Raw genomic sequence first — 72,089 nt, 5'->3', positions numbered from 1 at the left:
ATCTCTCTCTCCCTTGTGCCACCTGTCTATCAATATGCCCCCTTTATCTCTCTCTCAGCCTCCTCTGTCCCCCCTTCTGTTGTTCTGCCCCATGTCTAACCTCCTTCCTCCTGCCAGGTCTTTCACTCCTCCTGTACCTGTAAACATATGTGAGTGGAGCCCCTCCCACTGAGAGGAATGAGGCTGATGGTGAGGTACTGATTTAAATGATGAGCTCACAGAGTTCTCTCAGGGGCACTTCCAGAAAACCCTCTCCCTTATTGGGTACTCTATAATGAGGCTGAAAACCCACCCAACCTAGTCTCCTGGAGGCAGGGAGAGAGAGCAGGGCCATTAGGAAAAGGAAATGGGATAATGCAGAAATAAATGTATTTGTATCCCTTTTCTTTAAAAGATTTATTATAAGAGCAATAAAAGTACTAGCAAAAAAAATGTTACATGTAATTTTTATAACAATATGTACAATTCTCTTTTTTTATTCTAGAACCAGTTCTATGCTATAGTAATTATGTCAGATAAGAAACATTTTTATTTATATTTGAACTTTCACTAGCAAAAATTATCATAAAATCATTAGAAAATGATAACCAACTCACTATAACAAATATACATTTTAATAGAAAATAAATTTTAAAAAATCTTCATACAATAATATTCACATACAGGTGAATTTTAAAAGCCCTACACACGCTGAAGCCAGGAGATGCACGTACAAGTTGGGCTGGTTCACACCACGTGGTTTTTAAAAGGTGGCTATGTAGGCGCATTTGTCCCAGTACACGCACAAATGAAAACGTCCAAAAAAGGAGCAGGGCTAGGGCATGGTCTATGTGGGTCATGGGCATTCCTGGATTTATTAATGAAACCAATGCATAAAAACTTACGTGCACAAGCATGTGCCGGAGTCCCTTACTGTGCACTTCTGCTATGGATGGCGTGTAAGTCCTAAAACAAAAAATATAGCATGCCAACGGGGTTTTAAGGGACAGGGTTAAGAGGGGAAAAGGAAGGATATTTAAATAGGGGGATAAGGAAATCCTATCCCTTACCTAGGCAAACTGGGAATGAAGTGGTTTAACTGGTAATTGCATCAGTGCACGTCTATTAAAGTCCTCTTACATAGTAGAGGTGGAATTTGCACGCATATGCACACATCCATATAAAATTGTGTGTTCAGCCTATTTTATACCATGGGCACATATACGCGCGTATGTTACAAAATGGCTGTGCCTCTGAATGTGAGCCAGCATATGTGTGTACATGTACCCCCACGGCTGTTTAAAAGTTACCATCAAAATATATCAAAAAATTCAAATTCAAGACCAAAAAGACAAAAACAAAACAACACAAAAAGGCAAAAAATAAAACAGGGCCCACAGATACTCATAAACAACACTCAAACCACATCACAAAAAGAAAAATACCATTCACTTTGAAAACTCAATTAAGTACCATGGGGTAGATTTTAAGAAATTGCGCATGGGCTTCCATGTGCGTGCGCTACCTGGCGCGCACACATGAACTCCCGATTTTATAACATGTGCGAACATGTTATAAAATTGGGGGTCGGTGCGCGCAAGGGGGTGCACATTTGTGCACCCTGTGTGTGCCAACATCCATGGCCTTCACCTGTTCCCTCCCAGGCCGCTCTGATTTCGGAGCGGCCTGGGAGGGAACTTCCTAACCCCCTAACCTAACCTCCCTTCCCTTTCCACTCCCGCCCCCTAGCCCTATCCTAAACCCTCTGATCTTTATTTTACCTCTTGCACCTGCACGCGATCCTCCGACACAGTGGCATATAGCGCTATGCAGGAGGCCTCTGGCCCCGCCTCTTGGACCACCCCTCCCCGCCCCTTTTCAAAGCCCCGGGACAGACGTAGGGCTTTTAAAATCAGGCCCTATGAGTACATCCAAATTTATATCCACCTGATAAACCTTAATCTTGTCCACATATTATTCCTTGGTAGAGAACATTAAAGTGGCCATTCAGCGGCTCACTTGAGCATTTTCTAAATGACAATTCCATAAGAGTTGTTTTTTTTTACAAACTTAAAGGGCTTTTAGTCATACTAATTGGCTTTGGCAACACCTATATGCAATGCATTCATCTTAGGAATCTTAAGGGGAAATTAGAAAAACAGCACAATCCAGCAATGTGTTAAAAATATGAAATAGAAAAAATGAAGCACAATGTGACTCTTGGTTCAAATAACCTAGACAGAAGCCCTTAACACTCCATGCTTATTGGCAGCAATTCAATACAATTTAGCCGCTGTAGAAAGCAAGATCAATGAAGCCCTGGTTTAAAATGAGCCCTGCCAAGAAGTCACTGCTATGGCTTTCCACTGAAATAAGATGAATAAATCATTTAGCTGATCTGCTCCCCTGCTATGCTGGGTTTGTTAAAACATACTATATGACAGTATAATGTAAGCAGGAACTGTGCAAGCTACCATCAAGACTAGGCTAATGAAAAAGTACTTAGTAATTTTGGGCCTCTTGTTTATGTTAACATCAGTAATTGGCAGTAGTTAGCCTGAGTGGGCACATCATATATCAGGAAAGAAAGGTAAAAAGCATTCCTTCTGCTAGGATTAGCAGACATAAAATGGAATGCACAATTGGAGAAAACCTTTAGGAAATCTGCCCCTTGCTACTTAATCACCGAGAGAGGGCAACATTCAAAGCCATTTCCACTGGTAAAACGTTTGCCCAGCTCACGCCACTCAGGATAATTCTCATTGCCCCAAAATGTGAAATCTCAAACACATTTCCTATTTTGTTTCACTTGGTTTTGAAAAGAAAATGAAAGAAAAATGAATGAAATTTAGTTTGTTTTTCATTCTGTTTCATTTTTAATGTACAAAGCAGTCATAACAACCACAGCCCCGACCCTGTTTCCCTTCCCTCTAAAAATCCCGAACCACCAATTTTTTTTAAAAAACTGATTACTTGGCCCCTCCCCTGCTCCCCCCCCCCCCCCCACACACTGAGACCCATCCTTAGAGTGGTACTTTGAATCAGGGCGGTGTTGCATGCCCTGGCCGTGCCTGGGCTGCGACCGCCCTGATCACCTTTCAGACCCAGCCTCCACTGCTCCCCCGGTCTCTCCTGCGGTCGTAGCTAGCCGTCTGCACCCTCGGGCTCCTAGCTCCTCGGCCTCCTCAACTCCGGACCCAGTTCCCTCCTGCTCCGGTGCTTCGCGTCCCTTGCGGCGCGGAGAGGCCCGCGCCACTCCTTCCTGCAGTCGGCCCCATCGCAGCGCCCAGCGATGACGTCAGCTGAGCGAGCCCTGCATAAAAGGCAGTGCTCAGCCCTCCATTCCTTGCCTTGGCAAACGGGTTGTCACATTGTGTGAGCTTGTTGCCATCCTCGTTCCTGAGTTCCTGTGCTTTTTCCAGTGTTCCTGTGTTCCTGTGCTTGTTCCACTGGTTCTGAGTTCCTGTGCTTGTTCCAGTGTTCCCGCATCTGTTCCTGTGTTCCTGTTCTCGTTCCAGCGTTCCTGCATTGTTCCTGTGTTCCAGCGCCTGTTCCTGTGTTCCTTTGTTCCTGAGTTTGTTCCATATTCTGCAACCCAGGTTGTACCTTCTCGGACTGATCCTTGGTAGTGACCTTGGCTTGCCTCTGACAACGCTTGGACCGATACCTGGTACTGACCTCTGCTTGCCTCTGACCATGCTTGGACCGATACCTGGTAATGACCTCTGCCTGCCTCTGACCACACTTGGACTGATACCTGGAACTGACCTCTGCTTGCCTCTGACCACGCTTGGACTGATACCTGGTAATGACCTCTGCTTGCCTCTGACCACACTTGGACTGATACCTGGAACTGACCTCTGCTTGCCTATGACCACGCTCGGACTTATACCTGGAACTGACCTCTGCTTGCCCCTGACCACGCTCAGACTGTTACCTGGAACTGACCCTTGCTTTGGCTGACCATACTCGGACAGATACCCTGGCTTTGACCCTTGTGCTCCATTCAGACACTCTCTTTGCTTCTCCTGAGACCACCAGGCCCACCTGCCTTGACGCTCCATGCGGCCTTCCTCGAGTTAGATCCCTAGGCGCTGCCTAACCTGCCTGGAGGACCTTCAGTTCCTGCCTTGTACACATGGTCTCCGGTACTCCCTGTTCCGGTCTAGTTCGTCTGTTCCGGTCTAGCTCGTCTGTTCACCGTCAGCCGCGCACCTCTACTCCTTATGGGCACACCTCTCCACCATCTCTCTCTAGGAGACCCCCAGAGGCCCACCTAAGCCCAGGCAGCCCGGGAATCCAAGGGATCAACCCGCGGAGCCCCCGGGCCGTTATTGGTGAAACTCCATCTTGCCTCTGTCTCCTTGTGTGCTCTGCCTCCCTGCGGCAGGCACCCTCTGGGATCCCTCAGAGGGCTATATCAATCCTGCGCCAGGCCAAGGGTCCATCTCCAGTGCAACAGGTGGGTGTTATTGCAACACATTCAGAGGTATCCATAGTTAAATTTACATCAGTAAAGAATTATAGCCCTTATAAGTGATGAAAAGTCTAGCAAGAGGAGTTGATTCGTACACTGCAGTGCTAGCTACATTGTACAAATCTACTTCTTTTCATCACTTATAAAGGCTAAAGTAATTTACTGATGTCAATATTGCTATGAATACCTCTGAATATGTCTGTAACAACAACCCCCCCCCCCCCCAACCCTCCTCTCAAAAACCCACCTCGATTCAAAATGTCCCTCTAGAGTGGAACAGAGAAAGTGTCAGACTGACTCTATATAGAGGTTTTCTCTCTCTCTTATTCTTATGCCTACTGAGGAGCTAGAGAAAAATGGTGCATGTAACATACACACTCTGCTTGAGGAAAATTAGGGGTTACGTGTGTCAGTGCTAGAACACCCTTTTCCGCCTACTTTTTCTGGGCTCGTACCCTTCCTGGCTATATAAAATTTGCGTAGCTTCCACATGGTCCACTTACACATGAAAGTGGCCGTTTATGCACGCACTAGGCTTTTAAAATCTACCTCATATTCTGTATTTCATAAAAGTTACAAATACAAATGTAGTTTTGCTTTTGTGTGCAAATATACACTCGTAAATAACGAGTGGTCTAGAGATATATCGAGGCAGGGCTAACACACACATATGTATGTCCAGGCTACTTTACAACATATGCGTGTATATGCACATATGTTATAAAATGGGCATGTCTCTGGGCACAGGTCGACGAATGTGCACATACATGCACCTGTACACCTATTTAAAAGTTACCGTCAAAAGTTATTAATGTTAAGAGACACTAAGTCACTCCAATGTTATATGTAAACCGAAGTGATTAGCAACATTGTTGCTAGAACTTCGGTATATAAAAAATGTTAAATAAATAAATAAAATACATTTGCCAACTTGCTGGCATATTTTTACACCTGCTATTTATCTGGCACAAGTGATATTAGACATGTTTATTGTGTAGTATTGACAGAATTGGAGGTCTGGGTAGACTGAAGAGAGTTCAGGCTGAATAACCAGGAAGGTCACAATGAACTGGAGAAGGACTGGGTGAACTGGTGGACTAATTAGTAATCTCCTTGATATGTAAAATTTTAAAATTGGCCAGATTACACATGTAAATTTGGACTTGTGCAAGTAAGCCTGAGTTTACTTTCATGTGTAAAATAAACGCATATATATTTTAAAAATAATAAGAAAAGTATGCACTCAATTTATTGATATTCATGGTTACAATGCATATCATGTCTTCATATGTATACAACAATATAAACATATTTCTTACTTGTAATACTGAATATGGACTATAGAAAAGTTTTTTTTTATGTTCCAGCAACCTATAAGGTCATCAGGAAATATACACTGGACCCTGTGCTTTATGATGGTTGCTGGAACTTAAAAAAACTTTTTTATAGTCCACGTTCAGTATTACAAGTAAGAAATATGTTTATATTGTTGTAGTGTAATTTTTCTTACAGATAGAGGTATGGTTTATTTATTTAACGCTTTTCTATACCGATCTTTTTCATATGTATACATACATATGTGCATATGTTGTGGAGTAAAAAAATACACAGATTTTATAATATGCATGTAGCAGATTTTGCATTTGTCTGCTTGGCTTCAGCTAGGAGTGCTTATTGGTTTGGGGTACAAATCCGGATGGGGGAAAGATTTACTTCCTAGATCCCTGATGTGATCAGTAATTCCAATATTCAAACCTTCAGAATGGTGAGGGTTATCCTACAGAAGGTACAGGAAGATGCACACAAAACCCAGAAAAGAAAAAAACTCACTGTTCATTCACTACAGTTCAAATAAAACACCAGGAGGTAGAAATGACACACGGGAAGTTCAGGAGGTGTTCAAAATAAAAAATGTACTAGTGTTTAAAAACAAGAATCCAGCCCAGTATGGTGAAAGAAACGGTATAAAAAATATAAGAATCAGAAAGACAATGGTTTCCTTGTACATTTTGTTCCTCCTAGTTGGTGTTTGAACCTCTGCACCATCATCCATACTTAAAAGTCCTTCTCTATGGAGGATTGGGTAGCTTGAATATAACTTCAGCATAAAGTGGGTAAAAAGATGGAAAACCCCCAAATACAATAATTTCTTTTAAAGTCAAACACTGATCAAACATCCAAATAGGTCTTCAGAATCCAAACCAGCTCTAGCAAAACCCCACTGAACTGGAAAGAATCTTTTCTTCTCACCCTTGCCTTTTTTCCTGCAACTTAGGAAAAAAGATCAATGACGCAGCCCTGGTCAAAATCCTCAAAACTCTCTGTAGAAAAAAGCCTTCTCTTTTCTTGAGCGATCCAACTTTAGGATGGCCAAGATCAGAACAAAACCCCTACTCTTCCTTCTGATCACCAACCACCAAGGATGAGGCTATGACCAGCAGCAAAGCTCTTACTCCTCTCTCACAGGCCAATGAAATACCAATGCACTAAAAACATGCATCTAAACTGGACACACTTTTTTTAACATGTGCACAATCACCTCTCCTGGGCATTCACTGCAATAGGCAAATGAGCTGCCATACTAAAAAGGATGCGTCCATGGCACGGGTTAGGAAAATAGATTCTCATTAATTGAGCGTCCATTTTCCAACCTGACTGCCGACAATACATTTATTTATGTTTATTACATTACTTTTTTTTTTTTGGTTCCTCCAACTTTATATCACCATGATATTAAGTCAGAGGTGTTGCGGAGGTGGACCCTTGGTCCAAGGTGGAGTTGACGCTACCCGTGGGGAAACCCCCATGGGTCCCCACCGTCGGGACATGGAGCAGACCAGGAAGCAGAGGCCGACTGGAGCTTCATCAATACCCACTCTTATTCCCCACATGTTGAGCCCTAGGATACCGGGGTCGGCTGGTCTTAGGCGGGCCTCCGCATGGTTGATCCCGAGGAAGATGTTCAGAATGGGGAGCCAGAAAGCAGTAGAGACAAGGCCTGGATCCAGAAGCCTGGACAGGCTGAGACAGGCTAGAGAACAGGAACAAGTTAAGTCCAGGCTTAAAAGTAGGCAGAAACCTAAAAGAGGCCAAGTCCATGTAATCAGGTGGAGGCTGGAGTCAGGACAGGCGACTGGAGACGAAGTCAGGTGCAGACTGAAGCTAGGGCATGCGGCTGGAGACGAAGTCAGGTGCAGACTGAAGTCAGGGCAGGCGGCTGTAGATGAAGTTGAGTACAGGCTGAAGTCAGGGCAGGTGGCTGGAGACAAGGTCAAGGTACGAGCACAGGTCAGAGCCGGGAATCCATCCAAAGCACGGTCAAGAGCGAGCAAGGGTCAAAGCCAGGAATCCACCCAGAAGCGTTGTCAGCAGAAGCAAGGGTCAAAGCCAGGAATCCGTCCAAGGTAATCAGGAACAGGTAACAGGTACTGGAACTCAGGAAATGGAAACAGGAATGCACGACTGGAACAAACGAGCACAGGAGCAGGAACAGGAACGAAGGAGTAGCAACTAAACACATGACAAACGTGGAGACCTGTTGCCAAGGCAAAGACCAAGTGGTGGGGCCTGCCTTAAATAGCAGCGCCCGGCGACGTCATCATCTGGGGATGTGGGAAGGTTTCCCGCAGCGGCCCCTTTAAAGTTGGGAGAGGCGTGCATTTGCGTGCCTAAGGCAAATGACTGGGATTATGAGGTGGCGGTGTCTCCCCTAAACGCACTTGGGGGAACCCAACTTGGACCAGAGGAGGATGTGGAGCAGCTGGAGGAACCTGGAGAATTGGTAGGAGCGCAGGCATGTAGGCGGCTGCCTACTACTGCTAGAGAGGAAGGGCCAGGTCCGGGACCTGGGCGCCAGGGGTAAGAAGGGCCGATTGCGGGCCTGCCGCCAGGACACGCAATAAGAGGAACTACAGAAAAGCAGTTTTTTTCTGCTTTTTTGATAACTTTTGGGGCTTCTCAAGACTTAATACCAGCTCCAGGGCTGGCATTCATTTTTTAGGGTAAAAATGTGCACATCAACATGGCATTTATATGTGATGAGTGCTATTAGCTATGCGCTGGTTTGGACGTGTGTTTTGGACACACTAATCCTCTTATTGCATAAGGGGTTATGGATACATATCTAAAATATGCGTCCAACTGTGGGTTAACTTGTGTCCTAGCTTGAGCGCACAGTATTGCATTGACCCGAAAGTGTTGCCTTTTCTCTGAAGACTGAGCATGCTCAAGGTACCATTTATAACCCACAGAAGCCTCCAACAAAAAGGTTGGGTTAAAACTAGGGGAGAATTAAAAAAAAAGCAAAACCCACTCCACTAAAAAAAATCTAAGAAAACGCAGGAGAATCTTAGTGTCAAAAAAAGCTGGGTCTCACATACACATATGTGATACGCACGGGTTATAAAATGCTATGCTAAATATATGCACCACCACATTCATATATGCTGCTACATGTTGTTGCTTGAAAGTTATCTTCTTTATTAATAGCTCAGATGGTGGCTTCTCATATATCTAAAGCAGAAAGCCTGTGAGGGAGTCAGTTGGACCATTAAATGATTGAGGGGTTAAAAGGGCACTTACAGAAGATAATAGGGATGCACATCTGGTGCCCGATCGTTCCCACTTTTGGGTTCATGTGGCCGCGGGAAAATCTCGATTTCTTACGGATCGACATTTTTTTTTTTGTGAAAAATCGGTTTTCGGCTTAGTGCGAAATGGAATCAGTTTTCAGTGTTGCCGATCCATGATGATTTAGGGAATTTTGTACAAAATTCCCTACCATCAAAAAACGAATGCACATCCCTAGAAGAGAAGGCTATCGCGGAAAGATTAAACAATTTCTTTGCTTCGGTGTTTACTGAAGAAGATGTTGGAGAGAAACCCGTACCAGAGAAGGTTTTCATGGGTAATGATTCAGATGGACTGAACCAAATCACGGAAAACCTAGAAGATGTGGTAGGCTTGATTGACAAACTGAAGAGTAGTAAATCACCTGGACCAGATGGTATACACCCCAGGGTTCTGAAGGAACTAAAAAATGAAATTTCAGACCTATTAGTAAAAATTTGTAACCTATCATTAAAATCATCCTTTGTATCTGAAGTCTGGAGGGTGGCTAATATAACCCTAGGATTTAAAAAGGGCTCCAGGGGCGATCTGGGAAACTACAGACCAGTTAGCCTGACTTCAATGCCAGGAAAAATAGTGGAAAGTGTTCTAAATATCAAAATCACAGAACATATAGAAAGACATGGTTTAATGGAACAGAGTCAGCATGGTTTTCCCCAAGGCAAGTCTTGCCTCACAAATCTGCTTTACTTTTTTGAAGGAGTTAATAAACATGTAGATAAAATTGAACAAGTAGATGTAGTGTATTTGGATTTTCAGAAGGCGTTTGACAAAGTTCCTCATGAGAGGCTTCTAGGAAAAGTAAAAAGTCATGGGATAGGTGGTGATGGCCTTTCATGGATTACAAATTGGCTAAAAGACAGGATACAGAGAGTAGGATTAAATGGACAATTTTCTCAGTGGAAGGGAGTGGGTAGTGGAGTGCCTCAGAGATCTGTATTGGGACCCGTACTTTTCAATATATTTATAAATGATCTGGAAAGAAATACGACGCGTGAAGCTATCAAATTTGCAGATGATACAAAATTATTCAGAGTAGTTAAATCACAAGCAGATTGTGATAAATTGCAGGAAGACCTTGTGAGACTGGAAAATTGGGCATCAAAATGGCAGATGAAATTTAATGTGGATAAGTGCAAGGTGATGCATATAGGGAAAAATAACCCATGCTATAGTTACAGAATGTTAGGTTCCATATTAGAAGCTACCACCCAAGAAAGAGATCTAGGCGTCATAGTGGATAACACATTGAAATCAACTGTTAAGTGTGCTGTGGAAGTCAAAAAAGCAAACAGAATGATAGGAATTATTAGAAAGGGAATGGTGAATAAAATGGAAAATATCATAATGCCTCTGAATTGCTCCATGGTGAGACCGCACCTTGAATACTGTGTACAATTCTGGTTGCCACATCTCAAAAAAGTTATAGTTGAGATGGAGAAGGTACAGAAAAGGGTGACCAAAATGATAAAGGGGATGGAACAGCTCCCATATGAGGAAAGACTAAAGAGGTTAGGACTGTTCAGCTTGGAGAAGAGATGGCTGAGGGAGGATATGATAGAGGTATTTAAAATCATGAGAGGTCTAGAACAGGTAAATGTGAATCAGTTATTTACTAATTTGGATAGTAGAAGGACTAGGGGGCACTCCATGAAGTTAGCATGTGGCACCTTTAAAAGTAATTGGAGAAAGTTCTTTTTCTCTCAATGCACAATTAAACTCTGGAATTTGTTGCCAGAGGATGTGGTTAGTGCAGTTAGTGTAGCTGGGTTTAAAAAAGGATTGGATAAGTTCTTAGAGGAGAAGTCCATTACCTGCTATTAATTAAGTTGACTTAGAAAATAGCCACTGCTATTACTAGCAACAGTAACATGGGATAGACTTAGGGGTATCCTTAACCTAACCTTCCCACCGATTTCCCCTAACCTTTCCCCCCCATGCCCTACTGTAACCCCCCCTTGACCTTTGTCAAGCATTTTGCACCTCGGGCCCCGCCCCGACCTGCCCCTGGACCACCCCACCCACGCCCCACCCCTCCCCACCCTTTTAGTAAAGCCCCAGGACTTAGACGCATCCCAGGGCTTTACGCGTGTTGCCGGGCTTTTATAAAATAGATTTATGCACGTAGGCCTTTGAAAATCCGGTCCTTAGTTTTCGGGTACTTGCCAGGTTCTTATGGCCTGGATTGGCCACTGTTGGAGACAGGATGCTGGGTTTGATGGACCCTTGGTCTGACCCAGTATGGCATATTCTTTTATTCTTATGGTAAAATAAACTGAACATGAATTACGTAAATAAAATATGTAATTCCTAGAAATAGCAAAACTTTCCCTAGGAGTTGATGATACAAATTAAAAAGAGCAGTCGGCAATACTGATCCCTTAGGCATCCTGTCCTAAAACAGCTTGCATTCTGAGCCCTTGTTATCTCTTTGTACTTTTCTCAGATGTGTATGATATTAGGGATGCGCATTCATTTAAAACAAAGCAGGAAATATCAATAACATTTCCTATTTCGTCCCATAACATTTTCAAAACGAAACAGAAGAAATACCAATGAAATTTCATTGGTTTCTTCTATTTCACTTTGAAAATTTAAATTAAAAAATGAGATCTCCAATCCCTTCCTCAATGCATCCTTCTCCATCCCCCAAAAAAGGCTTGGGGCCAGAATCCACCCCTGCCTCCACTCTCCCTGTCTGCAGTGGTCCTTCATTGCAGGAGGGCAGAAAGGATTTCCAATCACATCCTCCCCCTAGCTCCTCTGTGATTCAATCTGTGTTCCTTATAAAATACAGGCTTGCACATGTTATAATTATTTATACGTGTACTTTTATAAAATGGATAGAGGAAATATGAATTTTCATGCAACACAAAAATATACAAATACTGAAACATCTGTAAGAACATCTGGGGGCTGCTGTACACGTTATTTTATAAATGTAGCAGGATACTAGCATAAATCTCCATGGGCCCACTTACTTGCACATTCGGTCACCTGCAAACTATTGAAAATTGGATTCTCTATGAACTAGTTGTATCAAACTATTTGTTATACTGACCTAGTAATATATATTATCTGTGATCCTTTTTATTTTGTTGTCTTAGTATTATTGCCATAAAGTTATAAAGTGCCAACTCTAGTCCATGGCCTTCATCTTTCAAGTCCTCTGTTTGTTTTCTGAACTCTCTGAAGATCATCGTTAGTATGATGATGCTATTAACCGTCTCTTTGGTAAGTAACAGGCTCAAATTAGTAAGATAACACCAGGTTCTACCAGGTATTAAATTAGGGCTTCCCAAGCCTGTCCTGGGAACCCCACAGGCAGTCGGGTTTTCAGGTAATCCACAATGAAAATATGCATGAGATAAATTTGCATATAATGGAGACTCAGTATATGCAAATTTATATCATGCATATTCATTGTCGATCTCTGAAGACTTGACTGGCTGTGGGGTCCCCAGGACAGTTTTGGGAAGCCATGCATTAAAAAGTATTCAGGTAAGTGCTTGGTAAATAGCATAGAGGGTGAGCATACCATGTTATTTACTGAGTACTAGATAAATCTTCATTTGCGTATGATATTCATTCATTTTCATATGTAAGCTCATACATTTTTACATACTCATGGTAATGTGTTTTCAGAACATCCTGCATAGCTTGCTATTTTTAGTATGTACAAGAGGGTCTTAGAAGTACATTTTAAGACCCACATTTATTTAATTTATTTATTTATTTATTTATTTATTTAACAGTTTTTTATACCGACCTTCATAGTAGATAACCATATCGGATCGGTTTACATTTTAACAAGGGTAAACTGAGGTAACAATTCTGGTAAACAATAGATAACAAAGGAAAAAGGAATAAGTCAAAGTTACAATCAACAAGGAATGGAAAAACTTGGAAGCTTAAGACAAGCTGGAAGGAAGATAAAGGCAGGTAGAATAAATATAACGTGATACGAGTAATTTAACGGGTTAGAGCTTATGCTTTAACCTGGAAATGCCAGTGTCCATTGTTCAGGAGGAAGTGTGTCGAAGACCTTGTAGGACGTGAGGCTCAAACTAGTGATTATCAGGTGGATCTGGGAAGGCTTGGTGAAAGAGCCACGTCTTTAGTCTTTTTCTGAAGGTTAAGAGGCAGGGTTTCAATCTGAGATTTGCTGGGATGTTATTCCAGACAGATGGGCCTGCTATTGAAAAAGCTCTGTCTTTGGTCATAGTGAGGCGTGTGGCTTTAGTAGGGGGAAATTTCAGAGTGCCTTTGTGAATATCTCTCGTTGGTCTGTTAGAGGAGTGGAGTTTGAAAGGGATTTCCAGGTCGAGTTGGAGTTGCTGATGGATGGTTTTGTGTATTAGGGTAATAGATTTGTACAGGATTCTGAAATTTACTGGTAACCAATATAGGTTTCTGAGGATGGGGGAGATGTGTTCACCGCGGCTGGTGTTGGTCAGCAGTCTCGCTGCCGCATTTTGTAACATCTGCAGTGGTTTGGTGGTAGATTTGGGGAGGCCTAGGAAGAGGGCACTGCAGTAATCTATTTTGGCGAACAGAAGTGCCTGGAGGACTGTCCTGAAGTCTTGGAAAAATAAGAGTGGTCTAAGTCGTTTCAAGACCTGTAGTCTGTAGAAGCTGTCTTTGGTAGTTGTGTTGACCATTTTTTTAAGGTTTAGTCGATTGTCTATTATTGCCCCAAGGTCTCTAACGTGCATACAGGTGATGTGAGCATTGTGTGGTGAAGGTGGAGGGAGATTGTTTTCGTTTGAAGAGATGAGGAGAAGCTCCGTCTTTGAGGCATTGAGGACCAAGTTTAAGCTGTTGAGTAGATTAGTAATGGATAGAAGGCAGTTATTCCAATAGGTGAGAGCTTTTGAGATGGATTCTGTTATAGGGATTAGAATCTGTACGTCGTCTGCGTACAGATAATGAATTAGGTTGAGGTCTGTAAGTAGTTGGCAGAGGGGGAGGAGGTATATATTAAAGAGGGTTCGAGATAAGGAGGATCCTTGTGGTACGCCAAGGGAAGATTTTGTTAGAGGTGACTCCTTGTTTTTGATTTTGACTTTGAAAGTCCTATTGCTGAGGAAGGACTTGAACCAGTTGTGGGCTGATCCGGAGATGCTGATATCCTCTAGGCGATCCAGAAGGATGGTGTGGTTGACGGTGTCAAATGCCGCCGAAATGTCTAACAGAACTAATAAGAAGGAGTGTCCTTTGTCTAACCCCATTATAATATGGTCTGTAAGCGAAATGAGGAGGGTCTCTGTGTTGCGTGATTTCCGGAAGCCGTATTGCGAAGGGTATAGGATTTTATGGTCCTCTAGATATTCTGAAAGCTGGGTGTTTACCAGTTTCTCTGTAAGTTTGGCAACGAATGGTAGATTGGAGATGGGTCTAAAGTTGGCTAGTACATTAGGGTCTAGATTGTGTTTCTTGAGGAGGGGCTTAAGAGAAGTGGTTTTTAGGCTGTCTGGGTAACTTCCTTGAGTTAGAAGGCTGTTAATAATATTTGTTAGAGGTCCTGAGATCGTGTTTGGGATAAGAAGCAGGAGTCTCGATGGGATATTATCAGCCGGATGACTAGATGGTTTCTGTCTTTTTAGAAGGGATTCAATCTCTTTGGTGGAGATTAATTCAAAGCTGTCAAACTTGGGTTTAAAAAAGGAATTGAAATTCTCATCTGATTTGAGAGGTGTTGTATTTGGTGGAAGGAGGGCGAGAGTATTTAGAATCTTCAGTTGAAAAAATGAGACGAGTTCATTAGCCTTGGATAGAGCTTGTTCATCTGGAATAGGTGGCGGGGTTGATTTAGTTATTTGTGTTACGTAAGCAAATAGGGCCTGGGCGTCGTACTGGTAGTGGTGTATTTTGTTGGCGTAGTATTCCTTTTTTTTTTGTAGTATGCAGGTCCTATAGCGATGTAAGAATCCCTTGTATGCTGAAAGGGTAGTTGAGTTGGGGGTTTTTCGCCATCTATTTTCTTTATGGCGTAAGTCCTGTTTCATCTGTTTTAGTTCGGTGCTGAACCAAGGTTGATTTCCCTTTTTTTTTGGATTGATTGTTTTGGAGGTTATTGGGCACCATTTGTTTGCGACTGCTTCAGTAATTTTTTGCCAGGAAGATAGGGCTGAGTCGGGATTAGTTAGGTCCAGGTTGGAGAGTTCCTTGGAGAGCTGCTTGCTGAGTATATCAGATGGACATGATTTCCTGAATTGAATGGTGGAAAGGTGCGGAGAGGAGTGTGTCTGTTTGTATGTGGAGAAGGAAGATTCTATCAAGAAATGATCTGACCAAGGGATTGGGGTACATGTGGGATCTACAGTGCACATGAATTTAGACCCCCCAAGCTGGCCAAAAGTTCTTTTTGGGCCGAACGAGCCGTCCGGCGCGAACTCGCCGGGAATCACGTGACGCCGGCGTCACTCGACGTGCCGCCGACGTCACATGCTTCTCGCCAAGGATTGCAGAAATGACGTCCTCACTCCTCGCTCGATCACCAGGGAGTTGTGGTAAGTCTGGGGGGGGGATTAAGGAGGGTGAGGGGGTTTAAATTTTTTTTTGCACATATGTACATATACCCAACTCATTGGATTTTTTTTATGTCCATATTGGCCGCAAGTGGGACCCCCTTTCGGACATAAGAAATATGAACATAAAATTTTGCTCTGCACATCCCTGGTGCGCATGATTTTATATTGATATGCACATCTGTACCTAAACGGTGACTTGAGTGCATAAGTGGAGGAAATTTTAGTGGATACACATGCCGACACAATTAGGTGTTTCCCCAGTCCTTCCCAGTTCACCCAGTAAAGGAGAGGACTTCTTAAACTCCCTAGCTAACTTGCCTCCCTTTTACCCTGTTAGCCCTGACCCTTATAACCCTGCTGACTAGCCTACTTTTTTTTGTTACATGACTTACACGCCATCCATAGCAGTAGAAAAATTATGTGGTAGGGGACCTTAGCCAGCACTTGTGTGCATAAATACTTACACGCAGACTTCAAGATGCAATCCCAGCCTACTCATGTCCTGCCCAGACCATGCCCATTCCCTGTCCCTTGTTGTGGACATTGTGTGCCAGGCCAAGTCATGTGCATATCTCCCAACTTGGGCGCACGTAAGGGATTCAACCAGTTAATGTGCACAGACTCCATAGTAATAGTAAATGACAGCAGATAAAGGCCAATTGTCCCATTTAATCTGCCCAGATATTTGAAAACCTTACTGTATAGATATTAACTACCTTGGGAAGATAAACACACACGCTTTCATTTCCCCAACCAACACATCTCCTCAACCCCATTCCAACATGACCCCCAACATTTCATGAAATTTAGACTCTTATTCTATCTTTATGAAAAAATATATTTATTGCATAAGACCAATAATATTTTTTACTAAAGAATGTTATATTTCTGCTGTGTGTGATCCTGTTTTTTACACTGTGGAATGGCAGCAACTCTAAAACCAAAACAGGTTTTAGATTAGATTAAAGTGATCATGAGATGTCATGATTCAGAATGAGAAGTCTGTGAGAGGGTTTTTATCTGGCTCTAGAAATCAGTGGAATGGTAATGCAGAAGTCGAACAGTTTCAATTATATTCTGCATTCCTTGTAAAAAAAAAAAAAACCTTTAAGTAGATAAGTGTCAGTTCTGGCAGGCAGAAAGGGTAATGTTTCCTGTGAAAGTGCTGCTTTTTGAGTCTGTGAGAAGTTGAAGTCCCTTGAGTTCATTGCTGCTCCTAAATTTTACCTACCTGATATGCAGTCTGAAAAATCCCATTCAATTACCAGTATGGATAGGTATTTTTGGCTTCATGATTTCACTCTTCACTGCCATCAGCAATCAAGCATGCTTGAAGCCATCTCGGTCCTCTTTTCTAGATTTATAGTTTGTCCTCAGTGAGCGACCTTACTAACACTAATTTTTAAACACCTCTAGGCATATTCAGCGCCTAGTATACATACACAGGCACACATAAAAACAGTCCATGGAGCCAACTTGTGAAGACTTGTGAAGACATACATGACAATCAAATGTATGGAAAGTATATTTATTGTAGAAAAGAGGTTAGGATTTAAAATAGCCTGAAAAAGGTGAGTTTTTGAATATGGCTAGAGTGGGAGCAATATAATATGTTTTTAACTGTGTGAATGGAGTATGTTTGTGATAGATAGTTTTTAATTGTCTAGATAGGTTGTTGAATTTTGGATATAATAAATGTATGTTAAAAATGTATCTTAAATAGTGGTGTTTCTCTTCATGTGTATAGTAATTAGAGTGGGAGCTTGATGTGCAGATTCAGAAAGTTTATTCCAGGCACAACAAAGTAGAACACGTGGAGTTGGGAGACAACTGTGGAGGAGAAGAGCAGATATAAGAGTGACATTTGTTTGAAATGAATGAGTAAAACACAACAAATGAGTTGTTTCATTCATGGACCCTCGAACTGAATGGAGGGGTACCACAAATAAGCTGAAAATGTTTGTCTCATTCATTTATGTTTCCAATTCAAGTATATGACTTTTTGAAGTCTATGGCTGTGCTGTGAACAAATAAATTGGTGTAGGTAACTATGGCAAATAATTCTTGCCTGTGTGACCTCTTAGCTTTGTCAGAGCTAAGGTAGGACAAGTTGGCTAAGAAATCACACAGAGGACAAATCACAGTGCAACATCTTTCTAACTAGCCTACGGTTTCTATCTGGATCATGTGAAGCTGACCTACTGCAGTGCAATAAGCTCTGTAGTTCCTCTGTAGCAGCTGGTAGGGATGTGAATCGTTTTCCATATCGTCTTAACGATAGAAATCGTGTGGCAGGGCAAGAAAATCGTCTTAGGCACGATTTTTTAGTTAAAAAATCGTTAAAAATCGTTTTTTCCGATTAGTGCGCACTAACTCGAGTTAGTGCGCACTAACGGGAGTTAGTGCGCACTAACTGAAAATGATACAATTTGACACTTTTCAGGTCAGTTAAGGTCAGTTTAGGAATGAATATGTATTCCTATTGGCTGCCCTCTTATTTATTCATGTTACCAAGTTTCCTACTGACAGTATATGGGGGATGGGAAATGGAAACGGTAGCTTGACAAAACAAGTAATGTGATCAGTCAATGTGACTAGAACTTGTGCCCTAACCCTGATACCAGGGGTATTGTGATCTTCCTGCACACAGTGCCCTATCCCTATTAATACCAGGAGTGTTGTGATCTTCCTGCACACAGTGCCCTATCCCTAATACCAGGGGTGTTGTGATCTTCCTGCACACAGTGCCCTATTCCTGATACTGGGGGTGTTGTGATCTTCCTGCACACAGTGCCCTATTCCTGATACCGGGGGTGTTGTGATCTTCTTGCACACATCCCGGTATCAGGGATAGGGCACTGCATGCAGGAAGATCACAACACTCCTGGTATTAATAGGGATAGGGCACTGCATGCAGGAAGATCACAACACTCCTGGTATCAGGGATAGGGCACTGTGTGCAGGAAGATCACAATACCCCGGAGGAGTGAGGGTCAGGCAGCTCCCCCCTGTCTGTGAAGCCAGCCTCTCACTAGTAATGCAGGGAGGGAGCTGTCTCAGACTTCACCATCCTCCCCCCCCCCTCACCCACACACCATTCACTAGCTGGGACATGGGGGAAGTCAGGAGTGAGGGTCAGGCAGCTCCCCCCTGTCTGTGAAGCCAGCCTCTCACTAGTAATGCAGGGAGGGAGCTGTCTCAGACTTCACCATCCTCCCCCCCCCTCACCCACACACCATTCACTAGCTGGGACATGGGGGAAGTCAGGAGTGAGGGTCAGGCAGCTCCCCCCTGTCTGTGAAGCCAGCCTCTCACTAGTAATGCAGGGAGGAAGCTGTCTCAGACTTCACCATCCTCCCCCCCCCCCTCACCCACACACCATTCACTAGCTGGGACATGGGGGAAGTCAGGAGTGAGGGTCAGGCAGCTCCCCCCTGTCTGTGAAGCCAGCCTCTCACTAGTAATGCAGGGAGGGAGCTGTCTCAGACTTCACCATCCTCCCCCCCCCCTCACCCACACACCATTCACTAGCTGGGACATGGGGGAAGTCAGGAGTGAGGGTCAGGCAGCTCCCCCCTGTCTGTGAAGCCAGCCTCTCACTAGTAATGCAGGGAGGGAGCTGTCTCAGACTTCACCATCCTCCCCCCCCCTCACCCACACACCATTCACTAGCTGGGACATGGGGGAAGTCAGGAGTGAGGGTCAGGCAGCTCCCCCCTGTCTGTGAAGCCAGCCTCTCACTAGTAATGCAGGGAGGGAGCTGTCTCAGACTTCACCATCCTCCCCCCCCCCCTCACCCACACACCATTCACTAGCTGGGACATGGGGGAAGTCAGGAGTGAGGGTCAGGCAGCTCCCCCCTGTCTGTGAAGCCAGCCTCTCACTAGTAATGCAGGGAGGGAGCTGTCTCAGACTTCACCATCCTCCCCCCCCCCTCACCCACACACCATTCACTAGCTGGGACATGGGGGAAGTCAGGAGTGAGGGTCAGGCAGCTCCCCCCTGTCTGTGAAGCCAGCCTCTCACTAGTAATGCAGGGAGGGAGCTGTCTCAGACTTCACCATCCTCCCCCCCCCTCACCCACACACCATTCACTAGCTGGGACATGGGGGAAGTCAGGAGTGAGGGTCAGGCAGCTCCCCCCTGTCTGTGAAGCCAGCCTCTCACTAGTAATGCAGGGAGGGAGCTGTCTCAGACTTCACCATCCTCCCCCCCCCCCTCACCCACACACCATTCACTAGCTGGGACATGGGGGAAGTCAGGAGTGAGGGTCAGGCAGCTCCCCCCTGTCTGTGAAGCCAGCCTCTCACTAGTAATGCAGGGAGGGAGCTGTCTCAGACTGGTATCAGGGTTAGGGCACTGTGTGCAGGAAGATCACAACACTCCTGGTATTAATAGGGATAGGGCACTGTAAGAGATGACTGTAGTAGATTGAATAAAGATCTGATGTTTCTGCTCTCCTCACACCAAACAAAAACAACACACAAGCAGAGAAGCCCTTCTTACAAAGCTGAGCTAGTGAGTTAAGTAGGAGGAAAAGTAAACATACTGGTGCCAGTGTGGCTACTTAAAAAATACACTTACCAACAATCAATTACATATATTTGAACTGTGTACAGTTCCAGCCAGGACCACCTTTCTAAAATGCACAGTGATTGGCAAATTCAACATGCACTAGCATTTCAGGTGCCTGCTAACAAAAATAATAAACAAACAAGTTCTAGTCAGGTGAGTGCTGATCATTACATTACTTTTTTTGTCAAGCTTCCAACTGTTTCCATTTCACATCCCCCCAACCATATTGGTAACATCAATAGATAAGAGCACAGCCAGCCAATAGGAATACATACATACATATTCATTCCTAAGTGACCTTTACTGACCTGGGAAGTGTGAACACTTTGTTTCATTTTCTGTTGGTGTTCGTTAGTTTCCAGTTCCATTTCCCATCCCCCCAACCATCACCTCAGTGGTAACCTTGGTAACATCAATAGATAAGAGGGCAGCCAGCCAATAGGAACACATATTCATTCCTAACTGACCTTCAGTGACCTGGAAAGTGTTTATTTGTATCATTTTCAGTTAGTGCGCACTAAATCGAGTTAGTGCGCACTAACGGGGAGTTAGTGCGCACTAACTCGAGTTAGTGCGCACTAACACGATTTAACGATTTTTAACGATAAATCGTTAGAATTTCTATTGTATCGTGTTCTATAACGATTTAAGACGATATAAACATTATCGGACGATAATTTTAATCGTTGAAAAACGATTCACATCCCTAGCAGCTGGTAGAGAAGGACATATTTGGAGAAGCCTTTTCAATTCTTTAAATAAGTGCACCATTCAAAAACTTGCAAACAAAGCTTAATTAAAAACTTTAAGGTAGATTTATATGTGTAGGTAGGCTGTATGAATTTTAAATAGCTGGGAAGGGTGCTTGTACATTCTTATATGTGTGCTCAGAAAGAAGGGCAGGGCCAACACATAGTGCCTAATTTTCCTCAGCCAGTGCATGTTACTTAGCTAGATCTCCTTAGTAGATGGAGGGAAGGAGAGAAGAGAGAGAGAGAGAAAGAGAGACTCTTTATAAGGGCTAGTTTGATACTCTATATTTGGACCATTGTAAGGGGACACAGATTCAGGGTGAGTTTTCGGGAGGTAGGTTGGGATTTGGGTGGTGGAATTATAGAAACATTCTGGGGTATTCAAGGTAAAATTGACATCATTAAAGAATGTTAGACCTTATAAGCGATGAAAAGGAGTTAATTTGTACAATGCTGCTAGCAGAGACTGCAGTGTACAAATCAACCCCTCTTGTAAGAATTTTCATCGCTTATAAAGTCTAACATTCTTTAAAGATGTCAATTTTACAATGAATACCTCTGAATGTGTCTGTGACAACAGCCGCCTTAGCCCCAACCCACCTCCTTAAAACTTACCCTAAATCAAAGTGCCTCCTTACAAAGGTCCTGTTTTGGCTGCAGGCTGCGGTGGTCCGCGACCTGGGCCGATCACTCACCCACAGTGTTGGGCTCCCTTTGGGATGCCCGCGGGAGCTGGCAGCTGCCGCTGATGCCTTCTTCGCGGCTGTGGCCACTTCCAAGATGGCTGCCTCTTCCTTCTTGCTGACTCTGCCCGTGCCGGGTCTCCTAGAGCCGCGCGCGTGGCTGCTAGGGTAATTTAAAGGGACCATTACAGGAAATGGTCATGGCTCCTCTCTAGGACTCCTTCCTGGTTTCCTGTATTTAAGGCAAGGTCTGCTCCTCAGACCTTGCCTTGGTATCTTGGCTCTTGGTCCTGTGTGTTCCTGTGCCTCGAGTTCTTGGTCCGCTGCCTGCTCATCTGGTTCCTGTTCTTCTTGGTCCTTGTTCCTGATTCTCCTCTCATTGGACGAATTCCTCTGGCTTCGACCCCTGGACCGGCTTCCAACCATTCCTCTGGCTTCGACATCTGGACCGGCTTCCAACCATTCCTCTGGCTTCGACATCTGGACCAGCTTCCGACCATTCTTCTGGCATAGACCCTCGGACTGGCTTTGGACCATCCTCCGGATATCTACACTTGAATTGACTTCGACCTGCTGGAAGCACCAGCTATCTGGATTACATGACCTGCAGGAGGTGCCTGCATCCAGATCTTCTTCAGTCTCCAGGGAGTCTCCTAAGTTCCAGTGTTCGGGTTCCTATGGGCTCCTCCTGGGGGAATCATGAGCTTCCAGGGTAAAGTCTTCATTTCGTCTACATCATCAGACCTCGCCTTCCGATGGTAGGGACCTAAGAGGGTTTACTCTCCTAGGTAGTGCTAACTTTACCTCGGACCTAGGGTCCACTGCCAGATCATTAACAGTATACCAAGGCCATGGACTCGGTAGAGGCCTCTGATCTGCAAGCCATTCCAGGTTTCGCCCAAAAATGATGGAGCAACAGCGGATATCAGAGTCCTTGGCATTTTCCATAGGTCAACTCCATGCTCACTTAGATGCAGTGGTTGCAGCTCAAGCCAGTCCTCCACCAGCATTGACAGCATCAGTAATACAGACATACCCTCATCCGGTAATTCTACTACCTACTCCGCCACGTTACTCAGTGGAACCTTGTCTGTGTCTGGGGTTTCTCAACCAATGCAACATGCACTTCCATCTTCAAGCTAACCTCTTTCCAGATGATTTGACGAAGACGACTTACATCTTGTCCCTGTTAGAAGGCAAGACATTAGCTTGGGCCTCTCCACTGTGGCAGCATTCAGATCCAGTCCTACAGGATTTTCCTCATTTTTTAGAGTTATTCAGAACTGTGTTTGAGGAACCCGGTAAAGAGGCAGCCAAGGGGGTCGATCTGCTACATATCCATCAAGGAGGACGTACTCTCACCGACAACACGATTGAATTCAGAACTGTAGCCTCTGAACTCCATTGGGAGGAACACGTTCTTCGGATAAGATTAAGGATGAGCTGGCAGCTCGGGAGCTTCCTTCTTCATTGAACTCCCTCATTGAACTAGCGACCAAGATTAACCGCCGTCTGCAAGAAAGGGCTCGTGAGGCGCTGGGTTCGAGAAGGCACATGACAGCTCCTTGTCCTCCACACTCCTCTTCTTCTTCAGTTCCCCGTACATCATCAATCTCTGAAGGAACTACAGAAGAACCTATGCAGTTAGGACGTGGTCCTCTCTCCCCAGAGGAATGACAAAGGCGTCACAAGGCCGGCCTTTGCCTGTATTGTGGAAGTTCAGGTCATTTCATTGCTGGCTGTCCTTTACGTCCCAGGAAATTACAAAGTTTAGGGCCCTCCGGGGGAGTAACCCTAGGCATCACTTCACCAGCCCCTCCACTTTCCTTGCCGGTTACCTTTTGCCTCAAAGGTCAGAAATTCACCATGCTAGCTCTAGTAGATTCTGGGGCCGGAGGAAATTTCATCTTGCAAGATAATGTGAAACAACTGCTCATTCCTATTCATCCATGCCCGAGACCGCTGACTATCTCCTCTATCTACGGAGACCCCTTGCCAGGGAGAATTACACACCAAACGGTTCCTCTGGATTGCTTCATTGCACCTAACGACACGGAACAAATTTCTCTTTATGTCATCCAGAAAGCCATGCACCCAGTCGTTCTCAGTATTCCCTGGTTGCAACGCCATAACCCCCAATTTGACTGGACATCTTTAAAATTAACTCATTGGGGTTCTGCATGTCATGAAACTGCCTTAAGGGAACAGCCTCTTCCTGTAGCTATTTGTGTACCTCTATCCTGGAGGGATTGCTGGCTCACTACAATCAGTTTGTGGATGTTTTTTCAAGAAAGCTGCTGATGTTCTGCCTCCGCATCGAGAATTTGACTGTGCCATTAATTTAGTCCCTGGAACCACTCCGCCTCATGGAAGAGTTTATCTCTTATCCATCCCAGAGACTCAGGCTATGACTGAATATATTCAGGACAATCTCAAGAAGGGGTTTATCAGACCGTCCAAGTCCCCAGCCGGGGCTGTTTTTTTCTTTGTTGGGAAAAAGGATGGGACTTTGCGACCCTGTATCGATTTTCGGGGACTTAATGCTATTACTATTAAGGACCGCTATCCACTGCCATTAATAGCCGAACTCTTTGACCGCTTACAGGGAGCCCAGGTGCTCTCAAAATTAGACCTACGAGGAGCATACAATTTGATCAGGATACGAGAGGGTGATGAGTAGAAGACAGCTTTTAATAACAGGGACAGCCATTATGAATATCTCGTCATGCCGTTTGGTCTAACTAATGCTCCTGCAGTCTTCCAGCACTTTATTAATGAAATATTTGGAGACTTGTTCTATGTATGCGTGGTAGTCTACTTGGACGACATATTTATATTTTCCCAGGATGCATCGACAACATGTTTTACAGGTTTTGCAACGCTTAAGAGAGAATATACTTTTTGCCAGAGTTGAAAAATGTGTCTTCTTGGGGTACATTATTTCCAATCTGGGCTTTCAAATTGATCCCTCAAAGTTAAAATGTATCCAAGAATGGCCTCAGCCTACTAGGTAACATGCGCTCCAGTGCTTTTTGGGTTTCGCCAACTACTATCGTAGTTTTATCCAGAACTTTTCCAAACTGGCTTCTCCCCTCACTGCTCTAACTCATAAGGGGGCGGACATCAAGGCGTGGCCTGTTGAAGCTGAAGAAGTCTTCCGGGACCTCAAGAAGTCCTTCCTGCAGAAACCTTGCCTTCGGCATCCAGATCCTAGATGACCATTTACGATAGAAGTAGTCGCCTCCGCTGTTGGAGTAGCAGCAGTGCTCAGCCAAAATGACGCATCTGGAACATCTCACCCATGCTCCTACTTTTCTAGGAAATTCTCTCCGGCTGAACATAATTACTCTATTGGTGACAAGGAGCTCCTAGTCATTAAGCTTGTGCTAGAATAATGGTGTCAATGGCTTGAGGGAGCACAGCATCATATAACCATTTTCACCTACCATAAGAACTTGATATATCTCCAAGAGGCCCAACATATTATTATTATTTTTTTATATACCAACATTTTATTCTCAATCAGGATATCACATCGGTTTACATTCAGGTACTGTAGGTATTTCTCTATCCCCAGAGGGCTTATAATCTAAGTTTTTGTACCTGAGGCAATTGAGGATAAAGTGACTTGCCCAAGGTCACAAGGAGCGACAGCAGGACTCAAACCCTTGTCTCCTGGTTCATAGTCCACTGCTCTAACCACTAGGCTATTCCTCCAGGAAGAACATAAGAATATGCCCTACTGGGTCAGACCAAGGGTCCATCAAGCCCAGCATCCTGTTTCCAACAGTGGCCAATCCAGGCCATAAGAACTTGGCAAGTACCCAAAAACTAAGTCTATTCCAACGTCTTAACCTGTGCCAAGCTCGATCGGCCCCTGTGACAGAGTGAGGGCTAAGGTAGCTTGGGCGCCATTTTGAATACTGGCAATACGGCCTGAGTGCAGGAGGTCGCTCCCGGACCCCCGCTGGAATATTGGCAAGTCTTGTGGGGGTCAGGAGGCCCCCCCAAGCTGGCCAAAAGTCCCTGGGGGTCCAGCACCGGCCATCCAGTGCTCCTACCATGTGACAGGGGCCAGCCAATGGCACGGATCCCCTGTCACATGGTAAGGGCAAAGGATCATCAGCGCCATTTTTATTAGTGGCAGCCGATGGCCCGAGAGCAGAAGATCGCTCCCTGCACCCCCGCTGGACCACAGGGTAATTTTAAAACGTTTTTTTTTGGGGGGGTCGGGAGGGTGGGGGAGGCTAAGGGGGTCATTTTAAAGGGTCGGGTGTTTTTTTTTTTTATCGGGCCATCGGCGCCATTTATATTAGTGGCAGCCAAAATGGCGCCGATGGCCCGAGAGCGGGAGATCACGCCGGGACCACCCCCCCACTAGACCACCAGGTAATTTAAAACATTTTGGGGGCGTTCGGGAGGGTGGGGGATTTGTTTTAAAGGGTCGAGGTGGGTTTAGGGGTTGTTTTGTTGTGCCGGTTTTCCCGCCCTCCCCCCTCCCCCGATTTACGATTTTTCACGATAAATCGGGGCAATTTCTATTGTATTGCGACTCTAACGATTTTTGACGATTTAAAAAATATCTGACGATTTTTTTAAATCGTCAAAAAACGATTCACATCCCTAATAGTCATAGTTATTTCTTCAACCATATTGAGGGTTCACAATTCAGCTAAGCCCTTAATACTATTCAATGTTTATAATCGTAATCCCTTTATTCTCATTTTAATTTTATCTAGAAATCTTACTTCCCAGCATCTTATTGACCAAGGTAAATATATACACACTCTGATTGCCTTTACTGTTGTATATCCAGGAGTCCAGAGTTTTTTGTCAGCAATAAAGAGCTACATTCCCTTTTTCCCCTCAGCTACCTCTCCCCTACAATCCCCGAGCATCTCCCCCACCCCTACTACTATCATATATTCATTTAGAGGTTCATAATACCAATCTAATGGTATATTTACAAGAGACAGCCCAATCAACCTCACAAATCTTCAAGGATCAGGCTCCGAGCATGCCCTGACAAACTCTGAATATACTTGTCTGCGCACGCATGTTATAAAATCGGGCGTACATTTGTGCACGCTGGGTAGCGCGCACAAACGTTCGCCATGCACGTACCTTTTAAAATCTGCCCCTTTATGCAAGTTTGTGTCGTAGCTATCCCAGCCTTAAAAGCTAATGCTTACAAGATATACGCCCTTTGTAATTAAAACTGCAACTCATGCAAATACATATTAATTGATATGGTCTTCAAAATCTTAAAACAAGATTTCCATGTGTTTTTTGATAATGAAAATTAGCTCTCCTTAGTCAACCTGTCGTATATCAAATCTACCCACATTCCCTGATCTAATTTCTGCAGTCCCTTTTGAATCCTGTAACGGGAAAGCTTATCTTGCTCTGTATGAATAAACTCTTCAACATGACCTTTGCCATATCTAAATCTTCTCTTTTCAAGGAGAGCAAATAATGTTTCAGTTGCAGATAAGAGATCAAATTCTCATAAGCTAAACTGATTTTTTAACACTTGGAATGACAATATAGTATTATTTTCATCAAGCACATATTGAAGCTGTGTAATACCCTTTCTTTTCCAATATAGAAAATGTTTATATTGAACCCTAGTGGTAAAGTTCATTTTACTTTGTATAGGTATAAGCGGCAAACAGGAATTGGATATCTTCATTAGGCTCATTAATTGCCGCCAAGCCCATCATAAGGGGAAAAGTAAAATCATGTTCAATGACACTGGGGGCAATTTACCAGGCTTTGCATACAACACATATTTAAGATCCATTGGCGCTGTTAAAACATTTTCACCTACATTATCTATATACTTAGAGGTATTATATAACCAATCCCACACAATCATCAACAAACTAGCCAAATTGTATTTCCCCATATCTGGAAGTCCAAGGCCACCCTGAGACCACTCCTTCTTTAACCTTGCTAGTGTGACCCTAGATTTCTTACCCCTCTTGAGAAAAGTCAATTATAATTGTTCCAGTCTAGTAATATCCTTGCATAATGCTCTAATGGGTAAAGTTTGAATCGTGTACAACCATTTGAGATAGAATACCATTTTAAAAAGATTGACATGGCCAGTTAATGATAGAGGCAATTGCTGCCAGGTATGTAATTTTCTCATCATTATCATTAAAAGAGCTATTATGTTTAATAAATATAATTTTTCAAAATCTAACTTTACTTCAAGCCCTAAATACTTAAAGGAACCAGGTGACCATTTTAGTTGAAATTCCCCTACCCAATTTCTTTGGACTGAATTAGACTATGACAATACTTCAGACTTTTCGCTATTGAGTCGACTGCCTGAGAATTCTCTAAATTCTGCAAATAGATGCAGAAGCCTTGGAAGGGAGATCTCCAGTTGGCACAGGAACATTAAAATGTTGTCTGCAAATGCTGCATACTTAAGGTTCTGTGACCCAATAGATGTCCCCTTTATGTCATGGTCCAATTGTACTACCATCAACAAAGGTTCTAACATCAAGAGGAACAATAGTGGTGACAAGGGGCACCACTGTCTAGTGCCTCTGTTGATAGGAAAATTAATACAATATTCTCCGTTAGCCAAAACACTCACCACTGGCTTTTTATAGAGTAACTGTATCACTTGTTTAAACTGTCCCTCCAGTTTAATTTGTTCTAATAAACAAAATAAATGTGGACATTCTACTCTGACAAACGCTTTCTCAGTATCAAAACTGATCACCATAAAAGGGTCTTTTTGTTTTGACATGAAGCAATGGCAGATACAATCTTTTGGACACTTGTCATTAGAGATGTGAATCGGAACTGAAATCGGATCCGATTCTGGTTCCGATTCACATCTCTACTTGTCATAGCATATCACCTTCTCACAAATCCCACTTGTCCTTGACAAATGAAATCAGGGAGAACCAAAACTAATCTGGCCTCCATTATTTTAGCTAGTAATTTTTTTAATCAAAATTTAGCAAAGAGATTGGGCAATATGAAGATGCCAAGGTCGGGTCTTTCCCTGGTTTAAGGATAACAGTTATCACTGCTTTATTGGCATCAATAGGAAATTCTCCTCTGTTTATCAGCATAGCATATGGACTATGCAGTACAGGTGTTACTTGCTTGACCAAGATTTTGTAAAACTTTACATTGTAACTGTCTGGACCTGAAGATTTTAATAACTTGGCTGCTTCAATCCCCACTAATATTTCTTCCTCACTGATTGGTCTGTATAGCTTATATAATTGCTGTTCATTGAAGGTCTAAAGATTCAATATCTGTAAAAAGTTTTTACATTTAGCCAAATTGAAATCCTCTTCAAATGTTTTTAATATGTCCTTATTGGAATTTAACACTTTACCTGACTTGTCTTTAAGAGTTGTTATAAAACGGGATCTGGAGGCAGATTTGATAAGTCTTGCCAATAATTTGCCAGCCTTATTACTTTTCTGATACAATGTAAATTTGTAATACAAAACACTCTTTGTAGTTCTTTGGTGCAGAAGTGTATTCAGTGCTACCTGTACTAAAATATAAGCCTTTTTATTGGCCATCGTATTTGCGGTATCTAACAGAGTGTTCTGGTAACACAATTTTTTTTCTAGTGTTAAAATTAATTTATATTCCTTTTAATTATAAAATTAATAATTAATTATAAAATGCATTTATTTTCCTTTTTATAAATGAAATGATATCACCCCTTAAAACAGCTTTAGCCGTCTGCCAAAACAAAACTGGATCATCAGTATGCAAGGCATTATGTTCCACATACTCTGCCAATTTTGCTTTTAGGTAACCTTGGAAATATGAATTGGTGGCCAGGTAATAGGGGTATTTCCAGAAAATACTCTGAGATTTTTCCTCATTGTCCCATAAGCTCACCCATATTGTTGCATGATCTGAAATTTTTATCTCACCACTCCTAGTATCCTCTACTTTGGACAAAATACCCGTGGAAGTTAACAAATAGTCTATTCTGGAGAATGTGGCATGTGCCCTGGAAAAATCAGTGTAATACTTCTCCAAAAGATAGAGTGTGTTCCATGCATGAAAGAGATGTAATTTATTAAAAAATGAAATACCCCTTCTTCTAGTAATTTTGCCCCTTAACGATGAGTAAGATCTATCCAGGTCCGGATCCTGTACCAAATTAAGATCACTCCCTACAATTAAGTAGTCATCTATATTATATCTGCCAACTACGCTCTTATATAACTGGTACAATCGACCCCTCTGTGTAATTCATATATAACTTCTCCATGTGTAAATTATAAAGTGTAAATTGTATTTTATTTTTCCATGTAAACAACTTCTCCGTGCTTCCACCACTGCTCTTCAGTTAGAAATCGTTAATCTATCCTTTTTTCCAACAGCCCTGTTTGACTTTCCCTGTTGTAATGTAACTTTCGCTTTCAGTGTTAATTGGTTTACCCCGAGTTCATTGTAAACTGGTACGATAAGACATGGCTCTTGAGCATCGGTATATCAAAAGAATTTAAATAAATAAATAAATAAATATATTAGGGACCAAAAGCTGCAACAATTTTGTAAAAAAGGAATAGTCATAATTATTAGAGGCATACATAATATTGCAGACAGCTATCGGTTTCCTATGCAATTCTCCCAGTAAAATCACATACCGTCCATGTGGATCACTGATTTCTTTTTTAATTATGAGAGGGAAATTTTTGTGAATAAGTATTGCAACTCCAGCAGACTGAGTACTGGCAGAAGAGAATTTTATATCTCCTGCTCACCATCTTTGAAGCTTTCAATGTTCTACATCATTTAAATGTGTTTCTCATAGAAAGACTATGTCTGCTGCCAATTTTTTAGAGCCAACAGGATTTTTGTTTGTTTTATGGGTGTATTAATTGCACAAATATTCTACAATACTATTTTCACATTAGCTTTACCCATTCTTACCCCATAAAACAATAAGGAACTGCTTAATGTTCATAAAACCATGGGTCTCCCTGGCCAATATTCCTGCCTTAAACGACTGAGCCATCACCTCTCCTATACTCCCAAATCAAGCTGAACAACATTCTCAATAGATCTTCTAGAATCCAGCACATTAATGATCCCTTCCTCTCCCTCATACCCCCTTCTTTACCACTTTCAAACATCCAGTGAGATCATGACTCAATGCAAATGATTCCTCCATCCTTCCTCCACCAACAATCCTGCAAACAGAACTTCCTGAAACTGTATGCCCCCCCCCCCCCCCCCCCAAATGGAGTGCAAACCAAACCAGATGAAACTCATAAAAATATAACTACGACAGAAATTGTCCCATAATTTAAATATTGTGGTTACATCCATAGAAGCCCCTCATACTTCATAGTACAACAGTGAGTTTCTGTGTTCCTGGTACAGAGGAAGGAATAGTTCCACCATGACTCCAAGCTCCTTGCTGAACCTGCAGATTATATCTGCCTCATAGTCAGGCTGTTACAGTACGGAGCGCACTGTTAGCCTGCTCTTGGACGCTCGTTTTCCCTTACCCCTTATTCAGTAAGGAGAGGAAAACGCGCGTCCAACCCGCCACACCTAATAGCGCCCTCAACATGCAAATGCATATTGAGGGCCCTATTAGGTATGCGCGCAGGATACAGAAAGTAAAATGTGCAGCCAAGCCGCACATTTTACTTTCAGAAATTAGCGCTGACCCAAAGGTAGGCGCTAATTTCTTTCGGCACCGGGAAAGTGCACAGAAAAGCAGTAAAAACTGCTTTTCTGTGCACCCTCTGACTTAATATCATGGCGATATTAAGTCGGAGGTCCTGAAGAGTAAAAAAAGTTAAAAACAAAAAAAAATTTGAATTCGGCCCGCGGCTGTTGGGCCGAAAACCGGATGCTCAATTTTGCCGGCGTCCGGTTTCCGAGCCCGTGGCTGTCAGCGGGCTCGAGAACCGACGCTAGCAAAATTGAGCGTCGGCTGCCAAACCCACTGACAGCCGCCGCTCCGGGCTAAAAGGAAGCGCTATGGACGTGCTAGTGTCCCTAGCGCTTCCTTTTGCCCGATTCTACCGCACCACCTACTCACCTACACCATACTGTATCGCGCGCACCGGTGAGTGGCCGGTGAGCGCGCCGGGAGAGCGGGGGTTTGTCCTCTCTCCCGCATTTTTACTGAATCGGCCTGAGTGTTTACAGCCATCCTCTGTATTCCCGACACAAAGGAGGATACAAAAATCCCTCTGACACAATTACAAGCAGAACTCTTAACATTGTATATTTTGTCCTACACTACAATGAGCATATTGATGTAGTTGTCTGAGAAGTTTCAAGCTAGGCCACTAAAGCTTTAGTGTTTTCCCACCAAATTAAACCATTATATACCTTCTGGAAGGGAAACCCACAACTTTGCTGGGTATACCAAGGCAAATCACACTCCCAAATCATGCAAACATAAACATATTGGTGTGAATTCTCTCCTCTGCATAGAAAGTTTAGTAGAGTAATCTTGAAACACCAAGACATTGTTATTATTGTGAGCAAGTTTCTTCCCTGAGTGCAGCACCTGGAGTATTTCTACTTTTTGTGTGAAATTAAAAAATCTGGCGACTACCCACGGTTTACTTGTTCTCTTCTTTCGTGCACCCAGCCTGTGAACATACTCAATATTATGCAGTGGTTCACGCATCACATTTAGGCCTAATTCTTGGGTGAGCCAGGATTCCAAAAATGTGGGCAAATCTTTTTCATCGATCAACTCAGTCAGCCTCACAAATCTTAAATTATTGCAGCACGATCTAATTTCCAAATCCTCCAGCTGTTCTTCCTGTTTTTTGATTGTTGTTTTCAAATTAAGTTCATCACTAATTGTCTGCACCGCATCCTGATTGTCCAATACCCATTGTTCTAGGTTTGCAAAGCAGTGCTCATAAGTTGACATCTTTTTAGTTAACTCTTCAATTTTATCAACAATTTTCTTGAATTCCGGCTCAAGTGCATCTACATCTACCACCGCCGTTTTGATCTCCGTTATAGCTGCTGAAGATATCGCTGCTCGCTCTGGGGTCTGATGACTGTCCACCATCTTCTCTTCCCCTGGTTTTGTTTTTTCTTTATCCTTGTCTTTTTCAGTCTTGTCAACATACCCCATCAGCTGTCAAGACAAGGATCAAACACAATTCTTCTCATCTTTTTTGCCAGGTTTTAAGCCATGATGAAATGGATGGAGCTGGGTTAAACAAAGCAAAGTGGATGGAGCTGAGGGATCAAAGCTAAGTGACTCACAGCTCACCTAAACCTCCCCAGTATAAGCGGGTGCTATAGACATTTAAAATCCACATTCAATTTAGTGCCCACACTTTAAAGGAGGCAGCACTTCCTAGCTCACATGGCTCCATATATGAGTTGAGTGTACAGTTTCTACAAGTAACTGCCATACTATACAGTTATCTAATCACCTTATTATTATCACCTCAGTCTGTCCAAACCATTAGAGCTGGTCTCTTTTTTTTTTCTTTTAATCCAGGCCCTTTTTAACCTGGAGGTGGATCCAACCAATTCCATTCTTAATAGGCATACACACTCCAAATGTACCAGTACCTGAGCTCCCATGATTTAGAAAGCCCATATGTTCCCTGTGACCCAGGTTCACCATCCTAGAAGCCGCAGTGAGATCAGCACCTTATTCTGGAAATAGGGAATAAGAATTGTAAGAAAAGCAATTCATTCTTAGGGACCAGAAAGTTACCTAACAAGGCTTTATTCTCATGATTACAATTAAAGTACCAATCAGTTGATAGCATATATTTATATAGCATCACTCATGATCTCAAAGGAATGTAATTATTTATTTATTTAAACACATTTATTCCTTCTTTTTCAATAAAATTGTATAAGATGAATTACAAAATACTCCATGAAAGTTAGATTTGTTACTAATACAATAGGACTTACAATGACAGCTGACCAACCTACTTGTTTGTAGATCAGAAAGGGTGAGGAGTTTATCAGATGATCAATCTGCGCCCAGGCTTTTGTGGTGACGATGACTCCAAAGTTCCCTTGCTTTTTTTTTTTCATTTCCTAAATTCAGCATTTTGTAGTCTTCCATCTTTGGCCTTTGAGGTTATACCTGGAATCTAGTTCCATGCATTGGGCGAAATACATAGTGTAACATAACCAAATTCACAGCTGAGTGCCTCTTTTCGTGCAATTTCCCCTCTTCTCTACCATCCACTCACAAGCTGGGATGATTTGCCCTAAAACCCTCCCTTTCTGTTCAGCGTATTTGGGTTCAAGTGTAGTTGGAGGATCTGTTTCAGCAAATCTTTCTAACTTACCACTTTCATATTTATTAGTCCCCTTATCTCCTACCCCCGTCCTGCCGGCTGAACTTGAAGAAAAACCTCCTTTTCTTTCTCCTTTTATTCTCTCCCTGTTTTCCTACTTAAAACCCCTGACCTATCATTTTAAAATCCCAAGGCCCCTTTGAATTCTGAATCACACCCCTCGGCCTCTGGGATGATGGCCATGTTATGCATGTTACCTGTCATTCCCTCACTTTCTTTTGTAGAAGAAAAAAACATCTTTTATTACTTGAACTCCAGGGCATATGTTGCTTGTACTAGTGCCTTATCTAATAGGTTTGCTGAAGAACAACATGACAAATGATAGGCTTAGCTTGGAATACCAGTCTCATTTATTCTCATACATCTGCAGTCCACAACAAGTTCACTGCTGGGTTAAATTTCACTTGGCTTTTATAACCTTCAGCCTTCAAACTTTTTCTCAGTTTGATTCAGAGATTAGTGCAGTGTCTCCATATATATATATATATATATATATATATATATATATATATATACAAGCCGTTAAGCCCGTTAAAACGGGCTACATCCCTCTGTCTCTCACCTCCCCCTCTTTCTCTCTCCCCTCACTCTTCACCACCCCCTACCTCCCTCCCTCACCCACTCCTCCCCACCCTCCCTCCCCTCTCACTCAGTCCCTCCCTCCCACTCAGTCTCACTCACTCCCTCCCCCCTCCCTCTCACTCAGTCCCACTCACTCTCACTCAGTCCCCACTCCCTCCCTCCCTCTCCCTCAGTCCCACTCCCTCCCTCAGTCCCACTCACTCCCTCTCACTCAGTCCCCCCCCAGTCCCTCCCCCTCACTCAATCCCTCCCTCCCACTCAGTCCCTCCCTCTCACTCAGTCACTCCCTCCCCCCTCTCTCCCTCCCTCTCACTCACTCAGTCCCACTCACTCTCCCTCAGTCCCACTCCCTCCCTCTCTCTCCCAGTCCCACTCCCTCCCTCAGTCCCACTCCCTCTCACTCAGTCCCCCCTCTCCCTCTCACTCAGTCCCACTCCCTCCCTCTCACTCAGTCCCTCCCCCTCAGTCCCTCCCTCTCACTCAGTCACTCCCTCCCACTCTCTCTCTCCGTCCCTCCCTCCCACTCAGTACGTCCCTCCCTCTCTCTCTCTTCTCCCTCCCTCGCTACTGGCCGCTACCACTGCCCGCCGTCGCCGCTACCGCCGTCGCCGCCACTCGCTACCTCCGCCGCCGCCTGCTACCGCCGTCGCTACCGCCGTCGCCGCCCGCTGCCGGTACCGCCGCCGCCGCCCGCTGCTGCCACTGGACGCCGCTATTTTTTTTCTTTCTGACGCTGGCTCAGACCGACGTGCTCGCCCGCACATGCGCGGTAGAGCTGGTCTCTACTGCGCATTTGCGGGCCGTCGGTCAGAGCCCATTTATAAGGTAGATATATATATGGAGAGAGAGAGGCTAGGGGAGCCTGCTGCTTGCCCAACAATTACATTTATTTTCATACATTCAACAGAGAGGGAATATTTCCCTGATCTTCTTGTTAAAAGTGAAGGTAAAAATCTGAAAAAAATAAGCTTAATCCTTTCATCAGAGCTAAGATTACTTCTGGAAAGTAACTACAGAATGATTACTGATTTCTTGCTTCAAAAAAGCAGTTGCAGATTGCAGTTACTTTGTATGGTAAATAGTCTATCACACATTCCTGGATCCCGTCTGATTGCTCTTGCACTGAGGATGATGCAGGAGAAGAGAAAAAAAATGACACAGGAAGGAACTGCACTGCATAAGTCATGCAGGTCAAGATTATATTATGTCAGTCATGAAAATCAGCATAAAGTTGCTCACCTTATGCTGATTTTCTCCTTCTTTTATAGTAATTTTGTTTAATACTTTAGATTATTCTTTTTTAAAGTAATCCCAAATTTTAAACTATTAGCCAGGGAAGAAATCAAATTGGAAGTGAATAGTGATCTGTAGCAGATTTAACAGGCCAAAGGGGCCGATGCAATATGGTGCGCTGACGCAGATAGAATAGGCGCTAATCAATCCCCTAATGCAATAAGGGGATTAGCGCCTATTCAATGCACGTCCGACGCGGAGTGAATGCAATAGCGCTCTTCACATGCAAATGCATGTGAATGAGGCTATTAGGCATTCACTTCCGATGCAAAAAGAAAAGTGTGCGTCTCCGACGCATATTTAACTGCCATCTATTAACGCCTTCCAAGAGCAGGCTATAATAGATGTGCGCATTAAAAAAAGAATAAAAAGAAAAGAAATAAAAGAAAAAAAAATTCATGATCGGGCCCATCACAAAAACCGATGCCAAGTTTAATGGCATCGGTTTTTGTTACCGGCGGACAGCCACGAAAACCGACGCCGATAAACTCGGCATTGGTTTTCATGACGTAAGGGCAGAAGCCGATGGTGAGGAAGGGGCGGCACAGCTCCGTTTTGTACTTAGGTTGGCGGGTCAGGCTGTGCAGATTGTGGAAGCTGTGTTGCGAACTGGCACTTCTCACCGTACTTGCAGGTGCCGCTCTCTTCGAAAGACCGGCACAGCTCTGTCTTGTAGCGGGTCAAGATGATCTGGGTGCCCGGTTTCTGCTGCTGCTGTTGCTGGTGCTGCGCTCCCTGTTCTCACTGAATTGAGATTTATATAAGGTACTCTCGACTTAGCTTGATGCACTATCTACCTAGCTGCTATCATTTCTAGAACTTCTTTTGGAATTTACTGAATGGTTGAATTCTATGGATAGGAATTTACAATTTACTGTCACATAATCATTCAAATATTTCTTTTTTAGACAATTTGATTTTCAAAATGGGCCATTAGGTTGGATCATCGCTTTTTCAAAAACCGATGGAGAGAAATTCCTTGTTATTATTCTCTAGCTTCCATCCTTATCAGCTTAGAATCCTTCAACCCATAGGATAGTTGTTGAGGATTAGATGCATTTGCCCAGACAAAAAGGATTTCATTCACCAAGCATGTATTTTAGGTGACAAACTTCAAGCTAGAGATCATCCTTTTTAATCATATAAAAGGAGCATATAAAAGAACGTATAATGCTGAATGCCAATGGTTACTTTGTGATCAAGCCAAAACTACTTCTGAACACGTAGTATGTGTATTAAGATTTTCTCATATATCATAAAAAATTAAGGCAATTATTTTCATACATTGGGAAGTCCTTAGACTACATTGTGTTTTTTCCTCACCTCCACTAATTGATCATACATGGGGCAAAAATATCAGAGATTATGTAGTACATGCAATTTTACCTGCTATTGAACATAATTTAAGAACCGTGGGACATCGTCCTTGTAGCAATTGTTCTTTTTTGCTCAACATGCATTACAGGTACCAAATGGTGTGACCCTCAGTCTGGATGCACAATTACTTTTTCAGCATGTACAGACTGTAATTCTAATTTTGTGATCTATTTTATTGTGTGTCCATGCTCCAAAGTATATATTAGTAGAACTACAAGAATGATTCGCACACTCCTCACTGAACATCACAGTTGTTTGACTGTGGAAAAAGAACAAGCTCCTTTAGTTTCACATACTTTTGCTGATCTGCACTGGGGCATTATTGAACAGATTGATGTGTCCCCTAGGGGTGGAGATCATACAACTAGACTCAATCTGCATGAGCAATTTTAGATCTTTAATCTAAATATAGTAGCCCCAAGAGAACTTAATTTAGAAATGGAATGATACACTGTGATATAATTGGTACTGTCAGAATGGGGCTACAACTTGTTATTGATTGGGCAAGTCACATCCTTTGTCATTTTTTATATCAAGGTGATTTCCTTATAAATATGTCATTCATGCTATTGCTTCTTCCGGTTTTGAAATTTGGTGCCGAACTCAATGACAACGCTGAACGTAGTGATACCCTGCCATGGATTGAGTAAGTTGATATACTAAGAATTGTTTGTCATATTATACAAAAATTTGTGCTAGCATTGTTTTCTGACTGCAGAAATGAAGCGCGTTACTTTCATTGAAATAATCCCCTGATGCAGAAACTTAGTTTCAAAATGCGGACCATGTTGGGATATGGGATTCTTGGATTCTCTAAATAAAGATAAGTTTCATATGCTCTTAAAACAAACATTATAGGGATATGGGGCTTTTGGACACTTTAAACAAAGACAAGTTTTATATACACTAAAAAAAAGTATTATTAAAACATTTTTTACATCAAATTTATGCCAAATGATTATTTATAAGACAACAAAGGTCAATGACCGGTAGTGTCTATTGTGATGGCTATCTAGTAAAGTTATATGTTAGCATAAGGAAAAGGTATTTTTGTTATCATTATCACTTGACTTTTTCCTGATTTAGATGCTGTTTATCATTGAGTAGCATTTTAGGTTTGTGCCATTCATTTAAAGCAAATGCATATCCCTAGTTGGTATGCTAGCAGTTAAAAAAAAGTAGGGGGGAATTAAACAGTGTCTGTTTCCTTCTCCTTCCTCCCCCAACACTTCACCCAGTAAGGTAGCCATCTACCATCCATGAGGCAGACATCCCATCCCTGTCAACTGAACAGTCCCTGCACTCCACTGAGGCAGGCACCTCTTTGCCACCCAAGCAAACACTCATGACAGAGTGATGGTAAAGAGTATATCATGAGACATGACATGAAAAGTAAAAGTAAGAGCAAATATATGAGTACACATACAGCATAAATTGTGATTTATACTCAATTAGAGGTATGGTTGGCAGCAGACAATAACATAATACTAGCATGGAGATATCTAGTCTTCAGAAAAAGGTAGAAAGAGGTATGGGAACAGGCTTGACCAGATGGCCCAAATGTAAATATGTGGTGGCTACTGCACCAGTAAACTTTTAGAAAGTTCATAACTCCTTTTCTCTAGAGGAAATCCCTGCCCCCCCCCCCCCCCCCCATTCTGCTGAAACAGACCCTGCCTCGCCAAGATAATCCCTGCCCCCATGAAAATGTGCAGTTTATTGTACAAGATGGAAGGACTGCCATTTTGAAGTTAGCTGGTGATGGGCCAGGATGAAGGTAGGCTGCTCAACTCTCCAGCTGCCTAGCCGGTCTTGGCAAGTTTGGGGAATGCCTTATGGGGCTAGACTTGCTTAAAGGTGGAGGAGAGTCTGTTGGAAGCAGGGCTGTCTTGGGAGGGCATTTTCCTGCATTAACTAGTCCTTTTAGAAAGCAGATTCTGAAAAATAGTCTTTTTTATGAATTCAATTTTTAATCATTATTTGATATGTATAAAAATAGAGGGAAGATGGAGTCATATCTAAAAGCAGATTGCTTGTTTCTCCCTTCTGTCAACATTTCACTTGTTCAGACTATAGGGAAATAATAAATTAGCATGCTCCATATTGTGTAACTAGAAACCAGAGAATGTGATTTTCAAAAATGGTGATGCAACTTTCAATCTCAATTATTTTACCCATAATCCTCTTGAACTGGAGCTAAGGAATGCATAATTACTAGATTATATGATACGGATAAGCATTTGTTTGAAACAAATGGGTAAAACATAATGAATATCTCCATATTTGTTTCATTGTTGGCCCCAAAATGAATGCAAGGATTCCATGAATAAAACAAATATTCTTTATCCCATTCATTTGTTTTTCTCATTCATTTCAAAGGCCTAATGAACTCTAAGGCTGTGTAATACTGAGAAAAAAAAAACCCAATTGGTAACTATAGAAACCAATTCTTTCCTGTATTACTTTCAATGCCTTATCAGAGCCAAGGCAGGACAAGTAGGTAAGGAGACTAGCCAGATAACAAATCACAGTGCAGCATCTTTTTAACTATCCTATAGCTGCTATCTGGATCAAATTCCACTGATGTCTTCCCACATACGAGGATGTGATAAAAAGCAGTCTGTATTTCCTCCCAAGATCTTTGCAGAGAAAGACATGTTAAGAAAAATGAAGAGTTTTAAAAAAGCTTAACTTTTGGATTTGGCACTTCTAATGTTCTCTGTACTGCAATAGTCTTATTCACTATGTCATGAAGACAGGCAGTGCACTGTTGATGATTTTGATTTTTTTTCTCCCTGGGGGGAGGGTTAAAGTGGGAGACAGTGTCAAGATTACACTTGAGGCAGTGCTAGTGATTGTTTTTGTCTCTGGATAGTGAGATGAGCATAGCATATTCAGAGACTGAAGAGGATACTCTTACCTTACCTTGTTGCCACATCCCTATCTGCCATGTCCCTTATGTACCATATTAGAGGGCTTGCATCTGCTCTGCCTACCTTCCATGCCTCTTATGTACCACCTTAGGGGGTCTTGCTGCACATTCCTACTTGCTATACCTATTATGTACCACCTTAAGGGTCTTGCTGCTACTTCGATGTCTACCTGCCATGCCCCTTATACCACCTTAGGGGTCTTGCTACCACAGGCCTACCTGTCATGCCCATGTACCACCTTAGGGTTTTACTGCTACCTCTCTGCCCATCTTCTATGCTCATTATGTACCAACTTATGGGTCTTGCTGCTACATGTCTACCTAACATGCTCCTTATGTACCATCTTAGGGGTTTTACTGCTACTTCTGTGCCCATCCTAGGTCCAGGCCCAAGCATCAGGTCTCGGCCTACAGACTGGGCCCTGGTCTTGGGACTGGGCTCAAATCTTGCCCTAGGCCTAGGCCTAGGCATTAGAACCAGACTCCAACATCAGGTATGTGCCAAAGTTCTGGATTGTGCTGAACCCAGGTAAACCTTTTTAATATTGACCTCAATGTGCATCAACAGGATCTGGATAGGGGTCAATGTAGTGGTTTAGGCCAGTGTGGAGGAAGAGGTCAGCATGGTTGGGGGAGATCTGGCCCAGGCATTGAGACCAGATCTCCAGGCCTGAATCTTGTTTTGGTGCTGGGCCTAAGACCTGCTTTAGGCCTGGGCCCAGGCATAGGGACTTGGCCTATGGAACGGGCCCTGATATCAGGTCTTAGCCCAAGCTCTGCCCTAAGCCTAGGCCTAGGCATCAGGACCAGGCCCCAGCATCATATCTGTGTCTAAGCCCTGGCACCTGCTGAACCCCAGCCAAACCTTTTCAATATTGATCTCAATGTGGATAGATTGACTCTGAGAAGGGGTCAATGTAGTGGTTTAGCTCAGTTTGGAGGTAGAGGTCAGCATGGTTGGTTGAGATAATTGGTTTTCTAGAGGACATCTGTAAACGGGGAACCTAAACATCCATGTCTTGCTGTGCTTTCTAAGTAGTCCTTGATGTCTCTTATGCTCTTTGGGAAGGTGTACCCTAGCTTAGGGATGTGAATCATTTTTCTGACGATTGAAAATATCGGACGATATTTTCTAACTCGTCAGAATTCAGGGGGCCCCCGAATCCAATAGGAAAACCCCACGAAAGTTTTCATGGGGTTCTCTTATTTTATTTTTTTTTGGGGGGAGGGGGCAGAAAGAAAGGGCACTTAAAAATAAACCCCAAACCCTCCCCGACCTGTTAAATTTAATCCTTTCATGTTCCCACCCCAAAATTTTCAAAGTTCCTGGTGGTCCAGTGGGGGTCCCGGGAGCGATCTCCTGCGCTCGGGCCGTCGGCTGCCACTAATCAAAATGGCATCGATGGCCCTTTGCCCTTAGCATGTGACAGGGTAATTGTGCCATTGGCCGGCCCCTGTCACATGGTAGGAGCACAGGATGGCCGCAGCTGATTGGCCAATGCACAATTACCCTGTCACATGCTAAGGGCAAAGGGCCATTGGCACCATTTTGATTAGTGGCAGCCGACAGCCCGAGTGTGGGAGATCGCTCCCAGGACCCCCGCTGGACCACCAGGTACTTTAAAAATTTTGGGGTGGGGGATGCAAAAGGATTAAATTTAAAGGGTCGGAGTGTTTTTATTTTTCGGCACGACACAGCCGATTAAAATGGGTAAGAATCGCGGGAATGAAGCTTTCCCGCAGTTTTTACCCGAAATCAGTATTGGAAACGAGTCCGGTACCGATTCACATACCTACTATAACTTGGAGTCCACAGGCAGGAGAAGATACTGTTATTAAATTTAGTCAGTTTGACCCGGGCTGTGAATATGATTCATAGGCAGATGTCTTGAATGGAGCAGAGAGTTTTGTCAGGAACAGGCCTAGGCATCAGAGCAAGGCCCCAGCGTCAGGTCCGTGCCTAAGCCATGGCCTGTGGGGCCTAGGCCAAGATTGCAGCAACCTACCACAGCCTAGGCCTACACAAAACTGAGGCTTCAGTCTGGGCTTAGGCCTCATCATCAGATCCCCCCAGACCAGGTAAGTGGGGGCCAATAAGGATCCTGTTCACAGCATTTTTTGGGTGGGAGGAATGGGTGGTTGGGACCAGAGGCCTTGGGAGGCCCCGTTTGTTTTTTTCCCAATTTTTATAAAATGTTTATTCTCACAGGACAAGCAGGATGTTAGTCCTCACTAATGGGTGACATCATCAGGATGGAGCCCAATCACGGAACACTTTTGACAAAGTTTCTAGAATGACTGGCACCTACTGGGCATGCCCAGAAATGCACTGACCCTGCATCCAGCAGGGGTCCCCCTTCAGTCTTTTTTATTCCACACAGCAGTAGCCATGTGGGTTAAGGAGCTCTCTGGAGATTCCTGACAGGAATTTTCCTCACGGAATTTCATTCAAAAATTTTCAAACATTTCTACCACATAGGGGTCCCCCTATCGATATCCATACTCCGCAGTCGAAAGGTAAGATTTTACCCTTGTTGCGGTCGATTCCCATTGAGTTATCCCTTCGGGGCCTACTGGCCATCGACTGCACCACTGCTAAATTTTTGTCGGAGTCATGGCGTCGGTGCCCCGACTGTACTCGAACAATGTCCATCACTGACCCGTATGAGGTCTGTGTTATGTGTTTGGGGTCCAGTCACGATGTCCTTGCACGAAATGTGCCCAAATGACACCTAAGGGCAGTAAGGCGTTTAGAGAAGATGGACTTTCTCTTTCAGTTAAAAACCCCAACTCCATCGATAGCTTCGACGTCATCCGAGCCGGTGCCATCGACTTCTTGCCAGCACCGGGACACCGCTGCTGTTTGACCAGCATCAACGATTCCAAAGGTGTCAATTGCATCCTTGCCTCCTCAAGAAAAGGACCGAGGAGAACATTGTGAAAAATGTCAACACCGGCATTGGAAGGCTCAGTCCGTTGATCCAGGCACATCCTCGGCATCGACATCGACACCGACAAAGAAGCCCTGTCCAGAAAAGGTCCCATCCTCTTCTGTGACCAGGTCACCGAGACGTTCCCAACCTTCAGTGGTGCCAGGATCCGTGATTCCACCTTTACCGGTGGACCCTCCAGCTACGCCAGTGCTGCCTCCTACTCCGGTGCCGGGGTTCCATGTCCCAGGCTTCCATGAGGAATTGGATTGGATGATCCAAGAAGCCATCGGTAAAGCACTTCAGGGCTTCCAACCTCCATCGACGCTGGTAGTGGTCCCCGAGCCAGTCACTGATCCAGTTCCCATAGTGCTCGCAACACTACTGGGTAGACTGGATGCATTGATTGGTGCCCTGCCTCCGATGGAACCAAGAGCACCGGTGGGTTCAGTACCTTCCACACAGATTCCATTATCATTGGATAATGAAGAAACACTGTTACCCATTCCACCGTCTGGAATTTTACCACTGACTCGTCCATCGATGTCACCGGTCCCTTCGGTGCCTCCATCGATGCCATCGGTGCCTCCATCGATGCCATCGGTTCCTCCATCGATGCCATCGATGCAGCCTTCGATTCCGTTGGTTCCTCCTTCAATGCCATCGATGCCTCGGCCTGGTCCTTCAGGATTAGCACCATTTCTCCCTGCTGGAGACCCACTAGGTGCTGAAGATCAGCCTTACAATCCTTGGACCAATGATTCCTCCCAGGATACGGATGATCTACCATAAGAGCCCTCTCCCCCAGATGAAAGACGACGATCTCCACCAGAAGATCTGTCTTTTATTAATTTCATCAAGGAATTGTCTGAAACCATTCCCTTTCAGCTTCAGATGGAAGAGGACTCTAGGCATAAGATGCTGGAAGTACTCCAATTTCTAGATGCACCTAAGGAAATCATGTCCATTCCCATTCATGAAATCCTGCTTGATCTCCTGAAGAGTAACTGGGAATACCCATGTTCGGTCCCACCAGTCAACCGCAAGACAGATGCCACTTATCTGGTGCATTCAGCTCCGGGGATCCAAAAATCACAGTTGGATCATCACTCTGTGGTTGTTGAATCAGCCCAGAAGAAGGCACGACATTCAAAACCTCATTTCTCCATACCTCCAGGGAAGGAACAAAAATCCCTGGATGCTTTTGGCAGGCGTGTCTTTCATGGCTCCATGCTCATATCTCACATTTTACCAGTTATACATGACACAGTATAACAGAGAATTCAGGACTTTTCTGACTCTTTACCTGACCAACTCCAGACTCAACTTCATGCTCTGGCTCAGAAAGGTCTAGATGCGGGAAAGCATGAGGTCCGCGCTGCATATGATATCTTTGACATGGCCTCTAGAGTCTCTGCAGCGGGAATTAGTGCCAGAAGATGGGCCTGGCTCAAATCATCGGACTTAAGACCAGAAGTCCAAGACAGGTTAGCAGATCTACCCTGTGTGGGTGATAATCTCTTCGGGGAAAAGATCCGAGAGACTGTGGCGCAGTTGAAGGATCACCATGAAGCTCTGTGCCAGTTTCTTCTGTTCTGTCTGAGTTCCCGTCTGCCCCTAAGAGAACTTTCAGACGTGACTCTAAGCAGCCGACCTACAAGCCAAGGAAGTTTTATCCTCCAGCTTCTAGAGGACGCCCTTCTAGACCTTACCAAAAAGGTCAATCCAGGCAGACTCGGCCTCAAAAGTCTCAGCCAGCTTCTCAGCCTGGACCAGCGTCAGGGTTTTGACTCCATCCTAGAGAGTGTAAGCCAACCTCCTCTTCCATCCATACCGGTCGGCGGTTGGTTCTGCCACTTCAACAGCACTTGGCATACAGTCACCACAGACCAGTGGGTACTGGCAGTAGTCACTCAGGGTTACCACCTAAATTTCCTGACTGTTCCAGTGGACTCTCCACCTCGGCTGACATGGGGAACGTCTGACCACTCTCGCTCGAACAAGAGGTCTCACTCCTCCTCAAGTCCTGAGCAATAGAACCAGTGCCCCTCTTCCAGCAGGGGCAAGGGTTTTATTCCTGGTATTTTCTAATACCAAAAAAGTCAGGTGGCATATGCCCGATACTGGACCTCCGCGCCCTAAACAAATTTTTGCAGAGAGAAAAATTCAAGATGATAACCTTGGGCTCTCTACTTCATCTTCTACAAAGAGGAGATTGGCTATGCTCTCTAGATATCCAAGATGCTTAGACACATATCTCAATTACTCCATCTCATCGCAAGTATCTGCGATTCCTGGTCGGCCCCCATCATTTCCAATACCGTGTACTACCATTTGGCCTGGCGTCCGCTCCATGAGTATTCACCAAGTGCCTGGTGGTGGATGCAGCCTTCCTCAGGAATCAGGGTGTGCACGTCTACCCTTATCTCGATGATTGGATGATAAGGGCTCCGACTCAGCAGGGCGTACTAACCTCCCTGCATCTCACTATCAACACCCTGATTTCCTTAGGGTTTCTAATCAACTATCCCAAATCCAAGACAGCTCCATCCCAAACCCCATTTTTATAGGGGCTGACCTAAACACTGTACAGGCGAAAGCCTTCCTCCCCCAGGATCGCACTTTCGCCATAACATCTCTGGCTCATGTTCATTTATCTGACTGCTGCGATGGTCAGGGAGTTCAAAGGATCATTATCTGGGTTCTCCACACATACAGAGAGTTCAATTCCGGAGCCTATGCTCTGGGGCAGAAGACCTGCCCTTCTGTAATAATCCATAATTTCTTGTCTTAATGAATAATTTTTATTAGTAAAATGCGAGAAATGAATATATAATTAATCTTTCTTGGAAGCGTAGTGCATCTAACAGTGACATACTACCAAAGCCTGCTCAGCTTTTAAGCTACAAATTACATCCTTATATACCAATATATTGCTGACAGCGTTTGTTCTTCTTTTTTTTTCTTTATACTCAGAAGCCTCCCTTATTTGGAATGGGCACCTTTAACTAAACTAATGATGTCAAAGTACCGTTATCTGGTATACTCCCCCCCATTCCGTGTCCAGTAACTAGGCCTTGAGCTGGAGACAGTTCTCTACACAAACTGTGTCTGTTTCTCATCCAAGGTCTGCCTTGCCTGCTCAAAAGTGTTCTTGTGCAAAACTGTTCCATTAATTTCATTATTTCATTATTTAATCCAGGTTATCTTCATTCCCCTCTTCAAGAATTAGCGCTACTAATTCTTCACTCCAGATGGCCCGTACCTGGCTGTCTTAGGTTGTTTAGCACTGCCCATCCTAGTGGTGGGTTCACCAGATCTTACTCGTCATTGCCTTCGCATACTGTTTACATAGGGGATTCTGTATCAGGAGCACATGGCTCTGCATATTGGGCTTGCACAACAGTATAATCCAGGGAGTGAAAGGCATTCTTGGTCAGAGTTGCTGCAGGCATGAGCAAAGGTATGGGCAACAGAAACATAGCAGTAAGTATAGGGCAAAAAAATGACAAAACTAACAAGGCCTCGCAAATGACTGCTTAAGCTAGAGAACTAGGAAACATTCTGAACTGTTTAAAATAGTGCATAAGCAACCTTGTGCTGCAAGTATATAATCTAAGCCATGTCAGTTATACATAGAAACAATAGTAAGTTCATCAGCAGTTTGTTGCAAAGCTTTCAATGCAATTCCTAACTCATATGTCACTACATACAATACTGATTGCAATCTTCTAATAGCCATTCCTAATTCAGCAGCTACTGCAGGTTGAATAAAGGGTAACCATGAAGTATAACTAAGTGCATCTAATAAAGGATAATACTGATTGCAATCTTAATACATTGACTCATAAAAGCAAGGGAAACAACATCTAAGTAAGGGATAGAGCAAAACAAACATAAAGAGAAAATCAGGCAAGAAGTGGCAACAGTTCAGTTCATATAATGAAGGGTGCAATATGTCTTCTGTGGCAAAGGCATGACTTCAGAGGTAAAGGCATGGAAAGGATGGTATAATTTACAGTTCTGCCAGTATGGTGTATTGTTTCGACATCAAAGCATAAGTGAGATGTGTAAGTTTATGGATCAAAAACCTAATATGAGAGCAATACAAATTCAAATTAATCGATTAGAAGATTTCATCATGGGTACAACTCTACTATTACTAATCTATATAATGTTCCCTCTTTATTATTAGATAACAATGAATAAGAACCACAAACAACTTAAGTGTCCAGACATTTACATAGAAACATATATTTCACTGAACTGACACAATAATTCATTCATTCACAAATAACACCAAGACAGACAACACTTAACACATATTTGAGCTCAAACATTAAATTAAAAAGTGTTTGGAAAATGTTTGGAAAATGTTTGGATCGATCCAGGGAAAAACAAAAGTCAGAATTTTGTTTAAAAATGAAAAAGAAATCAAACTGGGAAAAATTTGGAAAAATGTCAGCTTCACATCTTTCATGGCAGGAAGGCTGTCAATCTGGAAAATATAAAATCTGGCATACGACAAAATTAAAGTAATGGTTACAGTGAAATAAACATTCTGATATCATTAATTCAGCAAATAGTAGTCATGAGGTTACTTTCTTGTCTCTATTGATATGCCCCTAGGAGGTGCTACCACTAGTCATGGTATAGATTAATACTCAAGTTTTGTTTTTAAACAGCAAATCATTGTTAGTGCATGTTTGTAATTTTGTCATAAAGGCAATTCGATAGAATCAATTTGGATTTGCAAGAAAAAGGCTTAGGGGATGTTTTAGGTGTATGGGTGTGATGACCAAATCTTTAATGCTTTGTCACTGTAAATGAAATTAAACATTCTTGCTAAATCAAGGCTATTATTATTCTCAATATCTTTTAATTCTTCGCCAATCTGCTTTTAAACTAAACACACAAATTCTTGTTTTTCAACTAACAGATCAATTCATTAAAATGGAGTTTTCTCTTCTGTTTGTTTTCTCTTGAGAAACGCTGTTCTGCATTCCTACACTAGCCTCCTCTCCTATTCTCACTCTCTGCTGCTAACCCTTTAACTGCCTGTGTCCTTTCAAGTTTTAAATTTTAACACTAGTAAGTGCTTCTTCAGCAATCAAATTGCATTTTATCTTAACGCTATAAGTTCCCCTAAAATCTATAGTGTTTAGTTTTGGTTCAGTAACTGTGCTAGAACATTAAACTAGTCCAGTCAAACATGTTATAATAACTCCAGAAAACAATCAACCATTAACTCTCTTGGGAATTCTTTTTAATTCTGAAACACTCATAACCTTTTGAAGTCTAATTATTATGTGACAATAGCTTCAGATGAGCACATTTCGCACAAACATGCGTCTTACAATAGAGCAGAGCTGGAAGCAGGAATGCCGATAGCTAAAGGTAAAAAGCAGAAGAAGTAAGAAAGGAATTTTATCTCATCTCAGGACACTGTATAAACAATTTCAAACCAGTGTCTTATACCTCTTAATCTCCAACACAGTTAACTCTATACAGGCAAACGAACTAGTATCACTTCTGAATAAGCTTTCTTTAAGTCTGCTGGACAAGTGGCCAAAGAAAATGTTTTACTTGCTCTCTGCTCTTGTAAGGGAGAGGGAAGAGATTCTGGGAAGAAAAACTGCTGGATGCTTGTTGTGTTCCGCGCTTGTTGTGTTCCACAGTCGCCTCTGTCTCCAGTGCCGAGGGTCAGCTGGTCACATCTTCTATTCCTGCCTCGCCACTCGATGGGAGAACCTACGGATCTTCCTCCTAAGGTATTCCATCCTCCCATCGACCTAGGGTTCACAAGCCTGAGCATAACAATGCTTAGTAATGCTTTTAACTTCATGTGGAAACAATTACTAGGGGAATGGGGAATGTGACATAAGGAATTCAAACTTAGAATGCTTAGAAAAGACAAATTACCAACTTTAAGCTACTATGTAACAGTCAGTAATGAAACAAAAATTCAGCAAAAAAAAGGAAACGAAAAATACTTACAAAAACAATATACTCAAATGTTGGCAAGTGCTCTGTCTTCGCTTACCTCAATCTCATCACGTAATATTCATTACCTGAAGCATATCTTTCTCAGGGAAATGTGACCTGGTTCTACTTGTGGACCTCATCTAGGAATAGCAGTTTGACATAACACACACAATGGGAAACATAATCATGACACATTTGTGTAAGGGCAGCAGAGCAAAGCAATGTTCCACTACTGCAAAGAAAGCAATGACAGGGGCAATAAGATGTGACGGAGCGTTGCCAGGCACCCCCTTTTTCCTAAACCTGGTATTGTGTGATACTGGGGTATTATGTGCCACTGGGGCATCTACCCCATCTGCTGTTGTCTCACAACACTGTTCATTCTGTCCCTCAATTGTTCTTAAACACTTGTCCAAAGGTTTTAAAGAGGCTGGGTCATCATGCTGATAGCCACAGGCTCCAAATGTTTCTTTAATCTGTTCACAGGCTGGGGAATCTAATGATAATAATGATGATTCAGAGTCTGGCACAGACTCCCATTATGGAATCGAGCATAGGGGTGATATCACTCTCCCCGTGATATCAACCCAAGCGAAGTTCCCTGTAGGCTGATTCAGCAGGGGGATAGTGGGGGTTGGGAGTTGGTGCTCTGAAGTTAAATTAGGAGTATATTCAGCTTCCGTTAAAGATGGGTCACTAGCTTTCATCTGTGTCTGTGTCTCTACAGCGGGAAATGCAGTAGTGTAGGATGGAGGGGAAAAGGGAGGGGGAGCATCGGGAGCTATAGTTGGAGCTGGGGAAGCTGAAGCTAAAGTCTCCTGCTAAGAGAGAGTGGCATACATTGTCAGAATTCAAATAAATCTTAACTTGTGCTACCGGTGTAAGCGTTTCTACCTGTGCCGGTGCTGAAACCATATCTACTATTAATTTGTCTGGTACAAGGTTTGGCTGCCCCTTATTACCTCTCGCTCCTTCCTCCAACAGTCACTCCAGCTCCATCTTCAGATTGTCTCTTTCCAGTCTCAGCTCTTCCTCCTTGTTCAGGCTGCAATGGTTTACCAGGGCTTCCAGCAGTTCCAGGATGGAAATGATTTTAAACTGCAGCTCGGAGACTCTGCCGGCCTGCCCCTGTGAGTCGCCTCCGATCTTCAGTAGATCCCTGCCGATCACAGAGGAGATGTCGTAGACATCTTCTACTGTCAGCTGGAAGGGATCCTTCTCCAGGGCCAGCTTGAGATCCTCCATGGCGAGTAATCACATCGGGGTCACCAATTATGTTCATTTACCTGACCGCTGTGATAGTCAGGGAATTCAAACGATCATTATCTGTGTTCTCCACGCACACAGATAGTTCAATTCCGGAGCCTATGCTCTAGGGCAGAAGGCCGGCCCTTCTGTAATAATCCACAACTTCTTGTCTTAATGAATAATTTTTATTAGTAAAATGCGAGAAATGAATATATAATTAATCTTTCTTGGAAGCATAGTGCATCTAACAGTGACGTACTACCAAAGCCTGCTCAGCTTTTAAGCTACACATTACATCCTTATATACCAATATATTACTGACAACGTTTGTTCTTTTTTTTTTCTTTATACTCGGAAGCCTCCCTTATTTGGAATGGGAACCTTTACCTAAACTAATGATGTCAAAGTACCATTATCTGGTATACTCCCCCCATTCCGTGTCCAGTAACTAGGCCTTGAGCTGGAGACAGTTCTCTAAACAAACTGCTTCTTTTTTCTCATCCAAGGTCTGCCTTGCCTGCTCATAAAAACAAAACACATTCTTTTCTCTTGTGCAAAACTGTTCCATTAATTTCATTATTTAATTATTTAATCCAGGTTATCTTCATTCATCAAATGCAGACTCGAGTATCTTCAACTGCTTGTCATTTCCTCATACTGCTGGGTCACATGGTGTCCTCAGTGCATGTCACGCCTATGGCTCGCCTCGCCATGAGAATAATGCAGTGGACCTTAAAATGCCAGTGGATTCAAGCTTGTCAGCCAATGTCCAGCATTGTCCATGTTACCAAACAGCTCCATCTGTCACTAGCCTGGTGGATGCACCACTCCAATCTCATTCAAGGCCTTCCATTTCAGGCTCCAGATCCTCAAATTACCTTAACAACAGACGCATCCAACCTTGGGTGGGGTGCACATGTAGGCAACCTGCAAACTGAGGGAACCTGGTCTCCAGAGGAAGCCAAACACCAAATAAATTTCCTGGAGCTACGGGCAATCAGATATGCCCTAAAGGCCTTTCAGGACTGCCTATCAAACAAAGCCACCCTGATTCAATCCTACAATCAGGTTGCGATGTGGTACACCAACAAACAAGGGGGAATGGGCTCCTACCTCCTGTGTCAGGAAGCTGCATAGATATGGGCATGGGCCCTTTCCCACTCGATGTACGTCAAAGCAACCTACTTGCCGGGAGTGGACAATGTGTTGGCAGACAAGCTGAGTCGCAATTTCCATCCGCACGAGTGGTCTCTCAATCCCGCGGTAGCAGACACGATATTCCAATGTTGGGGTTACCCTCGCATAGACCTCGTTGCATCAGTCCACAACCACAAGGTAGACAACTTCTGCTCTCTCATTCACAGTCACCACTCACAACCAAGAGATGCCTTTGCCCTCTCCTGGGCCAGCAGTCTCCTTTATGCATACCCTCCACTTCCTCTCATTTCAAAGACTCTCATGAAGCTCCGGCAGGGCAAGGGATTAATGATTCTGATAGCTCCCCAATTGCCACGCCAAGTGTGGTTTCCAATCCTCCAGGACCTATCAGTACACCGGCACATTCCTCTGGGAAAAGATTCCCTTCTAATAACTCAGAACAAAGGATACCTGCGTCACCCCAACCTCCAGGCTCTATCTCTGACAGCCTGGATGTTGAAAGGTTAATACTCCAATCTTTTAACCTTTCAGAGTCGGTATCCCAAGTCCTGGTAGATTCACAAAAGCCTTCAATGAGAAGGTCTTATCGCTCTAAATGGAAGAGGTTTACGGTCTGGTGTACTTCCATGTCCATAGACCCCTTCACTTGTTCCACTGTGAGGTTCCTAGACTATCTCTGGCACCTGTCAGAATTAGGCCTAAAAACTTCCTCTATCAGGGTGCATGTTAGTGCATATAATAAGGGTATAGGTAATGTTTCCATTTCCACACATCCCTTAGTATCATGTTTCATGAGAGGCTTACGCCATTTAAAACATCCACTGCACCCTCCTGCCCCTGCTTGGGGCCTTAATGTGGTTTTGGGACAGTTCATGAAAACTCCATTTGAGCCTCTCCACTCCTGTGATCTCCGCTATCTCACCTGGAAGGTAGTTTTTCTTCTTGCGATCACGTCCACTCGCAGAATTAGTGAATTACAGGCATTAGTTACCTACCCACTTTACACTAAAATTCTGCATGATAGGGTAGTGCTCCGCACTCACCCTAAATTTTTGCCGAAGGTAGTGTCAGAATTTCATATTAATCAATCTATTATCCTATCTACCTATTTTCCCAGGCCCCATTCAAACCCAGGAGAACAGGCTCTGCATTCTTTGGACTGCAAACGTGCTCTAGCTTTCTATCTGGACCGCACGTCAGCCCACAGGAAATCCACTCGTTTGTTTCTTTTGATACCATCAAATTGGGAAATCCTGTGGGAAAGCAGACCCTCTCCTCAAGGTTGGCAGATTGCATTTCTTTTTGTTACCAGCAAGCAGGCATTCCACTACATGACCATGTAAAAGCACACTCAGTCAGGGCCATGGCGACATCAGTAGCGCACTTCCGTTCGGTGCCGCTTGCTGATATTTGTAAGACTGCTACCTGGAGCTCTCTCCATACTTTCGCAGCCCATTATTGCCTAGATAAGGCTGGCAGACAGGATTCCATCTTTGGCCAGTCTATTCTACACAACCAGTTTTCAGCTTAATTTCCCAACATCCTTCCACTGACCCATTTAGGGTTCAGGATGCCCTCCTAACCAAATTCCACCCCTGCTGTTGTGCCTGTTGCACGTCTTTGGGTGCATTTGGTGCTTTGCTCGGGCATCCTCAGCTCAGAACTCACCTATATGTGAGGACTACCATCCTACTTGTCCTGTGAGAAAGCGGAGTTGCTTACCTGTAACAGGTGATCTCACAGGACAGCAGGATGTTAGTCCTCACAAAACCCACCCGCCATCCCGCAGAGTTGGGTTCGTTTACATTTTCTTATTTTATTTTTCGCACGTATTTGTACTATAATATGAAACTGAAGGGGGACCCCTGGTGGATGCAGGGTCAGTGCATTGCTGGGCATGCCCAGTAGATACCAGTCAAAGTTCTAGAAACTTTGACAAAAGTGTTCCGTGATTGGGCTCCATCCTGATGATGTCACCTATATGTGAGGACTAACATCCTGCTAACCTGTGAGAACACCTGTTACAGGTAAGCAACTCTGCTTTTCATTTATATAAACAAAATAAATTAATTAATTTTAAACAAACTAAAATTCATGGGGAATTTCTCCCACAAAAATAATGCAAAAAACAAAACAAAAGTTTTACTTCTTGTCACCTCTTGTTGACATGAGTCATGTTTTTAGTTTCAGAAATATTAACGACATGGCTCATGCCAACTGCTCTTGTAACTGATTAATAGGATGTATTCTAGATGATTGTGGTCTTTTAAACTTTTGTTTTCTTGTGTATACTATTTTAATGTTGTGATTATGTTGTAAATCTCTTTGAGAGATGTAATCAGTAAAATGATTACAAATGTTTTTAAGATTAATAAATAAATATCTTGTCTTAGATATTATACTTGAGCACACATTATTTGCAGCAATTTTCCACACATTTTGTGTACACTTTACTTGCTTATGAGTTGATTAAGTGTATTTTGGTGGAAGTATTTTGTATTTTTCTATTTTGTCCTCTAGCCACTATTTACAGAGCACCTAATGAAGGTTAAAATTTAACACCAACAGAGTCTCGTATGAATTTTTTGTACACATTCTATTGAAAGTGCTCAACTAATAGTGGTCCCAGGAGTGGTGATCGCTCAGGGGGAGAATGCTAGATAACTAGTGTTGATTTTCAGCACTAGCCACCTAACTTGCCTGACCAAACCTAGATGAGGGGACAGCTGACATAAATCTAACCACCACCTTTGTGCATGGAGCTTGCAAACGACTCCTTCCCTCCTATCTAATATGAAAAGAAAAGCTTTACAGCTGAACAACCACTCTGTTTCCCTCTTCTACAAGGCCAAAGTAAAGAAAACTGTGGCAACACATTCCCCCTCATAAGACTACTTACTTCCTGGCTAAAGTAAAAAAAAAAATGCCCTCTATGCCTTCCAACACACTTTCCACCATCCAGAAGCCCCTAATTGTCAAGCTGGCAGGAGGATACAGGTTTACCTCCTACCAGCTCAGCATCCAGTTTTGTTTGGAGAGAGTGAAGGGGATCAGCTAGGCTTCATCCACATACATTTTCCCAATTGTCGGCTCGATACAGTAAGGCCGCGGTAAAAACAGTGCGGCAGTGTCAGGCGCACCCTTCCTCCCCGCACCCACAGTTCTCTTCACTAACTCCCCGATACTCTCCTCTAATCGCATGCAAATGCATGCCGCGGCTGTGAAGCGTTAGGGAAGGGTTATGCCCGCGCAACCCATTTTACTGTATAGGCGCTGTAACAGCGCCTATACAGTAACCTGGGTGCGCTGGTACCTGTCATTTCAAATGACATTTGAAATGACAGGCACCAGGAAGTGTAAAAAAGTGTAAAAAAGTGTAAAAAACAAAAAACCTGTGTGTTATATAAAAAAAATGTTAAATACCTGTCGGAGGGCCGTGGTTCCAGGCGGCCGGTGGGCGGCGGGCAGCCATCAGCGGCATCCGGTAGTCCCTTCTCCCGATTTCGCACGGGCGGGTCGGCAGCGGGGGGGGGGGCGGGCAGCCATCAGCGGCATCCGGTAGTCCCTTCTCCCGATTTCGCACGGGCGGGTCGGCAGCGGGGGGGGGGGGGGCGCCATCAGCGGCATCCGGTAGTCCCTTCTCCCGATTTCGCACGGGCGGGTCGGCAGCGGGGGGGGGGGGGCGGCAGCAGGATCCAGGAGCGGCGGGTAGGCAGCAGCGGGGTCCGGGGGGCAGTGGCAGCAGGATCCAGCGTGTTCGATCGGGCAGGCAGGTAGGTGGCAAAATAAAGATGGCCGCCTGCACGGGAAAAGCGTGCAATTGGCCGCTGAAGACGTGACGTCATGACGTCACGACGTCACTTCAGCGGCCAATTGCACGCTTTTCCCGTGCAGGCGGCCATCTTTATTTTGCCACCTACCTGCCTGCCCGATCGAACACGCTGGATCCTGCTGCCACTGCCCCCCGGACCCCGCTGCTGCCTACCCGCCGCTCCTGGATCCTGCTGCCGCCCCCCCCCCGCTGCCGACCCGCCCGTGCGAAATCGGGAGAAGGGACTACCGGATGCCGCTGATGGCTGCCCGCCGCCCACCGGCCGCCTGGACCCACGGCCCTCCGACAGGTATTTAACATTTTTTTATTTTTTTATATAACACACAGGTTTTTTGTTTTTTACACTTTTTTACACTTCCTGGTGCCTGTCATTTCAAATGTCATTTGAAATGACAGGTACCAGCGCACCCAGGTTTTTTGTTTTTTACACTTTTACACTTACCGTAGCAGGCCCGAGCCTTGCTACTTTTTCGTTTGGTTTTTTTTTTGCTTCGGGAGGAGGGGACCGGACGGGACCAGGGCGGGTAAGCAATGTTTTTACACTACACTACACTACACTAACTCCTACTAGGGGGAGGCGGTAAACTAGCAGGTTAAGGCCGCGGCAGAACAGCGGGTTACGGAGGAGATAATATTAGCACCCGTTACAGTATCGCAGTGGAATAGCTAATTCCTTCATTATACAGCTTTTTCGTTCATTTACATGCTGGGTGCGGAAAGGGTTTAGGTAAGGGTTTAGGAAGCGCTAAGGACGCGTGAAACTGGAGACTGTATCGCTGAATGGCCTTACTCGTCTGTATTGTGCGCTCCCAGCACGTTACAGACGGGGAATCTTTAACTCAATGTTACTGTATCGACCTGTGTATTAGGTGAGACTGGTCTGATTAAAAACAACTTTCCAGGTGCATTTTGATATGTTGTCTATACATATTACATCCTATTAACGTTAGAGGTAAGCTCTATTTGGTATAATGCAAGTATTAAGAATGATATTAGAAGTAAATTTGAGAGATTGAGAACATATATAAATACTCTGGCCTGTGAGTGAGGTTCATTCCTTTATGATATGTGCAAAAACTAACCAGTGTAGCTCAGCGTAAGGCAAAATGCTAGAGAAGGAATATGAAGAGTGTAGAACGAGATTGCATAAGAACATAAGAAATTGCCATGCTGGGTCAGACCAAGGGTCCATCAAGCCCAGCATCCTGTTTCCAACAGAGGCCAAATCTCTGTTGGATGATTTGCTGCACTGCAATACCTGTCTTGCAGAGCAGACTGTAGAAATCATCTGAGAACCTGCAGGATACAGAACACATGATATTAAGTATTTGTGCACAATTATGGCAACGGCTAATAACATGTAGTATAGATCTTTCTTCCAATTTGTGATAGCATTTTGCCTTACACATTTTCAAGTGTACAATGTAAGAAGCCCTTATTGCTCACTGTAAAATAAAGCACTGCAGTATGTGCCTTAAATAGTGTTCAAAACACTTAACTTTAAGAGCCCAAAATATCTTTGAGGCCAACTGATCCTATGTGCTCCGGAGAAAACTCTCTGCTCCTATCAAGACATCTTCCTATGTATCCCATCCACAGCCCAGATCAAGGACTACTCAGGAAACACTGCAAAACAGGGATGTTTAAATCCCCCTTTTCAGACATCCTCTTGAAAACCAATGGTCACCCCCCAACTGTGATGACAAATACTTCCACACTGACTTAAACCACTACATTGACCCCTACCCAGAGCCTGTTCCTCCTCACTGAGGTCAATACTGAAAAGGTTTGACTGGCAAATTTCAGGAGTTAACTGGACAAAACTTGCTATTTCAATTTCCAGCTAAATTTTGTCCAGGAAAATCACAACTCACACAAATTCAGCCAGACAGAAAGAGGTGGCTCTAGTGGTGTTCTGGGGAAGGGGGTTTAACCTTGGTTGGCCAGTGCTAATCTTTAGTGGTAGCCAGACAAGTTTACCTGGTCAATTGTCGTCAGCTAAATAGTAGGCCTAAGTTAACTGGAATGTGTTTAATCACTTGAATTATCCCTAAATGTGCAGTGGATAATAAATAGAGCACTTGCGTTAATCTGCCAGAAGATGTATTTTATTTGAGCTTATTTTATTTGTAGAAGCTATTTTCAGTAAAGCCTTTCTTTGAAACAGCAGTTTTGTATAGCATATACCTGTTTGGATATTGATTACCCGAATTTCTGAGAGAGCTAACAGTAGGGTTCAAAGGTTTAGTTTCTCCCAATGGGAAAGAATCCCCAAACTCTATCTATCTAGTATGGACAGAGTGAGGGGCGTGGGAGGGATGCCTGTCAAGGTGGAGTCAGCAAAGTGGGGGAACTGTGTGTGCTCTCTCCTCTATCCCTACAGCAAACCATCCCATCCTGTGTTCCCATCTGGAGAAATCTCCAATCAGCTGTGCAGAATTTTCTGCCATCTGCTTTGAGCAATGTGGGAACCATTAATCCAAAAGCCTAGTCTCTGACACGACTGAAAAAAAAAAAAACATTGGGTGGGAAATGGTCAGAGGCCAGGCCTAGTGCCAAGTTATTTCTGGCAGTCAGGACTCAGCCAGCTGCCTTCCCAATAATAACATTTTTAACACTCCCATCTAATATTGAATATTAAAATAGTTTATATTTTACCTTAGGTCTTTTTCCTTGCCAAATAATTGTTCTAGTCTATTTATCAAGAAGTTTGAAGTATGAAACTGAGCTACATTGCAGATTTGAAAAGATAACTCAATTTAGCCATAGGGATTATCTTAACAAGATCTATTCTACCAAGCATGAATAATGCTAATCTGTTCCATCTGTCTAGATCATTTCACATTTTCCATAACAGAATGAGATTTAAGATATTTCATATATTTCAGACATTGAGGTAAACTATACACCTAAATATTTAATCTTGTCTTTTACTGTCTTGATTCATATATATTGTATGTCTCCTAAGGATGCATTTTGATTCAAAAAAGTTCTATTTTATCCCAGTTAAGCTTATACCCCAATATTTTTCTGAACTTTTCTATCAGTTGCAATATCAATTCCTCTAGTGGGTATGTCAATATAAAATAAAATATTTTCCTATAGAAAAATTTAGTTTTCTACTCCCCTCTCACAACAGTTCCTCTAATTTTGGAATATTGTAATAGCAAAGCAAAGAGGTGAGAAGGGGAAGCCTAGTCTAGTAGTTCATCTGCAAAGAGGTTTGACAAGGGGGCTATATTGAAAAGATGTGTGTGGTTAAAATGTTCTTTTAACTGCATACTTATAATTGGTTAAAAATCATTTTCCTGTCTGGCTTAAACCTGTCTGCACAAAATCACTGTGCACACATAGATTTAGCATGTCAAATAAGAAGTTGGATCAGGATGTGTCCAGGGAAGGGTTTTCAAATTCAGGAGGAGATTTATGAAGCTGCAATATTTTATTGTGGGAGAGGTGAAATATATGATGAGGGGAAGAATGTCCCCACAATCTTTATCCCCCCTCCTTGACAAAATATCATGGCAGGTTACTGGTGATATTTTAGGTTATAGTGAAACACTGCAAGATAAAATATCATAAAGTCAAACAGATTTCTCACAAAAATACTTACATAGTGGACAAAGTTATGTATGTTGCCATCATAAAGCACCGGGTTGAGTTAGTATACCTTGTTCTGCAGCCCATCACCGTTTGTGCGTGCTTAAAAATTTATAATCATCAGTCACTTGGCTATTCTTTTTTACTTTTTTGTCTGAGGAGAAGACCGAAAGTGACATACTACACATTTGGAATGAGTACCATGGCAGAAGTCTGAGTAAATGCTGGACATATTTACCAAAGGTGTAAAATGCACACCACTCCATGGATTGAGGAACTGTTGCAACCCCTGAGGAAGGAGAAATCCTCCGAAATGCTGCAGTGTCGGGAGTGTCAACACTGTAACATGCAATTTCCTTAAAGCTTAACAGCACAATTCGTTGAAATAGGCAGAAAGCAATATTTGCCATGAGAGGTCTAGAACAGGTAGATGTGAATCGGTTATTTACTCGTTCGGATAATAGAAAGACTAGGGGCCACTCCATGAATTTAGCATGTGGCACATTTGAAACTAATCGGAGAAAGTTCTTTTTTACTCAACGCACAATTAAACTCTGGAATTTGTTGCCAGAGGATATGGTTAGTGCAGTTAGTATAGCTGTGTTTAAAAAAGGATTGGATAAGTTCTTGGAGGAGAAGTCCATTACCTGCTATTAATTAAGTTGACTTAGATAATAGCCACTGCTATTACTAGCATCGGTAACATGGAATAGACTTAGTTTTTGGGTACTTGCCAGGTTCTTATGGCCTAGATTGGCCACTGTTGGAAACAGGATGCTGGGCTTGATGGACCCTTGGTCTGACCCAGTATGGCATGTTCTTATGTTCTTATGTTTTTATGCTACATTTAATGATTACCAGCATATACATTTAAAAAAAACCCCAAAAACCAAAAGTAAAAAAGAATAGCCAAGTGACTGATGATTATAAACTTTTAAGCTCGCACAAACGGTGATAGGTTGCAGAACAAGGTATACTACTAACTCAACCTGGTGCTTTATGATGGCCACTTGGCAATATACATAACTTTGTCCACTATATGTGAGAAATCTGTTTGACTTTTTGATATTAATAATTTTCTCAGTATTATCGTTGTATTGTTTAAGATAAAATATCATGACAAGGACCCAAAAAATATGCATGGCAACCTACCTTGCACAGGGCTGCCATTGATTTAAAAGGCCTGAGGCACAAAATTCCCCCACCCCCCAAAAAAATATAAAATTACCTCATGGGTGTGTTCTGAGACCCCACCCCTACTGACTATCAAGTCAGCGTGGAGGCCCCCCAAAATGATATTAGAATTGCATGATGAGGCCATGCTCCCTTTCCCAAAACCTTCTCCTTTTGTTAAAATAACGCCTCCATCTACCCTTCTTCTTTAACTCCCCCCTAACAGATAACCTACTGGCTCCACCTTCTCAAAAGAGCACACAATCCCTGGTGTCTAGTTGGCCCCTTTCTCCTCCTTAAATCCAAAAGTTAGGTAGTCTGGGGGCCCCATTCCATCCCCCGACCTCCATTACCTCTTATAAGCAGCATTGGTAGTTCAGTAGTGGCCCAGAGAATCCTCTTCTTTGAGGTTAATTGATGCCATTTTGAAAAATGGTGTCATTCTAATTTTGCCCCTATCATGTTTATTATAGCCTTATCATGGTTTAATAAATCTAGACCTAAGCTGGTTAGTGCATTATTAACTGGCTAACAGGGCATGATAGCATGCAAATTTGAGTTGGGGCGGAGTTGGGGCGGTGAGGGGAGGGGGCGGTGAGGGGGCGGACTCGGTAGTGTCTTCCCTGGCAGCGATAATGTTACTAACATTATCGTCGCCAGTAGCACACCCAATAGCACCACCTTTCACAGTGGTACTATTCGGTGTGAAAGCCGGCAGCAAAGACACTGCAGTGGTGCGAAGGTTGCGGGCTTTTGCAGGCCCGCCCCCCGTTTTCACTGGATTCATCATTCTGCGATGAATGATGAATCAGGTCTAAATTTGTTCAAACAATAGCTACTTTAAATAGAACTGCACAGGTTTTACGTGGTTACATTTAATTGGATATTCAACCACAAGTGTAGCCAGATAGCTGTGACTGAATATCTGAATAAAGTTAGTTGGTGGAAATTAATGTTAATTTTGCTGCTCAGTATCTCTTTAAAAATCTACCTCATAGTTATAAACCAATCTTAAAAATGTGTATAAAAGTCCATAGGTTCCAGATTGAATTTAATGTATCAAATAATTTCTTAGCATCAATAGAAAGCATAGTACTATAGATTTTTTTGCCTCTCTAGCCTTCCAAATAATGTAGTAAACCTTTCTCGTACAATCAGCTGAACAAAAGAAGCCTAGCCTACTTGAATTTGTTTTTTAAATTCTTTTCCTTATTTTGATCAATAGAATTTAGTATGCTTATGTCTATGTTAGGTAAGGGGGCAATTTTCAAATTGCCCATGTAATTGCAAACAAAATGGGTGCTTTCAATGCGTTCTTTGTGCCTCTTTATACCCCGCAATGAAACTTAAGAACCACGAATAAAGGTCTTTTAAATATTCCCTCTGTTCAAACTGCACATTTGAGTGAGGTTAGGGAAAGAGCCATATCGATTGCAGGACTTAAATTATGGAATGCTCTATCTTCTGAACTAAGGCTGCAAAGAGACTTCTTGGGTTTAAGAAAAATTTGAAAACAAGGCTGTTTAAACGGCGTTTGAGAGCACTAATTTAAATTAAGTGAGTTATAAGGAATTATGTTAGGATAAAGAGATAAAAATAGAATCAGAAAATAACAAATGTTTGAGGCCATCCTTAGTTTATTTTTATTATTATTATTAACTCTATTGATTTGGTTTTATTTTCTTTTAAGTTTTTATGTCATAACTTATTTTAATGTTATTTTATGATTTTATTGATTCTAATTTTCTACTATGTTTTATTTTGTGTTGTAAACCATTGTGATTGTTAACAGAATGATGGTATATAAATATAATAAATAAATAAAACAGAAACTACATGTATTTTTTCTGTTTGATAAAGTGCGTGTTGTACCTGCTATTTATGTGGGCTGTCGAGTGGAGTCAAACTAGAAAGTGAATATTTGAAAATCAGATATATGCATGCTTTTTTCCTCCCTCTACTTAAACTACTCACAGGAATGCCACTTTTTCCTGTTGCTAATCACACACAAATTATGAAACCCATGCATATTTTTAGCTGCAATTTAGGATGACAGTATTCAATCAGGCAATATTGCACAGATAAATCTCTATTTGCTGAGGTAAATACATTATACATGTGTCCTTCCTAGGTATGTTTGATGGAAACATTCACACTGATCTGCTGCTTTCCAAAATTTGTATATAAATGAGATTATTACCTGAAGCATACTATTTGGTAAAACCTCCAAATACAAAATCTGTATTGTTGTGATAGAATTGGTACATGCAGAGATGTAGCTAATAAGAGACACAAAGGGCACTGTAAAGAAAATTCCAGAGTAGAGAAAAGAAGTAGTGTCACTTTAAGAAAGAGAAGGGAGGAGAACAAGAGGCAGCTGGGTATTGTAGTCTGAGGAAACATTACCTAAATCCAGGTGAAACTACTCAAGAATTTATTTAAAGAGCAAAGTCTGTCTTAGGCCTAAATTTATCATTTCGCTATGAATATAGCAGAAATATAGCATGGTAGTGACATCGTTAAGCAAAGGGGTGTATTTCAGCTAATTTTAGATTCACTGCATTGTGTAGGCAAATAGCGCAGTGCGCACTATTTTTTTGTGGCTCATGATGCCTTAGTGCAATGCACGTCATTTATTGCGTTGAACGCCATTTACTTCGTTGTGCATTATTTTTTGTTTATATATACAGGATTCCTGCAGCTGCCTCTTTGAGTGTGTGTCAAGCATTGGATAAAGAGGAGGTGAGTAGAGGTAGTGTTTGGAGGTGATAGGAGATATTTAGCAAGTGTTGGGTTTGAGGCATAGTGTGGACTCTTAATTGCTGTGGAGATGATTCCTCCCATGGGGAGGGGCCCTGTGGGGAACCACAGCGATAGGCTAGACTCAGAGAGCAGACACTGGAGATAGATGGTAATAATGCAGGAAGAGATGGCATTGAAGTCCAGCAAGGTGCCAATAAGTTCAGACAGCCTCAGATGGAAAAGTCTCACCCAGATGTACAAGGTTGGTAGTGTTCCATAGAGCAGGATAAGCTGAACCTGGTGGGTGGAAATGGAGAGCTGGATCATAGTGGTACTCACTGAAGAGTAGTGCAGGAATCCTTCTGGTAGTTGGTGATGGTGGGACCAGCGGTCCATGATGCAGGATACTTCTGAGCTGGATAGACCCTCGAGGAGCGAGTACCCGGAAGCACAGATGATCCTGTAAGAGAAGAAAGACCCCTGAGGAGCGGTTGTCTTAGTTAGTAGGAGAAAACCCCGAAGGGTAGTTGGAAGCAAGAGGCCCCCGAAGAGCGGGTGCCCAGAGCTTCTTCAGGAACGAAGTACCCCAGAAGGTAGCGAGGAGTCTAAGCGTGCAGCTTAGAAGCGGTCAGAGTAGCTAAACTGAAGTCCTTGCTAACTCGTTCGTTATGAGCAGAGCGGAGGCTTAAATATCTGGAGATATTGATGTTATGCGGTGGGGGACGCCCCCAAGGTTCCCGCCATGACGTGTAGATAAGCGAGGCAGCATGCGTGTGCGCACCCTAGGAGGCCACGGGAAGGAGCATGGTGGACGGGGATGCCCATGCTGAGTTGGAGACGCCGAGGATTGCAGCACTTGGCACCGGAGGCAGCCATCTTACCCATGGAGGTGGAGAAAGGCAGAAAAGAGTTGAGGCAGAGCGGTCGCAGCCGTCTGCGACCGATGGACACAATAGCAAGATCTGAGTGATGTGTCTTCTGTTTAGTGTTTCTCATCTGTTTCCCTGTACCTTTGTCTTTTGTGTTCTTTGTTGGATTGAAAGTTTTTGTTTGTCTGTCATTCTGTCAGAAGGAGGAGTGGTGGTGAGGCAGAAATGAGTAGTGAGGTGTGTTATGAGGCATGGTGGTGAGGCGGAGGAGAAGTGGTGAGGCATTGTGGTGAAGCATGATGGTATGGCATAGTGCTGAAGTGGAGGTGGAGTGTAGAGGCATGGTAGTGAGGCGTGTTGATGATGAAGAATGAAGAGTGGAGAGGATGGAGAGTGAGAGGTATGGGGAGAGAGTAGAGGGGAGTGGGAGCGAGAATGATTAAAGGGAGAACATATCTCTGGTAGGGATGTGAATCGTTTTAGGACGATTAAAATTATCGTCCGATAATTTTAATATCGTCTTAAACCGTTATGGAACACAATACAATACAGATTCTAACGATTTATCGTTATAAATCGTTAGAATCGTGAGCCGGCACACTAAAACCCCCTAAAACCCACCCCCGACCCTTTAAATTAAATCCCCCACCCTCCCGAACCCCCCCCAAATAACTTAAATAACCTGCGGGTCCAGCGGCGGTCCGGAACGGCAGCGGTCCGGAACGGGCTCCTGCTCTGAATCTTGTCGTCTTCAGCCGGCGCCATTTTCCAAAATGGCGCCGAAAAATGGCGGCGGCCATAGACGAAAAAGATTGGACGGCAGGAGGTCCTTCCGGACCCCCGCTGGACTTTTGGCAAGTCTCGTGGGGGTCAGGAGGCCCCCCACAAGCTGGCCAAAAGTTCCTGGAGGTCCAGCGGGGGTCAGGGAGCGATTTCCCGCCGCGAATCGTTTTCGTACGGAAAATGGCGCCGGCAGGAGATCGACTGCAGGAGGTCGTTCAGCGAGGGTTCCGGCGCCTCGCTGAACGACCTCCTGCAGTCGATCTCCTGCCGGCGCCATTTTCCGTACGGAAAATGGCGCCGGCCATACGCGTATGGCCGGCGCCATTTTCCGTACGAAAACGATTCGCGGCGGGAAATCGCTCCCTGACCCCCGCTGGACCTCCAGGAACTTTTGGCCAGCTTGTGGGGGGCCTCCTGACCCCCACGAGACTTGCCAAAAGTCCAGCGGGGGTCCGGAAGGACCTCCTGCCGTCCAATCTTTTTCGTCTATGGCCGCCGCCATTTTTCGGCGCCATTTGGAAAATGGCGCCGGCTGAAGACGACAAGATTCAGAGCAGGAGCCCGTTCCGGACCGCTGCCGTTCCGGACCGCCGCTGGACCCGCAGGTTATTTAAGTTATTTGGGGGGGGTTCGGGAGGGTGGGGGATTTAATTTAAAGGGTCGGGGGTGGGTTTTAGGGGGTTTTAATGTGCCGGTTTTTCGATTTTTCGATTTTTAACGATTTTTAACGATTTTTCACGATATTTTACCCCCCCAAACGGCAACAATACGATTCCCTCCCCCTCCCAGCCGAAATCGATCGTTAAGACGATCGAGGACACGATTCACATCCCTAATCTCTGGAAGTGGAAGTGGCTCCCCATTCTGACAGCCAGGTAGAAGGGTGCACGAATGAGGGCTTTGAATTTCAGTTTGGAGGACAATGAAATGATTATTTCAGGGGTCCTTGAGCACTATGCAATGCTCTTCAGCAACTGTGTGGCCAATACATCGAATGCATCCAAGACTCAGATCTGGTGCATGATCATCCAGGCTGTATCCAGATACAAAGGTGTGAAATGGACTGCGGGGCAGATGGCCCAAAGGTACCATGACATCAAGGCCCTAGTAAAATGCAAGGTGGCTAACCACAGCAAATATATAATGGCAGATAAGAGGAGGAGCTTCTTGTCTGATTGTACTGACAACAATGGAAGAGCGCCTCATCCAATGGCTGGGATTGAATGTCTTCGAGGAATGGATGAGTGGCTGGACACCACACTAAATGGCAAAGCTGTTACAGTTGTTCACATAATTTGGAGTAAGATGTTCGCATTGATCGATGCAAAGTGTGCCATCTGATGCCAAACTGTGCGTGTGTACTTCTTAACATTGGTACTTATATCATCTTCTTTGTTTCCACAACTCTCTGTCAAGCCCCAGCAACCAGCAGTCAATCCCCAGGGACCAGCAGCACTGCAGCATTTATCCATACCCCCTTACTGATGGATGCATAGACTCAGTTTAGTGAGGAGAAGAAGGAGGAGCAGCAGCACCAGCCTCCTGAGCAGATGGAGATGCTGGCACCCTTTGGCTTAGCAAACCTGCTCAATGTAAGCCTCAACGTATCAGGCTTCATGGAAGACCCAAACCTGCAGTGGGAGGCAGTTGAGCCAGCACAACCCATCTCCAACACACCTCGTCACCAGCAGGAAGCAGCAGACACTGAGCCGGAGCAGCCCACCAGCCCCATCATGCCATGTTTAGAGGCCCAAACAGCAGCTCCATCCACACCCAGTACAGCACCAATACCAAAATAAATACAGCCTTCGATGCATGAGCAGCTGGACTGGCTGGAAAGGAAGCATGGTGTACATCTCCACCACATTTGGGCAGAGCTAGTGTGCTAGGAGGGCAATCAACAGTCATACCCAGGCCCTATGTGACCAGATGGCAGCCCACATGCAAGCTCTCATCACAGTGGCAACATCCTAACAACCTGACCATCATCTTAACTCAAATTTTCCAATGCATGCCAGAGCCTCTACCTGTGCCTTCCCCAGCAACCCAGGACTCCATGCCCCTCAGCAGTCCCCGGCCTGAGAGACAACCCAGGGGTAGGCCACCAAAGAGATGCCGCCTTCAAGGGGCAAGCAAGGCCATGGCAAAGAACCATGATGCTGCAGAAGTGGTGGCATATAAATTCAAGTAACAAGACTTGCGGAAACAAGCCTGGCCGGGCCTCAGTATAGTATTCCTATGCTGGCTAGATGGAAGAAACCTGCTGGTCCCGTCCTGACTACAGAGTTCCTGTGCCAGCTAGATGGAAGAAGCTCACTGGGCTCATCCTTACTACAGAGTTCCTGTGCAGGCTAGATGGAGGAAGCCTGCTGGGCCCATCCTGACTACAGAGTTCCTGTGTTGGCTAGATGGAAGAAGCCTGCTGGGCCCATCCTGGCTACATAGTTCCTGGCCAGTTAAATAGAAGAAGTCTGCTGGTCCTGTCCTGACTACAGAGTTCTTGTGCCAGCTAGATGAAAGAAGCCTGCTGGGCTCTTTCTAACTACAAGGAACAACAAGTTTATGAATAATATTCAGTCTTTTACTTGTTAATGTTTGGTACGGTTGGCAGTCGGTGGTTTGAGAGCTAGATGTTTTAATTTCTGCAAGCGGGTTAAGCTTGAAACGCTATCTTTTGCCGCCCTACACTTAAATTTGATATGCTATCTTTTGCCATTTTATACTTAGTCTTGATAAAAATTATTTTGTACGTGGGTTAAATTTGACATGTTATCCTTTATCGCTCAATATCTAAGCTTGACACGCTATCGTTTGCCGTTCCATACTTAGTCTGTCTATGATATCAGCTAAGGTGTTTTGGTATTACACTCAGGTATTTTATCACCTTGAGGGGTCTAGTTACATGCCTTAAAAATCAATTAATACGCAACTAAACACACAATCGGGCTCACAATTTAAAACAAGAGTATGCTTATTCAACTACATGTTGGATTATATTATTTGATTATATCTTGCGATAGCAATTATTATCTTGCTAAAATATTTTTTACATAATACAGTTAGATATTATATATGCATTCTGTGTTTTTGACATTGTATTTAAAAGTGTAAATTTTTGAACATCGTGTGAAGGTAAATGTCACCACGTAACATAACTTTTAGATATTGTCACCATGTAGTTATTTTTCTTAGTCATTGCACATAAATGTTGCAATTTTGTATCGTGTTTGAAATATAATTTTGAACGATTTGACACCTAAAGATACCATTTTTTAGTGATTCTGAAGCACAACGTTTATTATTACATTCCTTGAATTCAAGGTGTATTCCTGGATTGTGTGTATGCTAGAAATCGCATTTAATTTTGTCTGGGTCCTTTGTAATGAGTCCTCCCTTTTTGAATTACCTCCTTTGTTATAGCTGAAGAATCCCACTGTAAATTACGTCCCTCCCGATGCAGCCACGTGTGGCGAAACACGGGTCCATGTCGGGGGACCCCGTCTAAGTATTGTGTTTCTGTGAAGCAATGGAGTTGCCGCCAATAAAAGATTAGAAATACCTCAACTTTGAAGTTGTCATTGGGACTCATTGAAAAATTACTGCACTTCCTCTTTTGTTTAGTGTACGTTTGAAGTGCAGCACTTCGCTCCCTATTTGTTGTGGTATTCTCTAGTCTACACAACTTCTTCACTCCTCCTCAGTTGTCACACAGTAGCTGACACAGTGTTAGAGCAGGTTGCAAGTAGATGACATATTTTGGTTAGTGTGAGATAACCTTTTAAGTGGAGTGAGGAGAGAGTAAGGGATCCAATGTAAAGTCTTGTGTGGAGATGAGTTTAACTTCACCTTAACACCACACCAGATTTACATGTATACAATGTACTCTCTGGTACTGGCACCAGTAGCTACATATTCCTGCTCCCTTGAGATGAACCAGACCTAGGGTTTTATGTACTTTTCAAGTAGGCCTCTGATTAAAGACTTATAGCATGAGAACATTCAGTGCTAAACCCAGAGAGAAGGCCCATTGTTTGGTCAGAGGTGATCTATCTTCACAATGGAAGAGGCCAATGGTTTGTTAGAGCTGTACTATGACCTTCACATAGCTATACAACCTATTGGTCACCAACAGAGTAAAGACATACCTACTGCACCTCTAGCCAAAAAATTGTATACCAATTCCACTGAACTGCATATGTAGGTGAACACTAGCTAGCTAGTGCCTATCCCACATTCATGCCCATGTATCCAAGAGTGAGTGAAGAGTTTGCTCTCTGGAGAAGGCAACAGGAGCCAAATGTGAAGCTCTACAAAAAAGAGGTTCCTGTTTAGCTCTTGCTATCTTCCCTGGGAGCATACAATGAGCTTTCAGTTGTATGGCCTAGGCTATATGGTCTTGCATGCCAGAAAAGTGCTTAGGTCAAGGAAGCAGAGTTCAAGTAAAGGCCCAGACAGTCCATGTTGAGTGGACTCAGGTGGGACAGCCTAAGGACCAAGGCAGCAGAGTTCGACAAGAAGGCAGCAGAACCAGGACCAAAGTGCTCAGCATGGAGGCAGAAGGCCCATGAGAAGACACAGCAGCATGGATGCAGGAGGCCCAGATGAAGACACCGTAGCATGGAAGCAGGAGCCCCAGGAGATGAGATAGCAGCATGGAGGCAGGAGGCCAGGAGAAGAATTTGCAGCATGGAGGCAGAAGCCCCAGCGAAGACATTGCAGCATGGAGGCAGGAGCCCCAGGAGATGAAACAGCAGCATGGAGGTAGCAGCACAATGAGATAAGATGAGACACCAGCAGTAGGAGATAAGACATGATTAGAAGAGACAGCATCAAGGAGGCTGGAGTACTGACAGAGCATCGAAGAGGGCATTAGAAGTAGGCAGCAGGACAACACAGGCAGGTAGTAGACCATAAGAACATAAGAAGAACATAAGAAATTTGCCATACTGGGTCAGACCGAGGGTCCATCGAGCCCGGCATCCTGTTTCCAACAGAGGCCAAAACCAGGCCACAAGAACCTGGCAATTACCCAAACACTAAGAGGAACCCGTGCTACTGATGCAGTTAATAGCGGTGGGTATTCCCTAAGAAGTGAACGAACGGACTTCTCCTCCTGGAACCCATCCCGACCTTTTTCGAACCCCACTATACTGGCTGCACCGACCGCCAGGATATTTGAGCATTAAGCCCCCACCCCACTGTGCCTCGAAGAAGATTAAGCCCTCCCCCTCCCCCCCACTCTGACGCTCTTTTGCCTTTCACCGTGCTGCACCGGGCCGGGCCTTTCGACCCCCCCGGCCATCTGGTTCCTCGCCCGCCCCCACCCGGCCATCTGGTTGCGCGGGGCAGAGGGTTGGGGGGGGGAACGGCTGCCCCGGTGGAGGGCCCTTTCCCCGTCCGCGGGGCTCGCGGGAGACAACGACAAAAGCTTGGCTCAAGGGATGACTTTCAATAGATCGCAGCGAGGTAGCTGCTCTGCTACGTACGAAACCCTGACTCAGAATCAGGTCGTCTACGAATGATTTAGCACCAGGTTCCCCACGAACGTGCGGTGCGCTACAGGAGAGAGGGGGCCCCCTTCTGTCCGCGCTCTGGTCCCGAGTCGAGCGGCTCTGCTCGCCGGCCGTGCGGCCGGGTATCCCAGGCCAACCGAGGCTCCACGGCGCTGCGGTATCGTTCCGTTTAGGGGGGATTCTGACTTAGAGGCGTTCAGTCATAATCCCACAGATGGTAGCTTCACCCCATTGGCTCCTCAGCCAAGCACATACACCAAATGTCTGAACCTGCGGTTCCTCTCGTACTGAGCAGGATTACTATTGCAACAACACATCATCAGTAGGGTAAAACCATCACCATCAGCAAGTCAGAACAGGGGCTCTGCAGTCAGGATGGGCCCAGCAGGCTTCTTCTATCTGTCCATCACTTGAACTCTGTAGTTAGCAGCATGGACATATGGCAGAGTAAGCCTCAAGTGAGGGGGCCTTGTGTGGCAGGCTCTTGGTCTAGTTACTAGGATTGTTCTACAGATGTGTTTAAGTTATCATCTGTCTCAAAAAAGAAAAACTCTAATAGGTATGCTGGCAGGACTACTGCCATCCACCACCACCACCAGCTATCATCCACATACTGGCACAGATCCTTCCCCTACTCTTTTATCAGGAGAACCTAATAGTAGCTGTCATGAGGGTGCCAGAAGCCCTCCCACTTTCTTCCATCCCTGCATCCCCCAAATCAGTGGACATCATCAACCCCTCCCCACAAAAAAAAAAAGGACACAGCCTCTCTGCTAGCTGAATTTCTTCCAAACAGGCACAACCCCCAATACCAGTAGAAATATATCCACTCCAGTTCCTGGGTGGGAGAGCATCAGGTATCAGGGGCGGTGGGCTGGTATAAACTATAGGCAGGTATGTACTCATCAGGCAAAGTGCTCCAGGAAATTTGAATTCAGACACTGCCATTTTTCACACACCCCCTCTCAACTCAATGAATACACAGTGTCTGGTGAAGGTGGAATATTAGGGGTCAAAGAATGAGGCCACTTTCTCCACATCCTTCACATTCACATATCTGAGGCATCCATCGTAAAGAATGGAAGCACAGGCTTTCTTGTTTAACAAGCCAGTATGTGCTAAATGTGTGCACACCCAGTGCATGCTCTGGTGTATGTAATGTTGTGGTATGGAAGGGAGCAACAAGCCCTACATCACCCCCAGACAGCAATCTAGACCAAGGCTAACACAGCACGTCACTCACACATACCCACATATGTATTCTATCATTGTTTGGTACAGACTTCCTCCAGCACTTAGGTTATCTTACCATGCACAAGTGTGATGTTCCTGGACAGTTCGTCACCAACCATCAATGATGTCTGTGCCAAGCTTTTCATACCTGCCAATGATGTCATCAGAGTCATTATTCCTCAGAGAATATTCTCTACATCTGCCAGCACCGGTAGCCCCTGTGACAAAGGCTATCGGCGCCATGATGAAACCGGCACCGAGGGTGTGAGTGCAGGGAATGGCTCCCAGACCCCCCGCTGGACCACCGGGGAGTTTTGGTAAGTCTTGGGGGGGGGGGGGGTCAGGAGGGTGGGGGGTTGTATTAATTTGAATTTTAGCTGGGACACGAATAGAAATCGCCGTATTAACGCATCGAGGTGCCATATGGCCGAATGCAACGTATCTGCTCCCCGACGAATCCGAATCATGAATGCAACGTATGGCATTCCTCTGCACATCCCTAAGAAAGAGCAGCACTGCAAATATTACATAGGGCCCTAGAGACCAATACACCTCCTATTGAAAAAAGAACAAGACGGACTGCTATAGAGCCCTAGAAAATATAAACTAGTAGAATCCATCACCTTGATCACACATAACACACAGACCCTTACCAAAGGCAAAATAAGAGACCAACAAACAACAAAATAAAGAAATGTAAAACATCAATCTTACAAATAAAATCATACTAATAAAAAGAATAAATATTTAAAAAGTGATGAATAGAATATCCAACAATTAAAATCTCATAAAAATGTTTATAAAATTTCCCAACATACCAATATAATATTTCAAAATAGCAAAGATATCAAATTTCATCCAATAATGAAACTAATAAGGATTTTAAAAATCTCC

Source organism: Rhinatrema bivittatum, chromosome 1 (genome assembly GCF_901001135.1).
Source record: "Rhinatrema bivittatum chromosome 1, aRhiBiv1.1, whole genome shotgun sequence".
NCBI lineage: Eukaryota > Metazoa > Chordata > Amphibia > Gymnophiona > Rhinatrematidae > Rhinatrema > Rhinatrema bivittatum.
This window is presented reverse-complemented; position numbering follows the sequence as displayed.